The sequence below is a fragment of the Rhinatrema bivittatum genome, chromosome 4 (assembly GCF_901001135.1).
Source record: "Rhinatrema bivittatum chromosome 4, aRhiBiv1.1, whole genome shotgun sequence".
Classification (NCBI taxonomy): Eukaryota; Metazoa; Chordata; class Amphibia; order Gymnophiona; family Rhinatrematidae; genus Rhinatrema; species Rhinatrema bivittatum.
In genome coordinates this window covers 209,696,386-209,768,474 of record NC_042618.1, presented here as the reverse complement: position 1 = coordinate 209,768,474, position 72,089 = coordinate 209,696,386, and the positions used below count along the sequence as shown (strand labels likewise).

Sequence of the window (72,089 nt, the reverse complement as noted above, 5' to 3'; positions counted from 1 at the left end):
TGGTGGAATTAAAAGAATGGAAGGTGATGAAGTGAAATTGGTGGAGATATATATTAGGACAAAGCAGAAATACTAAATAAATTCATCTGTTCAATATTCACTGAAGACTTTGGATAAGAATTGCTGCTTGCTGGCAAGAGTACATATGAGAGTGGGGTGGATATGACACTATTTACAGTGAGAAACTAGTAAAACTGAAAGTGGAAAAAGCCATGGGCCTAGGATGTTAAGGGAGCTCAGAGAAGTTCTGATGGGTCCACAAAAAAACTTGTTCTATAGTTTAGTTTAGTTTTTTTTTATTTATATATTCCACCTTTTGCAACACTTCAAGGTGGATTATATTCAAGTACTGTAGGTATTTCCCTAACCCCAGAAAGCTTAGAATCTAAGGAGTTCATTCACTAAGCCACGGTGAACAAGATCTATCAACACACAATAATTACCAATATACTGTGCAGTAATAATTACTTATGTATACCACACGATTCAGAAAGCCAGAGAGACTTGGTTAAGAAAATATGGCACAAACAAAGCGATAAAATACTACTACACAGGATATTTTCTTGTTGTCTAAAAGATATTTTCTTGTGCCTGCTCTCTTCTCAGACATTGGCGAAGAGAAGAATGAGAGGTGAGAGAGAGGACAGTAGATATTTTGATTATCTGCGTGGTTTGTCTTGTCTTTTTATGTTTTCCTTGTGTCATTACCATTTCCTTGTGTCTGCAGTCTTTATCTGTAAGTGAAAAAAGAGTATGTGTGTGCTTGTCTTGTTTGTTTATTGTGAGAAAGGGCGGTTGTGTACTGCGTGCTAGAGGTGAGGATAGCGAGTGGCAATGGGAGTAAGTGGGCATGATAGGTGTGTGACTGGGGTGAGTGAGGAGGAGCGAAGAGAACAGGAGGGACAGGAGAGGAGAGTGGGCTGGGAGAGAACTGAGGAAGAGGCAAGCCAGAATGGTAGTAGGGCTAGAGGTAGCAAGGAGCTGCAGGGGAGAGAGATAGAGTGAGGGAGCATGGGAGTGCTAGTGGGAGGAGTGAGGTGGCAAGAGGTAGGCAGGAGAGTGAGGTGGGTGGAGAGCGCTCGGTGGAGTAAGGGGGGAGAGAAGGGTTGGGAGAAGGGCCACAGAGTCAGGAAGGGAGAGAACTGACTCCCTCAGAAGTGGCAGCCTGGCCAGATGGCAACAGCATCGAGGGCAGGCAGTGGCTACAGTGCCCGCAAGTTCTTCCTAGAAGAAAATGGCAAGCTGATCAAGGGAATCCTTGTGAACTATGACCAACTCTTTTGACGGTAGGCAGCCAAAACCTCCAAGAGCATGAAGACCTTAATCTGAGCAGGATTTCCAATGAAGGTGGAGGGAAACGTTCCAGCAAGCATTTTTTGTTTTTTTATGTAGTCTGTTGGAACACACTGGTTTTTATGTGTTGGTGTTTTATATTACTCATATGTTCTATGTTTTCATATTCTGATTTGTTTGTAGAATGTTATTTTGTTACTGCCTGGATAACATATATGACAAGTGGAATATAAAAAAAAAAAAAAAAAGAAAGTGGCCCACAAGGCCAACCTGAAAAACAGAATTGCAAGGATTGCAAAGTGCAAGAGAGAGAGAGAGAGAGTCCAGAGGATATGCCCTGCCCTAATACCCTGATAGCTAAGGAGCAGTGCCTGAGAGAAAAACTGGGTCAAGTTGTCTTCGAGGAAGTGGCACCAGATCTGGACACAGCAGATGATGAGGTGGCAGATAAGCCTTGGGGAGGTATGAGGGGACGGTACAGGAGATTTGAGGCCAAGTTATAAGTTGTTCACCTTTACGCCAGAAAAAGTGATTATTTTCTGTTATACATCAAGACTAAAGTGTGATCAACTTCATTCATAAACTTCTGCTTCCTTTCACATGACCTAGCAACCAGCAGGCCATGCAGGAAACAGCAGAGCAAAAGGCATACCAATAGCAAGAGGGAAGGACCCAGCCAAAGCAAGATCCAGAAGAGAAGGCTGATTCCCAAACTTCCTCGGTAGGCAGACTTGCAAACCTTGACAGCCATCAGCATACCGCAGCATGTGCAGGAGGCCAGTCAGGCTGTCGGAGAAGCAGTTGGGGCTGCAGCACAAGCTTCATCGGCAGTGCTTACATTGCCAACAGGGTCACCGTCCACATTCCAAACTGCTTGGCCAGAACCACAGATAATTCACAGCTGCCAGATGTCACAATGGCCAGCAACCAATAAGACATACATTTTGCAAGGCAGCACACTTCACCATGACATGAGAAGCCTACGCCGAGAAATTCAAATGACGCACCAGGCCCAGCAGCAGTGAACAGTGACACTTTTCCAGGGACTTAATACTCTGACAGCCTCAGTTAATAATGTAAACACAAGCCTGACCAAAGAACTCAATAATTTGAACACAATCAACCTGCAAGCAGTGCAAGCCTTCCAGCAGGTAGCCTCCTGTTTGCCATCTGCCAGTACAATACCCAGGAGCAGTCCAGATTTTCTGACCATGGCCTGGGCAGAGGGGTCAATGAGCCTTCTGGCAAGAAGCCCAGAGAAGGACAGAAGTAAAAAAGTCCTGCACAGGAAAGTTGCCCTTCATCTGGTTTTCCTGTGCAATGTCATTCTTGCAGCTGGGCCTAGCCTGGCTGAAGAGTCCCTGTTCCAGGATGATGGAAGGTTTTCTGCTGGGCCTGGTCTGGTTGAAGCATTCTTGTGCCTGGGTGATGGAAGGCTGCCTGCTAGGCCAGTTCTGGCCAAAGCGCCCTTGTGCGTGGGTGATTGGATATATATGTCCTAAAGTGATACCTATAGCATATGAAAGACTGGTGGAGTATGCTGCCATCAGGATGCAGATGGACCTGGCTAGTCAGCTGACTGTGGTTCTACCGCCTGAGAAGCTGACAGGGTTGTCGGTGAAGAAGAGTATAGCTGCATGTGCGGTGGACTATTGCTTCCTTAAGAAGTCTTCCTTCACAGCGGATCTCTGTTTATCTTGTGAAAATGGAAGTGCTCTATATAAAATTTTCATCTGTCTGGTTTCTTGTATCTGCTCTTTGGTTCCCTGCTTCTGGTCTTCATTCTCCTGCGTCTGGTCTCTGGTCTCCTGTTTCCTGCATCTGCTTCCTTGTTGGCGCTCGTCATTTGTGTAACCCTACCCCGGTGTGCTTGTCCTTTACGGGTGGGGACATAAAATAATTTGTTTCTCTTTGGGGCTGGAACCTTTCACCGGCTAGCTCTTTCACATTTCCTCTTTCTCCCAGGGCTGGATCCTTTGAAGGTTGGGGAGATGGGGGGGAGGTAAACTTCCGGGGACCCAATGTGACAAGGGTGACTCTTTAAACATTTCCTTAGGGTTTTCTCCTGGGAAAATGTTGTTAATGTGGGTGCAGTGAGCACTAAAGAAATACTCTGGAGTCACTGGGTCAGTGGGCAAAATAAAGTCTTTACTATTTAAACATGGATGATAAATGGCACAAAACTCAAACTGCAGCACCACAGAATTCTCTTCTCAAGATCTTACAGTCTCTTCCCTCTGTCTGTGTAGGACTCACATATCAGGGCAAGGTAAACATCCACTCTCTTGGATTAAGTGAAGTGGAGCTCCCAGATGGGCAGGGTCTTGTAGGATGGTCAAAACCCCTTCCAAAACTGATAAAAATGGTAAGAGTCTATGGTACAGAGAGTAAATCTTCTCTCTCTCCCCAGGGTGATGAAGCACCAAATAGGTGTCCCCGGTGATGTTGCTTTCCTTTACTCATGGTTAGCAGATCTTCTGGATCTCCTCGATTTTACACAGTCTCTTTAGTTCTCTCCCTGGATCCCTGATGGGAAGGATCCCCTTTTTGAAACAAGCAGTTCTTTTGCTTTTGGCAAGAAGGAAGGGCAGCCAAAAAACTTCCTCCTGGATCTTCTAACAGAATAGGTTTTTTCCCCAAAAAACTGATAATAACGCCAGAGTTGTTCCTTGCAATGGGTCACAACCACTTCAGGGGCAGGTCTTCCCTATCCCTGGGCATCCCAGTCACAGGGTTCCCCAATCCCTGTGCCCAAGAAAGGCCCAGGTGTCTCTCAAGGCTTCTACTACGAAAAATCTTAAAATCCCTGAAAATAGACCCAGAGGGAGAATCCCAATCAGCCAGGTTATGGACTGCAAGAGGAAACCCCTCCTGACCCTGGTCAGTATCCCCAAGCTGGCTTAGCCTGCTTCCTCTGACTGGGCCTGAAAAATAATCAAAGATAAACTCCTCTCTACCTCCTAACTCTCAGCAAAACTCAAAGGACTGCCTCTCGAGCTCACTGTGGAGAGCTCCTAAACAGATTTTAGGGGGACGGCCATTCCAGACCTCTCAAAGGGAGGGGATACATTTGAATGGTGCCTCCCCTCACACTCCCACTAGCTGAGCTAAGAGCTCACCTAGGTCTTAATGGTGACATGACCATAGTTTCCATCACACCTATAATTGACTTCCGATATACATTTTGCTACAAGGTCAATAGCATTGACCTGTGTGATCAATATGAATCATGTGCCTCCATAATCTCTGTCTATATGTACAGAACTCTACTGAGTCTCTACTAAAGGAGCATACCAATTAACTGAGTAGAGAATAGAGTAGGTTTAGTTGGGTTATGGCTCCCTCATGTGGAAGAATTTAATGGTGGAGTCCTGACCTATAAAAACCCAAGGCACTATTTTGTAGTTGTGGATTTTGAGTTGCCCTTTCCAGGACACAGAATGCTTTCCTGCTTGCTTCTCAGTTTTGTTTGTTTATGGCAGAAGAACCTTTGGGTTTCTTGGAAAGAAACTTTGGTATGGAATAGAAGACAAGTTACCTTTACCTTCAGTTCGGTTGCAAGCATTAAATTCATTCACTGAGTTCTGCAGCAAATTGGAAAAATCCTTGTTATTCAACAGAGAGTTTATTCAGTTTCCATGTAAAAGACAGAGATTTGGAAGGAGCAGAGCAGATATTGAGTGCAACTGGGCTGTGGTCAGATAGTACAGGAGAGGACTGTGTACACACACACCCGTCTCGACAAGGAAATTAGGAGTACAAAGGAAATAATCAGTCCTGCTAAAAGAGTTGTGTCTGGGGGAATAATAAGTATAAAGTCTTTACAGGGGATGGTTGTGTCTCCAAGTGTCAATTAGATGGAAAGTAGAGATTATGTCTTGGTGTACCAAGCCACCTTGAGGAAGGGCTTGAGAATTAGAGGACCTATTTAGGAATGAGTTCATACAGGCATTCCAGTCCCTCCCAATACATAACTCATCACCGCCAAAGGTAACTGTTACATCAGTCAGTTGTTTATAGAAAACAGTTTGTTACGGGTTTGGGTCATAAACATTGACTAACGTGAACCTGTCTCGATTTAAGGAGCAGTTTAAAATAACATATCTTCCTTCTGTGTCTTTTAATGACCGATGTACTGTTAAAGGTAGATTTTTACCCACCAGGATACATACCCCTCTGCTACATGAATTAAAGGAAGAGTGGTATATACTTTCCACCCAACTGCACTACAGTTTTACATTCTCCTTGTTGGTTAAATGTTTTTCTTGCAAGTACAGAATACTAATTTTGTTCCTGCGTGCAAATTGTAAAATGGGGACTGAGAACGATATTCCTCTCATGTTGAGGGACGCGCATTTAATCGCCACAGCCATGACCAATAATCAGTAGTAATACAGCAACAGTACAAGAAAACAATACAGGATTGTGGCATACTAATCAGTACACAATGAGAAACTTTCACTAAAATAAACAATAAGTCATGTAAGAAAGGTTGTACTATAAGCTGGTTACTCATGGACAAAAAGTAAGCAATTTATGCGCATTTAGGGTCCGGGATGCCATTTAGCCATCTTCCCTTCCCCAAGAACTTGAAACACCTAAAAAGAACTGTAACAAACCTCCCCAATCCCAACCCCCGTAAGATCCCTAAAACCAGTTGCAGATTCACATCCAAGAAGCTGACCAGAACTTAAGTGCAAGTCTGCTCTAAACCCCCTTACATAATTTCAAAAGGGCAACCATCCTTCACTGAGACTTCAAACCTTCCTGGTGGGACCATAAGGCATCCAGCAAGTCTCCCCAGAAAACTAACCTTGAATCCCCACCCCTCTCTAGAGAGAGAGTCCATGCCCCCCAAACCCCTCCACACTCAAGTACCGTAAATCAGCTCTGCATTTAGATAAAGTCAAAGGGCCAAAGGGCCAGAAGAAGTAATGGATCTTGCATTTCCAGCTTCTGCTCACAGGAGAGCAGGACCGCCGGCAAAGAGGGGCACCATTTCCGCTGCTTTTTGTAGTACTGGCACGCGGACAGAGATAAGAGTGATTGCAGGTTCTGAGCTCCAAATCGCTCAACGATCACGTGAGTCTGGTCCAGCGCACAACATTTATTACTCTCCAGCTCAAAAAACAAAAAAGATAAAAAATAAAAAGGAAAATTGCGTACAGGTCCACATTAAAACAGATGTCCTGTATGTAATGAAAAATCATTAGCATAACTGAGCAGTCCCAACAAAAATAATAAAGGCATGAAAAAAACCTGACAATATCCACATTTACCTGTAGCCTGACCGGGTTTACCATTGCACAACGGATGCCAAAGTTCTGCAGCTTGCACTTTACCATGTTGAATGCCTGTCTCTGCGTTTTGAAGTCCACAGAGAAGTCCTGAAAGATCATGATTTTAGCATGACCACAAGCAGCGCTGAGGACTTTTTGTTTGTCCAAGAAGTTGTGGAGGCCGACTATCAGAGTGCGTGGCTGTTCCCCACATGTTGGAGCAGGCGCCAAGGTCCGGTGTGTGCAGTCTATTTTGACAGTGTCTTTTTTGCAGGCTAGGCCAAGGAGCTCAGGCAACCAGTGGGCAACAAAGGAGACCAAATCAGACTTCTCCAGGAGACCTATAATTTGTATGTTGTTATGTCTGAAATGATTTTCCAAGGTCATCTATCTTCAGTGCTGCGCAGGCTTGCATTCGCTCCATTTTATCTACCGTAATTTTGCTGGCATTGAAGTAAGTGAATATTCTAGATCAGAGACCCTGTGCTCAACATCATCTCTCCGAGAGGAGTCGTCTTTAACTGTTTCAACCAACTGGGCTATCTTCTCGACAACTATATCTAATTGCAGATCCAGTCATTTAGTTAATTTAGCCGCAAATGCTTCCAGTAGAATAGAAACAGAGTTGGTGTTGCTGGCCGCATTTGTTAATGAATCATCAGAGTCCTCATCTGAAGGGATCTCAGTCGCCATTTCTTCCGGCTCTGGGTTCGGGCGTTAATTGTTTTTGCATCTTAGAGCTGCGATCTGCCCATAAAGCAGGTATGTTACTTTGCTCCGAATTTTTGGTAGATGTCATATTGAATTGCTGCAGCAGGGAATGTGGTTTGATCACAGAACAAAAGCAGGTGCTGCAGGAGCTCAGCTACAAGCCGCCTCCCCCCCCCTCCCCCCCTCAGGGCATAACTGGAAGTCCATCCCTTCGCCTTTTTGATTCCATCACAAAACTTGTCTTCACCAACTCGTCGGGGAGGGCATTCCACGTATCTACCATCTTTTCCATGAAGAAATATTTCCTGACATTGCTTCTGAGTCTAGCTCCTTGGTGTTTTAAATCATCATGACACCCCCCCCCCCCCCTAGTTCTACAGATTCTTTTACACTGGAAAAGATTTGATTCAGGTTCATTATTAATATCATTCAGGTATTTAAAAGTCTATATCATATCTCATGTACGTGCGTGGAACCAGTGCCCACCTATTTACACAAAGTTACACCTGCTCTGAAGCAGGTGTGACTATGTGTGTGGATACTTATATGCATGCTTTAAAAAATGTAAAGCTTGCAGGTAAGTTCTGTTCCTGTCCCAGCTGTGATTCCCAGAATGCCTCTTTATACGGCATGTAAAAGTATGCGTGAAATCACTTTTGCACATACTTTTATGCGTGCAACCCACCAAGCAATTTTCAAAAGGCCTTTTATGTGCATAAAACTGAGTTTGAGTGTAAATCTTTTCGAATATTATCTCCTTAATGTCCTATGCCATGGCTTTATCAACTCTTTTTCTTAAAGCAACATTACTTTTTCCCTCTTGGAGCTCCCTCTGCTGCTCTGGTGGACAAATTGCTCTGTGTTTCTCTGGCCCTGTAGGTCAACATTAGTTAGTCCTTTTCTTAAAGCAGTATTACCTCTTTTCTCTTTTCCCTCTTCGCTCTGTCTCTCTGATAGGTTGACTGCTTTGTATTGTAATGCTGCTTCTGAGTGCGTGGAGTCCCTGCTCCATTCCGTTGTGATATTATGATGAAAGATGATTGGATTGTTGCAACAGACTAATGTTTCGGTGGGAAATATTTTCTATGGAAAGAAGACATTGATACAAGACATTACATCAATACAAGACATTTTTAAGATAAGCGCATTTTAAGGATTTTATGGTTTCTTTAATAAAAGGTTTTTTGGTGGTAGATGGCTGGTTATTGAGATACAAGCTGAGTGAGTCTATAGCCCATTGTGTGGCACAGGACTTTAGTCTAAAGGTTTCAATGTCTGAAAATTCTGCTATCACCTTATATTATTAATCTTGTGTTATAAGCTGGGATTCCTTCTGTTTTTGTTAGCATTATCTACTATGTGACTGACCCCAATTAAATTTGGCCAGCCAGTACAGAACATCAGTGCTGAGTGGCCTCGGGGAAAGTTCCCAGTGCCACTTCCCTTTTATCCAGCTAAATTTTGTGTGTGCAATGAATTCCCCAGACAAAGTTTAGCCAGTCAGCAAGGGGGGAAGGGGAGAAAGGGGGGAAGGGGAGAAATAGAAATAGCAAGACTTATCTGACACTTCTAAAATTAGCCAGACAAATCTTTTGACTATTGACTCCTATGGCTCTGACCATGAGCACTGATTGTTGCTACCATTGGTTGTAAGTCTGCAGCAGGGGTGGCTCAAGAGAATCTGCTGCCTGAGGCAAGAAATGAGATTGGCGTTCCCCCAGCCCCTCCCTGCCAGGGAACGGCACAGGTCGAATCGTCAAGAGGGGAGTCTCTTTGTAGTCTGGCCCTTTCAGTGATTTGAAATGTTCCAGAAGGGGGAAAGCAGGAATCAAAGTTCCCAGGGCAGTGGCAGAGGGCCAGCAATAATGTTTCTAGGAACCTGGAAACCCTGTCACACGCCTAGGAACCCTAAGACCTGCCTCCCACCTTTCCCCAGAATTTTCCCCCTGGAGAAGTGGGGGATGGGTGAATGGTGGTGGTCTGTGTGTGGCACACTCTCTCTCTGGGCCGATGCAAGGGCATAAGGCAGACTAGGGCTTTTACAGCCTTGTGCCCACATCTCCTTGCCCTCACAACACACAATTATAAATTCTGCATTTATAATAAATAATTTTACATGAAAAAGAACATTCAAAATACAGTCTTCTGAGCTAAAAATATCACAACAACATACATATTATTTTTACTTGCATTGCTGTGGTGCCAACCAAAAGCCCTGCTAAAAAGCAAAAAACTCTCTTGGAGTGCATATAGTATTAGGCTATTGTAGTGCATGTTGGGTGTGGGCTTTGTCCTCAGAAAGCCATGAGTAAACTGAATTACAGTTACAATGCAGTAAGCCTTCCATACTAAAAAAGAGCACTAATTCAAAAAGTAAAAACCTTATATATGAAAAGGCAGCAATGCCAATATTACACTATGCCTTAAACACCAATGCACCTTCTGTTAGGAAAACAGAGCAAGCCTGGCTGCTATAGATTTCTATACAAACTACACACTAGCAGGATATCTCACCTCAGTTACACATCTATTTATTTAAAAAATTTGTAGTCTGCTAATCAGAAAATCTTAGTGGATAATAGTAAACATACATAATAAAATTGACAAAATACAAAACAATCTACAAAATATCTAAAAGTACAGAACACAAACAAATTAAATGTTACAAAATTTAGAAAGGTAGATTCCAAACAATAAGTAAAGCATCATAGAAATGTACAATAAATCTGTAATGAATCTACCAAACTCACACATACAGAATACAGACAGACTCTCACCCAATACAGAATAAAGAGATTATAAATCATAAACAAACATGTATCCAAAAATTGAACTGGAATGCACAACAAGCCAGCCTTTATGCAGTGCAACAATGAAAAGATAGAAATACTATTCCTCATAAAACATCAAACAAAAAAAAATCAAAGAATATAAAACAATCATAATAGTAAAACCATATTAATACAAAAAATAAATCAAAACAGCTGATGAAAAGAATATTCAGTAATTAAAATCTTATATAAAATTATAAAAAAATTTCCCAAACACCAATAAAATATTTCAAAACAGCACATATATCAAATAACACCCAATAATTAAAACCAGTAAGAACTAAAAAGTCCCGCTTTCTATACCTGGGAAATTTTGATTTCACCCTGAGATTTTACTGGATTAGTGGGGGAGTGGGGGCAGGGGACAAGAGAACTTTCTCCTTCCTCTCTCTCACACAAGTTCTTTCATGCTTATACATGTGCTCACATACACATAGATACTTTCATACATGCTCTCTCATATATACACATGCCCTCACCACACACCTGCTCTCACACTTGCTCTTTCTCTCACACACACACACACACACACACACACACAGATGCTCTCACATACACACAGTGCTCTCACATTTGCTCACACATGCACACTCTCACACTTGCTCTTTCACACTCATGACACATGCTGCCTCGTACATACACATGTTCTCAGGCACACGGATAGATGCTTTCTCTCTCACACACACAGATGCTTTCACATACACAGATGCTTTTTCATGCATATACATACACTCGGTTTCATCCACATACATAGATGGCCTCACACATGTTCACACACGCACATGCTTTCATACACACATGCACACACTCTCAGATACTCTCTCCTACATACACAATACAGATGCTCTCTCTCATGCAAACCCATGCTCTATCACATACACATCTACACATGCTGTCCATCAGGCTCACTCTCCCCTTTCTGTTGTGGCTGTGAGAGGGATGAGCTTAGCAGGCAGACGGGGCCTCTTGTTTTCTTCTTCTGCTGCTAGGACTCTTCTTTCCTCCTGTTGCCAGTGGACTGTGCTCCGCCAGTGGCCACAAAGTCTTTTCTCTTCCTCCCGTCCAGGTCTGGCACTCATGGGTGTGCAAACCATGCAATTGCACAGGGCAGCACATCTGGAGGGGCTGCAGCAGCGGTCCAAACAAGAAGAAGAGGGCTGCCAGTGGATCCCATCCCACTGGTGGCGAAGACAAAAAGAGGCCCATGCATGATTCAACTGGGAGCAGGATGGAGTCCATTCAGCTGCTGCTCCTTCACCTGTGCTGGCCTTGCGGTATTCAAAAATAGCGGGCCTAGCACTTCCTTTCTGCTGATCTTGCGATGCACGAGATCAGCATGAAGAAAGTGCTAACCCCACAAATTTTGAATACCACAGGGCCAGCACAGGAGAAGGAGCAGCAGCTGAATGGACTCCATCCTGCTCCCAGTTGAATCATGCATGGGCCTCTTCTTGTCTTTGCTACCACTGGGATGGGGTCAACCGGTGAAGCTCAAGGCCTGCTTTCTTTCTCCTACCGCCTGTAGCCATGAAGCTTTTCTTTTCCTCCTGCCACTGGTGGTGCGTGGGTCTCCTCCTATTTTGTTCACTGGCAGGGGGTGGGAACCCCTCCAAAGTTTAGCTAAATATGTATCAGGAGGCTTGGGGAAGCAGCCACCGGGCGTTTTGAAGAGCACTTTTTGTCGCCTCAAAATTTTGCCGCCTGAGGTGGCCGCCTCACCCGGCCTCATTATAGAACTGCCCCTGGCCTGCAGTATTGTCACGTATATATCGAGATCAGCATGAATGTTGACCAGTATTCCACAGAAAGCCAAACTTCTCCAGCCCCCACCATGAAAGTTACCTGACTCTAATCTTCCCTGACATAGATCATGGCTTCATTTGTGCAAACATTCAGATGCTGATTCTTAGAGCCACATTTTCAAAAGTACCTAACTGCTTAGCAGCAGAATTAAGCAGCTGGATCAACCCATTTGAAATTCTATCAGCTCTGAAAGGCTAAATTTAGCTGACTATCTTTGCCAATCAGCGGCGCTTTGAAAATTTGCCTTGGTGCCAAGGGTTCACAGAAATGCAGAATCAACATCCGGCATTAGTGCTAACCCATATGGTTATTCATACAAATGTAGTAAAAGTTTTCTACCTATGTAAAATATATAGGGGCAATTTTCAGAAGGTATTCCATGGATGAAAAGGTGTTAATGTTAACCTATGGCAAAATGCCTTCCAAAGATTGTATTTCCAGGTATGCAGGGTAAAATGCCTGCACCCTCCACAGCACATGTACTTTTCTGTCTGAGGAAAAGGGGCAGTGCCAGGGGCAAGGTAATCGCAGGTATTTCATTCTGAAATATCTCTGTGCAATTTACCCCCACACACTCTGCAGGGTACAGAATCCCCATGGTACTGGGGCAGTGAGGAGTTGCCCTTTGAAAATTGGGTTTCAGGCCTATTTGTATCTGTAGGTCTGCAAGTTACCCATGGAGTTTTAATTATTGTGCTCATAATATAGGGCTATTGCTTAACAGTGCAACCTGAAACAAAAGGAGATAAACTGGCTCCTCCAAAGTCAGCAAGAACCAGGGACAAAGCTGATGTTAGAACAGAGACACAAAGAGATAAATTGACTCACCTAGGCTTACAGAGTAGGAGGCAGTGGCAGAGCTGGGAATGAAAGTAAAGAATAGGGAGATAAAGTGAGTCAATCACAGTCACACACAGAAGGTCAGCAGCAGCACTGGGCTTTGTAACTAAGGCACAGGGAGATAAAGTGATCCACCTAAATTCATAGACAGAGTCCAGGGCAGAGCTTGGATCCAAACATGAAAATCTTTGGTTGGTATTTCTGGCCTTTTTCTTCTAGACCTGGCATCCTCCTGTGATTATAGTCCTGTGCCAGGAGCACTAAATCTCTCCAGTAAAAACTTTCCCTAACTCAAAGGCTATGGAGCTGATCAGGACTCCCACACGTGACCTTTGCAACCCCAGCTTCAGCATCTGCCAGCAGTGGCAATCCCAAATGCATAAATGTATTGAACAGTTCTGTACCTTACCCAAACCACACAAAAGGACCTTCTTTGACCAGTTCTGGGAAGGATACGGGGCCGCACGGGGGGGGCTGTGAAACATGGGGGTGTATTTATTCAGATGCTGCTGCCCATTCACTGCAACCTGAGCCAGGGAGCTTATGGAGTGAAGGATGAGGCGGGGAGACGCGCATCAATCATATTATATCCAACATCTGCTGATTCTGCAGAGTGAAAAATGGCAGGCACCTGTTATCAGGAACTTCCTACGTCTGAGAGCAAAGAGCAGAATTCTGGCTGTGAGCGGGAGCTGCTCACACAGGGATCCATTTACAGGCTGCTCTTCGTGGGGGGGACCATGCAGAGAGCTGAAGGATTCCTCTTTCCTCAGGATATAAGCAGTGAGTGTTGTTAAAGGAGAACTGCCAAACTGGATCAGTCTGAAATATTAAAAGAGAACTGCCGATTTCTCTGATTGGAATCAGTAGATGGTGTTGAAGAACTGCTTTTCCTTCAGACTGATTTTGGTGGGTGGTATTAAAGTAAAATTACCATTTGCTCTGACTGAAATTGGTGGTGGGGGTATTACAGGAGATTTGCTATTTACTCTGACTGCTGTTTCTTCTGGCTGGGACTGGTTATGCTATGGTGGCTCCTAAACCTGGATTTCCAATGGGAACATCTGAGTATTATTCATTCAGAGATTCATAAACCAGCAGGATAGAGGCTTCACTTTTTGCAGGCTGGGGGAGGAGGATGGGAGTTGTTGAACAATCTCAGATAAAAACAAATCATTTTCCAGAGTGCTTCGTATGTTTTTAGTGTGACAGAAAACCAGGGGCTAGTAGCAACCATAAAAATGTATTTGGCCACATATTTTATCACAGTAAGGGGTATCACAGCCATAAAGTTTCAGCAGAAATCCAGCAACCAGTGGTAACTATAAAAAAATGATTTAATGACCACCAATTTTCATGTTAGGAAAATGACTATTAATCTTTGGAGGAATTTCCATAGCTTGGAACGCTCTGGTATCTTTGAGAAGTTTCCAGTTTCTCTGGAAATCTCAGTCATTTTGTGCTAATTGAGTCAATCCTGTATCTCCTCTCCAATATCATACGAACAGCCCCTGTGTGGTGCCAGTAGTACAGCCCTGCACAGCTTCAGGAAAGCACATCTCTCGCCTGCCTCCTCCTGTTGCCTATTGGTTGTCAATGTGAGCTCGCTGGACCAATAGACTGTGGGAGGAGGCAGGAGCAGCAGTGAGGGAGGAAGTAGCTGGGGGGAAAGCCTTAGACAGCATTGCTATGGGACAGAGGAAAAAGGGATCCTGCGTACATGGTGGATGAGCAATTTGAGGTTCTACAGAGGACAGAGGCGCTCACTCAGACAAGGGAGGAAAGAGAAGCTATGGAAGGGAGGAGAGGGAAGGACTGGTAAGAGAAGAAAATAGCAATGAAAAACAGGAAGTGGAGCATTAATCATACATGTTCTGCTACATAATAGTGCCCAAAATCATCATTTCTTCATAGCACCAATTATACTTGGCTATCTGAAAGTTAACCGGATAAGTTTATCTGCAAATCTTTGGCTTGCTCAATAGCAGGTCTAACCTGTCCAACTAACTTAGGCTTGGATTTTCTAAAATCGCAGGCCTTAGTGAATCGAAGCGGGAGGCAGGCCTGTGAAAGCCGGCAGCGATCGCACCACCGCGGTGCAATCGCTGCCGGCTTTCAAAAACCAATAGCACCACCGTGAAAGGTGGTGCTATTGGGCACGTTACTGGCGGCGATAAGCTATAGAAAATGCTATAGAAAATGACCCCCTTAGCCAGCTAAGTGCTTATATTCAGCATTTATCTGGCTAAGAGGGTCATTCACTAAAGCTTTATCGCGTGTGTTAGGGCCCTAACGCACGCGATAAGGCCATATCGCATGCGAAAAGGGACTTTTCGCATGCGATATAATGCTAATTAGGGGAGGAGAGGAGTTGGGGCAGGGAGGGGAGGAGTCGGGCAGGGGGAGGGAGGAGTCGGTGGTGTCTTCACTGCCGGTAAAAACGTTACCAAGATTATCGTCGGCAGTAGCGCGCCGAATAGCACCACCTTTCACGGTGGCGCTAATCGGTGCGAAAGCCGGCAGGCCCGCCCCCCCCCCCCCCCCTTCGCCCCCTCGCCCCCCGTTTTCGCTGGATTCATCATTCAGCGAAATAGTCATCATTCAGCGAAATAGTCATCTGGCTAAGTGGCACCAGCTGAACGCGGCCAAATATTGAAAGAGTGCCACTTAGCTGCATAAGTCTGAACTTACCCAGCTAAGGAGCGCTGGATATCAATCTCACTGAGTCTTGCCTACATTTAGGCGCTATCAACAATCTGGATCTCTGCCTGGGTCCTTCCACTTACTGTGCTGGAAAGCACCTGCCTACAGGAAAAGAGCACCAGCACTTACACAGCTATTTCTGGCTCTAGTATATTTGCTAGAAGACTCTAAGGGAGGTCCTACTAGCCCTTCCCCCTGCCAGTCTCAAGGCAAGCAAAACAACCAAAGTTCCTAGATACAGGAATTTCTGCTATCCGGCCCTTCTGTTCTTGGTCTTTTCTCCATTTCTTTGCTGTCTGTCATATTTCCTTGGCTCTCTTTTTGTTTTATTTTTCTCTTCTTAGATATTGTCTCTGATCCCTAAATTTCTCCTTCTGTTTCTTCTCTCTCCACTTTCCTTTGTGCCCCTCCCTTCCCAAGGTGACAGCCCGTGTTTAAGTGCACTTCCTCTTCTCTTCTCTGGGGGATGTAATATGGGAAGAGAGTCTCCAGATGCTGCCATACTGGACTCTACATTCCTCTCTTCTGCTTTCTCAGGCTCTGGTAGAGAGGATAGGGACTAGAATATCCAGCGCTGACCTGGATTCCTAGCTACATTCAGCTGTCCCCTCCACCATCAGCCCTCAGGCTGGCTGTGCCTCACAGGTCTCAGCTGAGGAATTCAGAGTCCTCACATCTGTCTTCTTGCTCCAGCTGTTTTACTACCACAATGATGTCACCATAGCAGCATCACTGCCCCCCACCCCCAATTTAGGATTGGGTGGCCTGGCGTGATCTGGCAGAAATTCACCACTGGGATCGAGAGATTGGCTTCAGGAGTAATCATCTCACCCGCTTCCCTGTGTCTCTTCCCCAGCACAATCTAAACACCTGGAAACAAGCAACTTCAGCCAGGAGTGCTTCCTCTGTCTGCAGCTGCCCTCATTAGAAGAGTCTTGTTAGAGAGAGACCCTGAGAATAAAAGAGGACATTCTGTCTTGGACTGCTATCTCTCTGTGGCCCAACGTCCAAGAGAGACAGAGCTGGCGCACACAGAAGCATTACAGGAGAAAGGAAGCTGCCACGTGAGCCCATGCCTGTATTTCATCTTTCTACCTTTTGAGGTCAGCCCTGATCAGAGGGACTTGTAGATGTTTCTCCACCTTCTACATTTTGTTATTATCAAAGTGACTAATTCCCTATTGCAGGCTATTTTAGCCTGAAACTTGGCTGGGTGAGGATCACTACCTTTTTGTAATTACTCTATCAGCTCAGTGGTATTATGGAGATTGAAGGTTAAAGATAAAGTATTTTGAATTTCACTTTATTGACTTATTAATCATAGTTGAGCAACTGACATAGTTATTACATTTTGACTATTTTGGGAACTATGGTTTATGACATTTTTTAGATGAATTGCAAAAGAAAAATTCTTTTGAAAAAATGCTTGATGGGGAGTGGAAATTGTAAATGAATGTTCCCAGCAAGTGTGTTACATAACTAATATATATATAACCCTTACTGAAGGGGGAGGGGGTTTAAGTCCCAAGGGCACACAAACATATTTGTTTTCTTTGGAGCTGCTCCGGCTAGCTATTTATATCCCATGCTTGACTCTCTATCCCATGGTGGATTCTTTTTATGGGGGGAAGCTCTCGCTTATGGCCTGGCCCATGGTGTATTGCTTTCCGTGTGTGTAGAATGCAGCTGCATCCTATGGGGTGAGATGCTGGGACAAATCAGACAGGACTAGGTTCTTGGTGCTAAAATAAAGTTTACTGTTTGGTAATAATTAAAATCCATTTTTTCCATAATGTTGAAGTTACATCTGACTGCTGGTAATGACTGGATTTCTCTGTAGAATGTGTCCTTAATTTCAGGCAATTGGGTAGAGCTCCATGGTGGTTTTTATTGCGCAAAGCTCACCCAGCAGTAAACTGGGAATCAGGTGGAAGATCCGGGGGTCCCCACTTTCACAGCAAAAACAGTCCTACCTGACTCCATATCCTTCCTGGACATCCAGCCCGTCCTGGTCCCATGAGTGTGGGATCTCATGATCTTGCTCTTTTTCCTTAGTTGTTGTTACTAAGAACTTCTCTGGGAGGAAAAGTAAAACTTTGTATCCCAGTGGGGAGGGATGAATCAGAAAATCCTCCCCACACTGCAAATGTCCAAAAAATACTTCCAAAGGATAAGCTGGATACATCTTCAGCCTTCATTGTCTCTCTCAGCAGGATCTGTCACTGGTGCTTGCCTCACCTATGGTATAGAATGGGCTTATAGGTCTTCAGTCCTCTTGCTGAGTGCCCTTTTGCTCCAAAAGGGAATCCGGCATAAAAATATTTCTCTCTCTCTGCAATTAATATGAGAAGGACCTTCTGCTTGGAGTGCGTAAATCCTGAGGATTTTCGCGCGTAAACTGTCTTACGCACACCGGGCCTATTTTTAAAAGGCCCGGCGACACGCGTAAAGCCCGGGACGCATGTAAGTCCCGGGGCTTTACAAAAGGGGCGGGGCGGGGACAGGACCAGAGGCCTCCGACACAGCGGCCATTGCTGCTGTGTTGGAGGATCGCGTGCCGGCAGCCTGCCAGCGCGCGCAAAAGCTAAAATAAAAATTTTGGGGGGGTTAGAGTAGGGCTAGGGGAGGAAAGGTTAGGGGAAGGGGTGGGAAGGTCAGGTTAGTGGGGAGGGAAGGGGGAAAGGCAGCGCCGACCCCTGATTGTATAACTTGCGCGCGCCTGCGCACGCAAGTTATAAAATCTGGTGTACATGTGCGTGTGCCGGGTAGCGCGCGCACCTTTTAAAAATCTACCCCTTATTTTTCTTTTACACTTATTGAATTTGTTCATATCACATATTGAGCACTCAAATGTCCTATCACAAGCCACTTAATGGATCCAGAAATATCAGTTGAGCTACTGTTAAATATAATTTATAGATGTTTCCAGCACTCTGTTGAGTATACTGTCCCTGAGTCAAATACTAAGCACACAAACATCAATTTATATGCACACTGCAAGTGTACTGCATATAGCTGCAATTCCACACTGCAAATGTGCTGAGTTAGGCTTCAAATCATTCTAGCTGCCACATCGAGTGTCCCCTTGTCAACACAATCTCTCCTCAACAAAGGACCTCTCTTCATCAGGAGGAAGAGATGCAAACATTTTTTTTTCATATTTCCAACAGACTTTCAGTGTTCAAACTTTTATGGACTTCCTCATACCATAGTTAAGAGATCACACATATCAAAGATATTTATCTTCTTATATTAACCAAACATCCTGAGCCTTCCCCTGTTAAAAATATACATATCTTTAGTGTTTGTGATAATTGCATAGTTGCTTGGTATATAGCTGTCATTTTGTACACTCTGACCGTTGGAACCCAGAGAAATAAATGCTCTGTTTGCTGATGATACTTTGGTGAGTGAGACCCTACTTTATCCCAAGGTGTGAGTTCATTCAGGGGCTGGTATCAGAATTGAAGGAAGGTAGAGAGCATCAGAGGAGCATACAGAGGGGAAACAGGAGTGCTCTGAGCTTCCTTTTCCAGCTTGGTGAAATTTGCCCTTACTAGGGATGTGAATCGTTTTTTGACGATTTAAAACAATCGTCAGATATATTTTAAATCGTCAAAAATCGTTAAGAGTCGCGATACAATAGAAATTCCCCCGATTTATCATCAAAAATTGTAAATCAGGGGAGAGGGGAGGGCGGGGAAAACTGGCACACCAAAAAAGCCCCTAAACCAACCCTGACCCTATAAAACGAATCCCTTACCTTCCCCCACCCTCCCGAACCCCCCCAAAGCTTTTTACGAGTACCTGGTGGTCCAGTGGGGGTGCGGGGACCGATCTCCCGCTCTCGGTCCATCGGCGCCATTTTGGCTGCCATTCAAAAATGGCGCCGATGGCCCGATAAAAAAAAAACCCCACCCAACCCTTTAAAAACGACCCCTTAGCTTCCCCCACCCTCCCGATCCCCCCAAAACATTTTAAAATTACCTGGTGGTCTAGTGGTGGCCATCCAGTGCTCCTACCATGTGACAGGAGCCGGCCAATGGCATGGATACCCTGTCACATGGTAAGGGCAAAGGGCCATCGGCGCCATCTTTATGAGTGGCAGCCGACGGCCTGAGAATGGGAGATCGCTCCCGGGACCACCACTAGACCACCAGGTAATTTTAAAATGTTTTGGGGGGATCGGGAGGGTGGGGGAAGCTAAGGGGTCGTTTTTAAAGGGTTGGGTGGGGTTTTTTTTTATATCGGGCCATCGGCGCCATTTTTGAATGGCAGCCAAAATGGCGCCGATGGACCGAGAGCGGGAGATCGGTCCCCGCGCCCCCACTGGACCACCAGGTACTCGTAAAAAGCTTTGGGGGGGTTCGGGAGGGTGGGGGAAGGTAAGGGGTTAATTTTAAAGGGTCGGGCCTCACTAAAAAAAAAAATAACGATGTGAATCGGAACCAATTCCGATTCACATCACCCACATCACCCACGATCAGATTTTTTTCCCCCCTCTAGCCGAACCCGATCGTTAAGACGATCGGGCACACGATTCACATCTCTAGCCCTTACCTCTGTTCTGGGTCCAGTACACTATCCACTTCACCAAATTTTTAGTGAGCCCACAGAGAGACTGGTGATCAGCAACAAACCAGGCATTAGGTATCTCTCACTTTTTTTTTTTTTAATTCTGTTTTATTCAAATCACAGAGAATAACATTTACAAGAAAGCCCCATCAGGGGCCGTAAAGCTCACAACGTATCATAGAAAATTAAAATGAACAAGGTTAAAAATTAGTTCCCTGTGTTTCCTTTTTCCACCTCTCAAAGAGATAGTAAAGCTATGATTACCAAACACATTTACCACCCCACGTATACACACAATACATGCATTCACACACCCAAATACAGCTGATTCACATCTCTTAACATATTTAGGAAAACATTTTTTAAGCTTTCTCCCACATGGCAAAATAGCCCCGCATCACTGCAAATCGCTTTGGATGCTGGAAAGACCATTTCCTCAAAAGCTTCGACTGTACCATCTGCCTCATCATTTCCTTCCATGCTGCCATAGTAGGTGGGAGCATGGAAGGGGGACTATGCTTTGTAAAATCTAAAGATTGATTATGGACTTTTGATAATAAGTTCTATGGACTTGCCACAGTGATACTTTTGAAGATTGCTTTCTGCATTTATAAATATTATAATAAAGTTGGAATGTTTGTAACATTTGCAATGGATTAAGAACGTTTATTCTGTGACCAGCACCTACTATCAAAAGGATATATTTACAGGTTTAATGCTATTCCTCACACTTTTGCTCTGATTTATATTCTACCGTGAGGCTTTGATATCCACTCTGGAACTTTGCTATACCCACAGTAGGTATAACATCAGAATTCCAGTGCAACAAGATTTTGGGGTTTTTTGCTAATATTATGGTCAGAATAATGAATTTCTTCCCTCCTTGTGGAAGCTGCAAACTTTTGTCTATTAAGTGCAGATAAAACGTGTCACTCGCAACCCAGAATCCAATCTAGCAACACACATATCTGCCTCTAGTAATTCTGCAAATTTACCTAACCCATGAACATATGGGTAAAGTCCCCTCATGGGTACATAAGTCTGATTTCCAAAGGAGCATGATAGACCCAAGGGATCTGGTTAAATGAATCCTATGAATAAGTTTAAAGTGTTTTTCTCTCAGATTAGCCAAACTAAGGGGATCATTTTCAAAAGCAATCGCACGCGAAAAGGGACTTTTCACACGTGAAAAGTCCCTTTTCATGTGTGATCACTAAATGGGGGCAGAGTCGAGGTGGAGTCGGCCCCGGAAGAGGAGAAGTCGGGGCGGCACCGGGGCCGACACTGCGGACACATCGCTGGCGGTGAAAGGTAAGGAACCTTATCGCCGCCAGTTTCGCGCCGAATAACCACACCTTTTATGGTGTAGTTATTCAGTGCGAAAGCCAGCAGCCAGCGCACCGCAGTGGTGCGATGGCTGCCGGCTTTTGCAGGCCCGCCCCCCGCCCCCCATTACCACCGGATTCTCTAAGGTCTGCAACCTTAGAAAATCCAGGCCTAAGTTGCTTGTATATCCAGTAAAATGCAAGTTTCAAATCCTTCTCTTCTACTGTCACATCCAAATCCCACTCCATTGTGATACCAAGTGAGCTAGATGAGGGTCTGGTGGCCTAGATTTCATGTGATCACCACAAATTGCTATTTTGTTAAATTTAGGCTTCCTCTTCCTCAGCAAGGGACAGCAAGTTTAGGTCCCCTTTACACAACTGCATACAATAATATCTTCCCTGTAAATAGGCAAAGAATTGCTTGTTAGATAACTCCCATGCCTCCTGTAGTTGTTGAAAAGAATAAATGGCAAATGGTTCAGTATCTACCCATTGTAATACAGAGTGAAAACTCTTGTTAGCCCACTCACAAAATATCTCACACTCTCGCCCCGGTGTAAAGTTAGGGTTACCCACCAAGGTTAAAAATGGAGATACAGTAGGGCTACGTCCAATACATTTCCTCTACCATATCCAGGTCTTTCGTAGGGCTTTCAGTCAAAATGGAGGACATGTTATAAGGCCGAACTTAGCCCCAGAGATATGAAGCAAGTTTAGTGGAAGGTACGGTGAACTCCAATCCATCATAAACCATCCACAATAATTTCTTATGGTTGGAGACCCAATCTTGAATGTAACACAAGAGGCATGAGACGTTATATACACGCAAGTCCAGCAATGTCAATCCACCTTGATGTTTTCCCAATCTAAGTGTATCAAACATAATGCGCGTACGTTTACCCCTCCAAATAAAAGAACCTGTCACTGACTTAAAGGTCTGTATATCTTTATTTTTAAGCCAGATTGGTATCATCTGTGGACAATTGTGAAATTTGGGAAGAATTGCCATCTTCACCAAGACACACCTCCCCATAAGTGACAGGCAAATCCCTCCATCTTCTAAGTTGGAATTTAACCTTGTCTAAAATGTCTGTGAAATTTAACTCATACATGTCAGCTTCTTTACGTGCCAAGTTGATTCCTAGGTAACATAGGCTATCTTTTGCCAAAGCTAATAGGAACTCACCCTCCCATCTTTCAAATAAAGAGCCATCTAAGGAAAGTGCCTCAGAATTAACATAATTAATCCAAAGCTATTAAAAACTTTAAAATGTCCCCCATACATTCTCCAGGCTTGCCTACAAATAACAACATATCAGCAAACAGGCCTAATTTCACATATTTATTTTTAATTTGTATACCATGAAAGGACTCAAAAGTTTTCATTTTAATGGCAAGGGGCTCTAAGGAGAGAAGAAAAAGCAAAGGTGATAACAGACACCCTTGCCTAGTGCCCCTGCCCAAAGTAAAGGCACCAGACAACACACCATTCACTAATATCTGAACCTGAAGTTGATAGTATAGAAGCCTAACCTAGATGGTGAAAAAGTCTCTCACCCCAAATTCCTGCAATACCCTCATCAAATATGGCCATTCCACACAGTCAAAAGCTTTGGCTACGTCCAAGCTCACCAACATCCCATCCCTATCAAAATTAGCCAAGGACTGGAGTGCCAGAATCACTTTCAAAAGGTTATTATTGGAGAGTCTGCCATTAATAAAACCAGACTGGTCAAGACTCACCAACTCCTGAATAACCCCATTCAGTCAAGCAGCTAGTACCACTGCTAAAATTTCAATATTTTGGTTCAAAAACAAAATAGGCTGATGTGCATCTGGAAAGCAAGGGTCTTTACCTTGCTTGAACAATAATACAATTGTGGCCAAATTATGCCCGGTCTCAAAAAAACCCCCTCATGGGCAGCGTGAAACATAAGTCTCAAAGGACCCAAGGTTGAATCTCCTAAATGCTTATAAAACTATGAGCCCAGCCCATCCGGACCAGGAGTTTTCACCTATTTTAGCTGCTTAATAACTGGAAGAATCTTCACTTTGGGGTAGATTTTCAAACCGCGCGAATTGGCGTACTTTTGCTGGCGCATCAGGCGCAAGCAAAAGTACGTGGGATTTTAGTAGATACGCGCGTAGCCGCTAAAATCCTGGATTGGCGTGCGCAAGGCTATCGATTCTGTATAGCCGGTGCGCGCCGAGCCGCGCAGCCTACCCCCATTCCCTCCGAAGCCACTCCGAAATCGGAGCGGCCTCGGAGGGAACTTTCTTTTGCCCTCCCCTCACTTTCCCTTCCCTTCCCCTACCTAACCCACCCGCCCGGCCCTGTCTAAACCCCCCCCTTACCTTTGTCGGGGGATTGGAGGCGTAAAACCCCACGCGCCAGCAGGCCGCCAGCGCGCCGGGACGCAACCTGGGGGCGGGTCCGGAGGGCGCGGCCACACCCCCGGACCGCCCCAGGCCGTAACCACGCCCCGGACCCGCCCCCAAAACGCTGCCGACACACCCCCTAAACGCAGCGCGGCTCGGGCCCGCCCCCTGACACGCCCCCGACACGCCCCCCTCGCCAAATCCCGGGACTTACGCGAGTCCCGGGGTCTGCACGCGCCGGTAGGCCTATTGAACATAGGCGCACCGGCGCACAGGGCCCTGCTCGCCTAAATCCGCCTGGATTTGGGCGGATTTAGGCGAGCAGGGCTCTTAAAATCCGCCCCTTTATGTATTGGGGCCTCTAAGTGATCCCAAGCTGACTCAGATAATTGGGGAACAATCAAGTCTTTATAAGAATTATGTCTTTCTTGTTCAGCATTGCCTCCCACTGCATAGATTTTCTTATAATAATCAACAAATGCAAACAAAATATCCAGCGTATGCACATGAGAACAGAAAGCATAGTTGAGCTGGGGTATCAGTCTCTTAAGCCCTCTATCATTTTAACCAGCTTGGCCAGTAATTTGCCCAGTTTGTTGCCCCATTGATGTAATTTATACTTGTAATACATAATATTTTGTTGTGCTTTGACAGTCAACACATCATTAAGTTCCCTTTGGGTAGCTAGCAATTCCTCTTTAGCAGATTGGGAGAGATCCCCCACATGCAGCCTTTTCAAGATAAGTAATTTCTTGGTGAGATTCATAATTTTTTTTTTATCTCTTTCCTTTGCTTTCCTAAATTGATAAGCTAAGATGTGTCCCCACATCACAACTTTAGCAGCATTCCAAAATGTACTATCATTTATATCCTTGATCTATTAAACTCTACATATTCTTCCCATTTTTTCTTAAGAAAGAATACAAATTGCTTGTCCTCATATAATAAAGGAGATATTTTCCACTGCCTCGATCTACTCTCTCCAGCACATAGCGCAAGGGAAGAGACAACCATATCATGATCCAAAAAAGGAACAATATCAATACTATTAGATGTTAATTTAGCAAATAAGGTTTCTGCAATCAAGCTACCCTAGATTTATTTATTTTATTTATTTAAAAAGTATTTATATACCGTTTTTTTAGATATTGTGAACATGTGAATAGTAGGGATGTGCAGCGGGTACAGATTCGTCCAATTTGGTATTCATATTCGTCGGTGGACAAATATGTTGTATTCATTCAATGGCGCCCCCGATCCGTTGATACGTTGCATTTGTTTTCTGGTTCTCATTAAAGTCAATGGGAGAAGTATTTGCAGCCTATTTTTGGCTGCAGAACTGGGGTTTTCTTATCAATTTTGATGAAACTTCTGGGGAACAATCATCAGAACAAGAAAAGAGCTCCAAGGTACTTAGACTGTGGCAAAATGGCACCAAAGTGGCATGAATAGCCTAAGGTACTTTAAAGGGGCAAAGGGGTACCAGGAGTGGCAAGAAGAGTGCTTTAATAGAGGCGCAAAGCAGCAGCGAGAGTGTCAAAAACACACCACAGCTTCAAAAGAGAGCTCCGATAACAGATGCATGAACCCTCGAAGGCAGCACGACAGGCAAAGAGGCAAGACAAGTGGCATCAACATCCTACAGCACAATGAAGGGGGAACATAGCAAGCAGAAAGACTAGCACCAACACACTGAGCAACCATGATAGTGGCAAGAACACCACAAGGAGCTGAGTGAGTCATCTGGTGTATGGCAGCAAAGCAGAGTGGCAGAGGGTAGATACAGGCTGGCTACATCCGGGGAGAGTTCCCTTTCCTTTGTGCAGGAAAGGTCTCCCTAGAATGGGTTCGCCCCCTAGAGTGGGGTGTTTCCATCGGTGTCTAGTGAGCTCTCGCTGGTCTTTTAAAATCTGGTGGAGTTAGCAGATATACAAACGAGAATTTTCAAGGCTGAGGCAGACAGGCAGAGTACTCAAGGATAGATGTCAAGCCCACGTAGGGACATAAGGCCTGGACGGACAGGCACAGCAATCAAGGACAGAGGTCAAGCCCTTCTAGGGACATATGGCCTGGATGGACAGGCACAAGATTCGAGGACAGATGTCAAATGGAAACCCACATAGGGACATAAGGCATGGACGGACAGGTACAGCATTTGAGGGCAGAGGTCAAACTCTTGTAGGGAAATTAGGCCTGGACAGACAGGCACAGCATTCGAGGACAGAGGTCAAGCCCACTTAGGGATGTAAGGCCTGGACAGACAGGCACAGAATTCAGGGTCAAGCCCACATAGGGTCATAAGGCCTGGACGGGCAGGCACAGCATTCGAGGATAGAGGTCAAGCCCACATAGGGACATAAGGCCTGGATGTAAGGCACAGCAATCGAGGACAGTGGTCAAGCCCTTCTAGGGACATTTGGCCTGGTCAGACAGGCACAGCATTCGAGGACAGAGGTCAAACCCACGTAGGGACATAAGGCCTGGACGGAATGGCACAGCATTCGAGGATAGAGGTCAAACAGAAACCCACTTAGGGACATAAGGCCTGGATGGACAGGCACAGCATTCGAGGTCAAGCCCTCATAGTGACATAAAGCCTGGATGGACAGGCACAGCATTAGAAGATTTCCTTTGTGCAGGTATGTTGTGGTTTGACTGTCACTTCTTCCTGAACTGGTTCACTGCCAGAAGAAAATGGCATCTTTTTCATTTCTGAAAGATAATTCAACAGAGGATGCTTTTAGAGCAATAGAGACTGCCATTTGTGAAGCAAGAACTGAGCTGGAGATTTTTTTTAATACCCAGAAGCTATTAACTGTACTTATGCACTTCAGCTGATAAGAACATGAAGAGCTCTCAGAAATAAGAAAACCGCTACTCAAGTCCAAATCTACAATATCAACCTATGTTGACTTTGTGGTTTACACAGTGCCTCTGTAAACAATGGGAACACAGAGGATGAACTAGAGTGCAGCTACCACCAGTTTTCGATAGTACTGGCAAGGTCATGAAAAATATTGAGCATATGAAATATGCAAGCTCCAAACATCTTAAGTCAGCTTTTTATGTTCTTACATTCCAAATGTGAACGGACAGACACAGTGTTTCAGGTCAGGCCCTTGTAGGGACGTACGGCCTGGACAGTGGACAGACAGGCACAGCTTTTCATGTCAGGTATATGTGCTGCATTGCTTATATTATCTGGAGCATAGGAGGCAGTTGGAGCTGTTGCAAGGCTTTCAATTGCTTTTATTCATCTTGCCATTCACAGGGAAAATTTGGAAACCCAAGCAAAGGCAGGTTTACTTTCAAAAACACTTACATTTCCATAAACTCTGGTGCCAGCCTTGAGCAGTGAGGGCTCATGATATCACCTGTCATTGAAAAGACACGTTCACTGGGCACACTGGTTGGTAGACATGACAGATATCGCTGAGCCACTTTGGCTAGGTGTGGCCAGACAGTAGACTTGTGTGCCCAATATGCCAGTGGATCTGTCTGCATGTTCTCTTTGGGCTCTGAGAGATACTGTGTCACTGACAGCTGTGCTGGTGTCTCCTTTGCTTGGGTGGACTGAGAGTCACTCATGCCAGCTGCTTTCTCTCTAGCCCATAGCACAAAAGATGAATCTTTATGGGCAACATGCCTTTGGCGTTTTGAAGTGGAGGAGGAGGAGGTACTAGCTGTCACTGACAGAGTGCAGCACTCTGAAGTGCCCGCTGTTTCCTTCTTTGCTTCACGCCTAATCTGTCTCTGCCTATGGCGCTCCTGTTCATGGACTTTTGCTAACAGCAGGTCCTTCACCAATAGGAGACAATTGTACTGTAGGACGAGTTTCCCTTTCATACGGGGATAACAAACTGTGGCGAGCATGTATGTGTTCTCTTCTGTTAAAGGCCTTAATCTCTCTTCCACCTGCTGCTGCAAAACATCCAGACAATGCAGCACCTCAACTGTTATTCCCTCTTCCTGTTTAAAGGCCTCCAAATTTTCATCCAGGAAATTAACTATAGGGATGATGTCAGCCAAGGTGGCACTTCTGGAACTCAGCTCCTCCGTGACATCCTTGAAGGGCTGCAGGATTTGTACCAGCTGACTCATGACTAACCAATCATGATGCCCTAGGGGATTCTGCACACCTATGTCCATTGAACCAGAAAGTTCATGAAAGGGTGTCTACAGGTCCACTAACCTCTGCAACATCATAAAGGTAGAATTCCACCGAGTGGCAATGTCTTGAGTGAGACGCTTGAATGAGATGCATGTCCAAATCAGTCTGCTTTTGTCAGAGAACCTGCCCCGCCTTCACACTTCTGTGGAAGTGCACTGCTATGTTCCTGTATTTCTGAATTAAGCTATGCTTAATTCAGAAATACAGGAACATACAGGAACATACAGGAAATACAGGAATCAATCAGTTGCAGTTCTTTATAAAGAAAGCCGATGCCAATATCTGCTTAGATGGTTTACAATCCACTCTGGGATTGTCTGTAATGTTAAAATCCACCCCCCCCCCCCTCCAAAACGACAATATAATTTTCCCTCTCAGATATTTTAGAGACCAGTTTGGAAAAAAAAAGAGTGAGAATATTTATGAGATGTATAGATACTAACAAGCAACACTTTCATGTTATTTAGCATCCCTCGTACTATTACAAATCGACAATACAATTTCCCTAAGAAAGGACACATCTTACTAATTAATACTGCCACCCCCCTTTGATTAGTCATAAAAAGAGGAATAAAAACAATGGCCAACCCAATCCCTTTGTAATTGTTGGTGCTCCACATCATTTAGATGTGTTTCCTGCAGGAGTGCAACCACAATGTTTTTCTTTTTTAACTCAGAGAGCATCTTTTTCCTCTTTTTGGGAGAATGTAAGTCAGCAATGTTAAGTGAGCCCACCTTAATAGTAGCTATGCAGATATTTATTTAAAAGTAATTTTGCCTCATATGCTACACTTTTAAGACAGGAGATTTCCCAGCCTAGATCCCCTCCCAAACCTCTACAATCCCAAAAATTCTCATAACAAATCCAGGAGAAAGGGAAATGTCTGAATCAGCCACACTCATATTCTCATACACAACACACTCATGCACAACCATAAACATTTTACCCCAAAATCTTTCAAACCCAAAGTCCTGCTCAGCTCCCGACTCCAACACTTTCCTTCAGTGGAATTCTCCAGTAGCGTCATTCATTGTGGATCCAGGGCAAGGACTCTGAGGCTCCAGTCTTCTGTGAGAAAAGTATATATTGGAAGGAAACCTTGCATGTCACATCCTTGAGGAAAGAAAAAAGAGTGGAGAGACAGGAGACACAGGGCCGGTGCAAGGGGATTAGGCGCCCTAGGCGAGTCTTCTCCCTTGCGTTCCCCCCCCCCCCTGTTGCGCCACCACCCCTTGGTCTCAGCCCCAACTCCTACCTCATTCTCGATCACGCCCGCTGTGTGGTTTTCTGGGTCACGAGCAGGTTGGGCACTGCTCGCGGCCCACCAAATCTCCACTCCTCTTTGCCGCCACTTGCGGCCCCATATGGCTCGCACACAGTGGCACACCAAGGGTCTCCGGGGGCCAATGTATTTGTGTGCCTCTCCAGCATCCCCCCTTAATCCTTCTTGTACTAATGCTTAAGGTCACAGAAAATCAGTGGCATCTCTAGACAGAAGAATTTTTGGGGGGGAGCCAAAATGACATTTCTTCATCACACCCACCTCTATAGCATGGATCCTGCTAGGGATGTGCAGAGGGACGCCATACGTTGCATTCGGGATTCAGATTCGTCGGGGGGCAGATACGTTGCATTCGGCAAGGGGGCCCCCCGATATGTTTATCCATTAATTCCTATTCGTTTCCCCACTAAAATTAAATTAACTACAACCCCCCACCCTCCTGAACCCCCCAGGACTTACCAAAACTCCCTGGTGGTCCAGCGGGGGGTCTGGGAGCCATCCCCTGCACTCACACCCTCGCTGCTGGTCTCAAAATGGTGCCGATAGCCTTTGACCTACTATGTCACAAGGGCTACCGGTGCCATTGGTCAGCCCCTGTCACATGGTAGGAGCACAAGATGGTGCATGTTATAAAATAGCACGTCCATGTGCGTGCGCTGGTAGCGTGCGCACATGGATGCATGAGCGTATTTTTTTAAAATCTACCCTTTAACTTCTTGTTATACTTAGGGGTAGATTTTAAAAGAAGCGCGATCAGCCTACTTTTGCTTGCGCATCAGACTCAAGCAAAAGTACGCTGGATTTTAGTAGATACGCGCGGAGCCGCGCGTATCCACTAAAATCCTGGATCGGCGCGCGCAAGGCTATCGATTTTGTATAGCCTGCGCGCGCCGAGCCGCACTGCCTCCCCCCGTTCCCTCCAAGGCCGCTCCGAAATCGGAGCGGCCTCGGAGGGAACTTTCCTTTGCCCTCCCCTCACCTTACCCTCCCTTCCCCTACCTAACCCACCCACCCGGCCCTGTCTACACCCCCCCCTTACCTTTGTCGGGGGATTTACGCCTCCCGGAGGGAGACGTAAATCCCCGCGCGCCAGCGGGCCTGCTGCGCGCCGGGCCGCGACCTGGGGGCGGGTACGGAGGGCGCGGCCACGCCCCCGGGCCGTAGCCACGCCCCCGTACCCGCCCCCAAAACGCTGCCGACACGCCCCCGGAACGCCGCGACGACCGGGCCCGCCCCCCGACACGCCCCCGACACGCCCCCCTCCGAGAACCCCGGGACTTACGCGAGTCCCGGGGCTCTGCGCGCGCCGGGAGGCCTATGTAAAATAGGCTTCCCGGCGCGCAGGGCCCTGCTCGCGTAAATCCGCCCGGTTTTGGGCGGATTTTCGCGAGCAGGGCTCTGAAAATCCGCCCCTTATAGTTTGCCTTCTGAAGAGAAAGGAGAGAACGTTGATCAGAGTGCAAAATATGAGGCTTCTCAACCGTTCAACCTTAGCTTGCAAAAGTTCTAGATCCAATTTGAGCTTTTTATTGGCAGCTCGCAAAGCAACTTTAAATCATTTAAAAAAAGAGCTCAAAACATGGATATTTAGTCAAACATTCAAAGATGGCGCTGATTAATTTCTCTTAACATAGCTCACGCATGTCCTCTTCGGATACGCAACTGCCCTAATAAAACTATATCACAGACTGCTTGATGCTAGAACTTACAGAGTTTTCCGTGCTCTGATATACACTGTTATAAACGTTGAAGATGTTTTGAAATATGTAAGTTTCTTTCTCTGATTAAGTTATAATGTTAATTGTAATAGGTTGTTGTAATTGTAAACCGGAGTTAAGGCTAATAGCTATACCTCGGTATATAAAAACGCTTAAATAAAAATAAAAAATAATAATAATATTGAATGTAAAGAAATAATCGATTTTCCCCTGTATGTGGGTGGAAAATGCAGGGTCTTCCAAAAGGCTCTCATTAAACCACCAAAGACGGTCTTCAGCTGATGAAGGAGCAAGTACAATATGTAGGGAAACATAGAAACATAGAAACATAGAAATGACGGCAGAAGAAGACCAAATGGCCCATCCAGTCTGCCCAGCAAGCTTCCCTCATTTTTTCTCTCATACTTATCTGTTTCTCTTAGCTCTTGGTTCTAATTCCCTTCCACCCCCGCCATTAATGTAGAGAGCGGTGATGGAGCTGCATCCAAGTGAAATATCTAGCTTGATTAGTTAGAGGTAGTAGGGGTAGTAACCGCCGCAATAAGCAAGCTACACCCATGCTTATTTGTTTTTACCCAGATTATGTTATACAGCCCTTATTGGTTGTTTATCTTCTCCCCTGCCGTTGAAGCAGGGAGCTATGCTGGATATGCGTGAGGTATCAGTTTTTTTCTTCTCCCCTGCCGTTGAAGCAGAGAGCTATGCTGGATATGCATCGAAAGTGAAGTATCAGGCACATTTGGTTTGGGGTAGTAACCGCCGTAACAAGCCAGCTACTCCCCGCTTTGTGAGTGTGAATACTTTTTTCTTCTCCCCTGCCGTTGAAGTTATGCTGGATATGCGTGAAGTATCAGTTTTTCTTTTCCCCTGCCATTGAAGCAGAGAGCTATGCTGGATATGCATCGAAAGTGAAGTATCAGGCACATTTGGTTTGGGGTAGTAACCGCCGTAACCGCCGAAACAGTGGTAAGATCTGAAATCAAAATAGGATGAATTTTAGCCGAGGTTATAACAGGAAGCAATGAACTAAAAGTCAAAAAGTAGTCAATTCTGGAGTAGGAAGAATGTGGAAAAGAAAAAAAACATATAGGGCCGGATTTTCAAAACCCTAAGCACGTAAATCCATATGAGGCAGGCCCAAGAGGGTCAGTAATGGTTGGGGGGGGGGGGTTAGAATAGGGCTAAGGGGTGGGAAGGTTAGGGGAAGGGGTTGGAAGGATAAAGTAGGGGGTTAGGAAGTTCCCCCCGAGGCCGCTCCGAAATCAGAGTGACCTGGGAGGGAACAGGTGAAGGCTGCGGGCGTCGGCGCACGCAGGGTGCACCCCCTTGCGTGCGCCGACCCCCGGTTTTATAACATGTGCGCACCTGCGCACGCATGTTATAAAGTCGGGTGTCCATGTGGGCGTGCCGGGTAGCGTGCACACATGTACGCCCGCGCGCTTCTTTTAAAATCTACCCCAAAGTCTTTATTAGTAGGGTGGAATAGCCTCCATGGATCAACCAAATTACAGGATTCCACAATACCTTGTATAGCTGTATGTGATTTAAAGTGAGACAATTTGGACTGAGATTGTTTGTCCAAGATAAAATCCAGTGGTTGGTTAAAAATTTCCCCCCACTACTAATGTGGAAGACTCCACACCTAAGAACAATGATGAAACATCTTGAAAAAAAAAATAAGATTCGTCTGAATTGGGAGCATACAAATTAAAGAAAGTAAATTTGCCTTCCCCAATTGCAACCAACGTGGAGACCCCCCTACCTTCAACCTCTGCAGATTGACTCAAAATGTTAACTTCTAGAAATTTATGAAATAAAATAGATACTCTTTTTTTTCTTTTGCGCAGGATCAAAAATAACCTTCCCAACCCAATCCTGTTTAAGCTTAAGAGGTTCAACCAAGGAAACATGAGTCTCCTGTAGTAGAGCCACATCAGGTTTTAAAGCTTTTAAATATATTAAAACTTGTTTACATTTTATAGACTGTGAAAGCCCATTGACATTTAATGATACCACAGAGACGTCAGAGACAGCAGATTCAGACTCTTCTATGACAACAGCAATGTTTAGAGTAAAAAACATAGCAGTAAAAAGCATTCACAGGCAACTAGCTCCGGAAAAAGAAAAAAAATACAAATATCACTAGTGAGAGAACAAAGTAATCCCCATAATAATGGGAAGAAGTGAAGATCAGCCAGCAGGAGCTTCTGGCAGGCAATTCAGCCAACCAAGATCTAGCTCTTTATGAAACAACAAACTAGGGTAACGCAATTTTAAACAGTGAAAGCCCAACAGTATCAAGCTTGGTTATCGTGTGACTCGTAAGGGCTGGAATTAAGGAAATCAGTGTCATCTCAAAACTACTAGGACAGCAAGACCAGGAAAACCATAGATGAAACTTGATTGTGTCTTATCAAGTAATCATCTCCCGAGCAGCCTTCAAGTGGTAAAGAAAGGGGTTCGAGTCTTCTGGGGAAATCAAAAGGCTTTGTTTGATTATGGCAAGCGACCCTCATTTTGGCGGGGTAGAAAAGGCCACATTGGGCTCCAAGTGCTTGCAACGGCGGGCCGTGAGATAGAAATGTCTTCCTTTTCTGGGCAATTGTCTTAGCCAAGTCTGGCACAAACAGCACAGAGAATCCTTTATAAGACAACGGGGCTTTGGATCGAGCAGTAGACAGGATTTCCAATACTTTCTGGTAACTCAGCAATTTAAATATCACTGGCCTCGGGTATGTTTTTCCCTCCCCTCTCCCTTCCCTTCTTTTACCTGTGCCCTGTTATGTTTTCATAACTCAGCAGCATTGTATATGCGTTCCCCCCCCCCCCTGCACTCAGACCCCTTACCTTTATTGATAGCAATATTTGCAAGGTTGTATATAGTGCTTTTTGAATGTATAATTTGCAATGTTATATATAGTGTTTATCAGATGGTTCTCCCATCTCTGTACCTTGTTCTCCGTCAGGTACTGTTCCTATATTATTTCCATCTGTCCTTTTTTCCCGCTCCTCGCTCGTTCCTATTTTCTTCCCAGCTGCTCCCCTCCCCCCACCCTGGTTTTTTTGTATTTTCCTCCTTCAGTTATATTGTAAACTGGCATGATGTACCCACGAATGTTGGTATAAAAAAGCTAATAAATAAATACATGTAGAGCTAGTGAGCAACCTCGAAGGACCTGACGCGCCCGCTCGATTTCAGGAGGATAAATGAATTGCATATTGAGGCATGCTGGGATCATAGTGGAGAGAAAACCAACCATATCCTGTCGCTCCATACCTTCAGGGACACCCAGTACGCGGAGATTATTTCTGCGATTGCAGTTAGCTAGATCTTCGAGAGGTCTCATTGAAGCTTCTCAATTTTAGAGTCCGCTGTTGGGAGGGCCTCCACTGCAACATTCAGTGATGTAATTTTATGTCCAGCTTCAGTCAAACGGTCCTGAAACGCTGAGACCTGCTCTGTTAAAGAAGTCATCTCAACTTTAATCGCAGCAGTAGTATCAATGTTAGATTGCATCATTACTTTAAGCTGTTTAAGCTCTTCTAAAACAAGATCTGTTGATACCATGTTTTTTTGTTGTGCACCTTTTTCCAGGGTTGGAGGATCCTGTTTGGAGCGTTTAGTGCCTGATAAAACCCACCAACGCAGCTTCACTTTTACCTGATTTAGATCCAGACCACGCAGATGAAAATGAATATTGGATGAGGGTAAATATTCCCAAGAAAAATGGGTGATGGCAGCCGATTCTCTCAGGAATCTTGAAGTTTAGGCAGCCATCTTGCAGCAGCGCTACAGCAGCCCCCCCCCCCCCCCCCCCCCGGTTACTTACCCTTTCAAAAAATACTAAAACAAGGGGACATGCCATAAAACTAACAACCAAAAGATTTAAAACAAATAGTAGAAAGTACTTTTTCACTCAGCGCACAATCAAGCTTTGGAATCTATTGCCAGAAGATATGGACAAGGTGACTAGCATAATGGGGTTTAAAATAGGTTTGGAGAAGTTCCCGGAGAAAAAGCTCATAATACATTATTAGCAAGGTAGATTAAGGAAAGCTATTGCTATCCCTGAGAGTGAGAAACAGGAAATAGATTTACTGTCTGGGATCTGCCAGCTACTTATGACCTGTATTGGCCATTGTCAGAGTCAGGATTTTGAGCTCAATGGACCTTGGTCTGATCCAGCACGGCATTTCATATGTCCTTATGTTCTTTGGTATATTCTGCCCTGTCCACTACAATTTTTCCCCTTTCCTCCTGTTCCCTGCAAGACAAGAGGGGAGGGGATAGAGTAAGGAGAAGAATTTATTAATTTATTCTTAAAGATTTCCTGCAATACTATATACTTGAAAGCTGGTCACAATAAATTTTGAATACCACAAAATGCAATCCACAATGTATCTTGCCTTGAGCTACCAATGAAAAGATGAGAGTTAAATATAAAATAATAAAAATAATAATCATATTCTCTACTTTGCTCTAACTGTTGCAATTCAGCTTGGGGGAACTAGCCCACAAGCGGCCTCTCACCTTCCCTGGTGACTTCAGCGGCCTGGAGGCTGCCGGCGTTTCCTGCGCATGGCTGGGAGCCACGGCCTGCCTTTCATCTTCACTGCAGCAGGAGCCACGGACTTCGGCCTCCTGCAGCGGCACGAGGCCGCTGACACCGTCTTCAAGCTGCAGGAGCCGCCCTCTGTGCTCCTTCCTGAGGTAGGGAAGCTGCTTCCCATGCCGGGGCCTGCCCTGCGGCCCAGCTCAGCTCCTGCTCTCCTCAGCGGCAGGATGCCGCTGCCCATCTGCAAGCTTCTCCCTGGGTGTTTCCTGCAGAGCCCTACAAAAGGGCGCAGTAGTCACTTCCAACTCGCCTTCGCAAGGAGCCAGTTCCCTTCTCTGGACTTCCGTCTTCTGCTCCTGCCTGGCATCTGCTTGGGATCCCATTCCACATTTCTGGTATCTTCATTTGATGTTCCGTTCCAGTCTTGATGTTCCATTCCAGCCTTGATGTCCGTGTTCCAGTTTGATGTCTCATGTGGCTCCACTATCCCATCCCTGCATGGTCCGCGACCAGTCCAGCGGGGTTGTGTAGGGCATGCAGTGGCCGAGTGGTCCGCGACCATCCCGGCTGGGGTCTGTAGGGCACTCGGTGGGATTCCAGTGGTCGTCGCTGAGGAGCCACCATGTTTCTGATCTTCTCAGCAGTGCAAGTCTCCGGGACCTTGTTTTAAACCTGAATCAGAACCTGAACCAGATCCCTGCACCCATTCTTGGTCCAGAGCTCCTTGCCCTTGCCCCTCTCCAAGAATGAACTCTTGTGTAAGCCTGTCCGTGGCGTGGCTCGTGCCTGGCCTTAACTGGCTGTGGAGGGCGTGCTCGGCGCAGGTCCCTGAGAGTCTTTGTCTCTTCTGTGTCAAGTCCTCGTCTCTTCCGATCTTCAGTTACAAGTCCTTGTCTCATCCGATCTTCAGTTACAAGTCCTCATCTCATTCGATCTTCAGTTACAAGTCCTCTTTGGACCTCTTTGGACCTTCAGTTACAAGTCCTCATCTCTTTGGATCTTCAACTACAAGTCCTCGTCTCGTCTCCTGAGTCCTTCCCAGACTTGGACTTGTCTCACCGCAGGGGCACACACCACTTGTCTCATACTGGGGTGCACCTCCTAGCGCTCCCATCCATTGCAGTATAACACTAACCTCTGTGTTATCCAGCTCCTCCCTTCCTCTCCCCTGCAGGTTGCCTGGAAGGGATGTGAATTTATTTGAATCAAGCTAGGTAAAATGCAATGAGACCATTTTTGTTTCATTTTTGAGCCCATAAGTTTAAACAAAAGATGTTTCATTTGTATATGTTTCCCATTCAAGTCTATGGCACATTGAAAAGTGCTGTAGTGAGACTGATAATTATAGTAATCAAGCAATGCATGTGTAAGGTAACAGCCTGGCCAGAGCAGAGGTTGGAGAAGTAGGCAAGTAGATGGGATGGAAGAGCAATCAAGGTGAAGCATTTTTTAAAGTAGCCTATAGCTGGAATCTGGATAAAGTGATGTTGATGTACTTCCAAAAAAAAAGTCTGGGCATGTGCTAAAAACTATTATCTCTGTTGGATTTCATAAGGAAAGGTTATCTTTTCAGAAGTTTTCTTAGAGTCAAATAAAAGGTTTAAAAAAAGAAGGTGTGAGAAGAATTTTGGCATTGGCAAAGGGCTTTTTCTTATCTTCACTGCTGCAGTCATAGTGCTCTCACTGTTTGAGAGAGAGACAGAGGTGCTGCTGCATTTTGTCTGTTCACTGGAGAAGAGCAAAGGGCAGTTGAAATAAAGAAGTGCTACCAGTGAACAAAAAGCAGTGATGTGTTTGTCTCTGACTGCATAGTGCACTGCTTGACTGCGAAGAGCAGCCTTGCCAGTTTTTTCTCTGACAGCGTTTTTATGTGTGCAAATGGAGTTAAATCAGTAGTGCACACACATTTACTGTGTATGTGTGTGTGTGTGTGTGTGTGTGTGAATGATAAAAACATTTTTACACACACTGTGAGAGATAACCCTAGCCAAACAGAGTCTGAGTCTGTGCCATTAGCAAGCCACTAACTGCTTGGCAACTTGGCACTGTGCTTGCTAAGCACTGAAGAGAACTCAGTCTGTCAACTTGATTGAATGTTTGTGTGCCAGACACACAGTCAGTATTAGAGTGATATTGGTGAGTGGTACAGCAGCCTTCCTGCCATGTGACATCAAAAACCCCAATAGCCACATACAATTCCATCATGTCACTGTTAGCAAAGTGGAGAGGAAGGATTGGCAGAAAAATAGCAGGGGCAGAGGATTGGTTGTTGCTACAGAGTCATCTCAGCCTGTCAGTAAGACAAGCAGTACCAGTAGCTGTCACAAAAAAAGAAATCTTGCCAGGAGTGGAAGCCAGTTGAAGCCATAAATGTCCAACCATTAGGTATGACAGAGAGTCAGCAGGTCTTCTCTATTTCTATCCTTCCCCCACCCTGAACCAGGACTAGTGATTCACAAGAAAACTCCCCAAAATAAATAAATAAAAAATCATCTTAATTAAAATATGAGACAACCATACCAGACAGGTTGTGTACTAGAAGGTTATCTTCTCCTTCCTAGTCTGTGTTACCAGGAAAGTGAGGCCCTGGCACCCAGGAATAGGAAAAACACAATAACTCCGATTCCGTCAAACTCTAACTCAAAATGTCACACTGACCTCTCTCTCTGTCTGCCTTTCAGCATACTGGAGCGCTTCATTCCAGCAATCTCAGAGGAGACGTAATTAGGCAATGCTAAGCTCTGATCCTACTCTTAATCCCATGTCCCAAAGGGTCACCAAATAAATAAATTTAAAAAATATTTAACAGAGTCTTCCAGCTCTTGGTGCCTGTGTTATATACAGGGCGACGGCACACTTTTTTACATGACCATAGGTGCCGAATTCTGACAAATGCCTGCATTGGAATTGTAACTGGGACTGGCAATGTTCTCTGAAGAGGGGTAAGAGTTGTCTTGTTCATAAAACGAAAAAAAAAAAAGATACTGGGTTAGAAAACTAACCAGCTTTGAAGGAGAAGTGTAGAGCTGACAAGACATGTTGGACTTGGGGAAAACTAAGAAATCTAGTGTGAGACCAAGCAGTGGAATGTTTAGAAATTGGGTTAATGGGCCAGTCAGGTGTGTAGGAAGAGGAGCCTGTAGTGCAGTGCTTCCTCACCTTTTGAGTCTAAGACCTTCCTACATTAGCAAAATTGTGTGGGACATCAACCTCCGGGGTGCAGACAATGTGGATTTCTATGACCAAATAAAAGAGATCAGGAAGCACTGAAAGTCCCACCAGTTGTTCTTCCAAATTTAAAGCAACTGGAGAGAGGGGGCAGAGAGACACTCACAAATCCATCACAATGAGCCATCTCGCTCTTATTTATAAGTGCAGGAGAAGTGATGTGGGTGTAGTTGTTGTTGGGAATCCCGGCCGCTGCAACCCGCAGCTGGTCCCCCCCTATCTGCCTCGACACTCGGCGGGGCTTCCTGTACTCGGCACAGCATGCCCCAGGCCCAAGCCGGCCGACGGCGCTTCCCCCGCGCGGCTCTGGACGCCGCCGACTTCCTCTTCGCATGCGCCTCCCTAGGCGCACGCACGGGACTGCCCGACTCTTAAAGGGGCTGTGGCAGAAAACGGCGACCCAGCCCCTGAAGATGGCATCACAACTCAGGGGTATTTAAACCCTGGCTCAGTCCCCAGAACCTTGCCTTTGTAACAAGTCCTGCTCCCTAGGAGTGCGTGGTGGTTGCTGTTCCTGATCCTGAGTTCCTGCTGCTCCTGATCCTGAGTTCCTGCTGTTCCTGATTCTGCGTCCCTCCTTGTTCCTGATTTCTGCATTCCTCTTCTTGGCTTGTCCTCCTGATTCTGACTTCAGCTTTGGTTTCCTGATTCTGCTCTTCTGCTGCCTGTCCTGACCTTTGGCTTGGTTCCTCATCTCTGCTCGTCTGCTGCCTGCCCCTGACCTCCGGCTTGGCTTTCTGTATTGCACCTTCGCTGCCTGCCTCGACTTCTGGACCGAGCTCGCCTTCGTCTGTACTCCGCCAGCCTCGACCCGGTTCCCCGCAGCCGCCTAGGCCTGCTCCTGGACTCCTCTTCACCGAAGAGGCCCGCACCCTAAGTCCTGCCGGCCCCGGCACCCAAGGGCTCAACCTGAGGAGAATGAGGGCTGGTATAGGTGAAGCACCAGCCGGGTCTTCCTCACCAGTACCTCCTTCCGGCGACGAGGACCACTGGGGGCCATCCCTCGGCGGTGGCGCCAACCCTCGCCCCGGCCCAAGGGTCCACAGCACTAACAGTAGTGAGGACAGCTGGGCTTTGATAGTTACTTTGACTGCTACATGTGACTGCCAGATCTCCTCCACTAGACTGCTCCCAGCATTCATGAGTGAGTTGCATCCCTTGCGCAGTGCACTCTCTCCCTTTCTCGAGCTGCCTGGCAATAAGACAGAGGAGGTTGGGATGGGGAAGATGAGGAGGTGCCGCATGCAAAGCAGAGCCCAGTTCTTCATGCCCTGTATGCTGCTCATTATCAGGCCGATACAGTACAGTGCGCTCCGTTGGAGCGCACTTTTAGCCTGCTATTGGACGCATGTTTTCCCTTACCCCTTATTCAGTATGGGGAGGAAAACGCGCATCCAACCCGCGGCACCTAATAGCGCTCTCAACATGCAAATGCATGTTGATGGCCCTATTAGGTATGCGTGCGGGATACAGAAAGTAAAATGTGCAGCCAAGCCACACATTTTACTTTCAGAAATTAGCACCGACCCAAAGGTCGGCGCTAATTTCTTCCGGCACTGGGAAAGTGCACAGAAAAGCAGTAAAAACTGCTTTTCTGTGCACCCTCCGACTTAATATCATAGCAATATTAAGTCGGAGGTCCCAAAGAGTAAAAAAAAAAAAAAAAAAAAAATTTGAATTCAGCCCGCAGCTGTCGGGCCGAAAACCGGACGCTCAATTTTGCCGGCGTCCGGTTTCCAAGCCGGTGGCTGTCAGCGGGCTCGAGAACCGACACCGGCAAAATTGAGCATCGGCTGTCAAACCCGCTGACAGCCGCTGCTCCTGTCAAAAAGGATGCGCTAGGGACGCGCTAGTGTCCCTAGTGCCTCCTTTTACCCGGATCTACCACCGGACCTAATTTAAATACTGAATCGCGCGCACTGGCCACTTGCCGGTGCGCGCGCCGGGAGAGTGGACTTTCGCCCGCTCTCCCGCAGACTTTACTGTATTGGCCCGTATATTACCACACTCCAGGGCTCATGCTGTAGCTAGGAGAAAGAGGCATGCATGATTACATGTGTTCTCAGAAAGGAGTTCCCACTCATTTTAAGCACCAGCGCTAGTGTCGCTTGTTTCTATGAGGTGCTGAGAGCAGAGCCCAGGTGCTGATCTGGATCTGAGCATCGGGTAGTGATGACTTTTCCATGGTAGACCGTCACCTGATCAGGTCTGAAGGTACCACCAGCATGTCTTGGCACACTGTTTAGCTAACAGGAACCATAGTCCCAGCAATGAGGTGATGAGGAGGGAGGGCGATTAAGACACTGGTGGAGAATACAATCCTCCCCCCCGCCTACATCTTTCACCATATCTGGTCCTCCCCCCTATCCCTGGCTGATTTTATGCCACAATCCACCCCTGGCTGCAGAGTCGGGGATTTTTGGGGGGGTTTTTTGTTTGTTTAAATTCAGATTTTGGGATACAACAATGTTTGGGATAGTGCGAGTTGAGGTAAAAGAGGAGAGAGAGAGCCACCAGAGATTTCTAAGTGGTGAGAGAAAGGAGAGTTTTTCAGCGTGACTGATGGAGTGACAGAAGAGACCTAACAAATTATATTGTATACATGGAATTCCATGCCAGCAGCAAATGTACCTGATTGTGAATCCTTGTGAGACTGATGCAATGAGAGATGTGGGGGAAGGGTGCAAAGCTATGAAGCAATAAACTTGCATGGGGGTGAGGGGAAGGTATTGAGAATGATTAAGCCATCCACCTCTGCTAGTCTTAATCATATAGTGCTTTCAATTCCTCCCTAACCAGTCCCAAGCCTGACTGCACTGCTCAGATAACGCCAGTAATTAAAAACTTTGCCTGGGGGAGGGGGAAGCTGCAAAGTTTCTATAAACTGCAGTGTGGAGTGCAAAGATTATTCCTATGAGCCTGGTTTCATTTAAACTGCTTTGTTACTGGCATTGTCTCATGGGTGAGCTCTGCCTTCAGCCTGCTTGCGGACAGTATCCTGGACGGGAATGGAATAAGGGCTCATGGTTTCAACAGTAAACAAAAAAAAAAATATATGTTTTGGTTTATGGGCTACAGGCTATCTCTGACACGGTCAGCTGCAGATGTTTTATCAACCCACTGCCGCCTACTGACTAAGGGTGTGAGACAGAAAGAGTGACCCGATTACCGGATACTCCATGTCCTATATACAAGTGGAGGCCAGTGGTCAGGCCATAGAGACCTGTGTCACCTTTAACGCCGGTCCAGTAAATTAATTGGTGATTAAGATTTTCCCCACAGAGAGCATTTGAAAGGAGTCCCATGTGCAGGTCACAGGCTTCTTGTAGCATACGGTAACAACCGGGAGTGACTTCCAGAGCTGTGCTGCTCATCCCCCACAGCAGAATTCTGTTACCCAGGCAGAACTGCCTCAGCTCCTGTGCTAATGCAGGTGAAGTTATTCATTTCATACATAAATGTAGGAACAAGCTCAAAGGAGCAACGAGAATTGCTCAGAGCAATGACTTGATTAGAACTGCAAGTACTAACTATTCCTAATCCAAAGATAAGCATCTGAATGAAGTAACACATGTGGAAACAAGTCAGCTAAAACTTATACCTGAAGGCTTAAAACTAATAACCGGGCAAAGAACAGAGAGAAAACCCCATATTGTTTCATTTTAGTTATATATATATATATTTTTTTTTTTTGACAATAATGGAAAATCAAGTAAAACTAGGCCCGAAGAAGAAAAGAAATTGAGTCTTAACCATTATAACAGCTCCTTAGGCATTCAGTATTGAATAAGCCGGCCAGTGACAAAGTTATCTAATTAAGATCATCTGGTTAACTTTAGCCCAACATTCAGCAGAATTAATCTTTCACTGAATATACTGTACTTGGCTAAAGTATAGTATGGTTTCTACCAAATTGCATGCTTCTCTTTGATTTTGGGGGCTACGGATTTCACTCATGTCCCTATAAAGGTACCAGCGGGTATCAAGGCCACCTTCCGCCACCACAAGGGTTTCCACTCCCTCAACATGCAGGTGGTCTGTGATGTCAAGAGGATCATCATGGAAGCTCAGGTTTCTGGGATCCTGTCTTGATTCTTATAGCCTCTCACAGTCAGGAATTCTTCATGACCATTCCAGAAGATCATATCACTGGAGACTGGCTTCTAAGTAGGTGTGCTGCTCTTGCTTCAACCACACAGCTACAAACTCCTGCGCTTTTCTATCCCTGATATCTAGCTGGACATACCACTAAGGCCCAGGAGGCCCACTCCAGCCTCTAACTGGGAAAAGCTCTGCTGTCTACCACCATGGGATATCTCACTCAGCTATTCTCTGCCTCCTCTCTTACAGGTGATAAAGGATATCAGGCTCATGATCCTGCTGGTGTACCAACAGACTAGGTATGTGCTACAATAAGGCCCAATGACAGTCTAGTGCAGTCATCAAGAGAACCTTTGGTCTACTCAAAACATGTTTCCACTGCCTGGACAGATCTGGGGGATGTCTTCTCTATAACCCCACAAAGATCTGTGACATCTTTCTAGCCTGCTGCATGCTTCATAACCTCACCAAAACGAGAAGCCTGCCTACTCTAGAGGGATTAGATGATCATCTTGAAGAGGAAGAGGCAGCATATTACCTAAGCACTGAGGAATTGCAGAAGATACATTGCCAGACTCACCAGTAGTTTGTAGAAGCAAGGGACACACTTGATTCAAATAAATTTTCAATGGTGAATGTTGCAATTCTTTATAATAAAAGGTGATATAGTACATATAGAATTAAACTTTAATGCTTCCTAGTGCATCCTCTCATTTTGGAGAGTGGCTCCAGTGGTTTCAGTGGAAGCACTAGGTGAACTAGACGACTGCCTAGGGTGCCACAGGTTTGGGGGCAGCCCAGCAGCCACCTACTACTTCCATTGGACCTGCTGGAAATTGAGAAATAACTTTGTCCCGATTCCTGACACCGATGACAGCTGCAGTACCTAGGTGATTCACTGATTGGACCTCCTTCTTCCAGCCCTCGAGGACTGGAAGAGGAAATGTGTTGAGGGCCTGCACATGCAAGAAGAAGGATGCACAATCATCGCAGCTTGAAGGAGCAGCCTGGAAGAAGAGACTGAGAGAGTCAATTGCAGCATTGGCTGGGCCGTGCAGCTGAAGTGAGGCAGGACTGGCTAAGTCACGTGGCTGAAGCGAGGCAGGATCAGCTGCGCTGCGCAGCTGAAGAAAAGCAGCATTGGCCAGGCCGCGCAGGAGAAAAGATGCAGCAATGGCTGGGCCATGTGGCTGAACAGAGGCAGCATCTCTGCTCAACAAGGAAGACAGTGGAGGCTTCCTGATGCCATGGAAGTCCAAGGACTGCCTACACCTAGAAGAGAGAGTATGGGTGTGAGCATGTGTGTGTGAGAGAGCTTGTGAGGAAGAGAGAGCGTGTGGGGTGAGAACCTGTGGGGGGGGGGGAGAGAGAGCATGAGGGGGAGAGACAACATGTCTGTGTGTGTGTGTTTGAGAGAGCATGTAGGGGAGAGAGAGCAAGTGTATGTGAAAGCATATAGAGGAGAGAGCATGTGTGTGAGAGAGAAAGAGAGAGAGAGAGAGAGAGAGAGCATGTGGAGGAGAGGGTGAGTGTGTGTGTATGAATATGTAGAGTAAACGGGTATGCATGCATGTGTTGGAGCATGTGTATGTGAGAGAGAGGAGAAAGTCTGTATAAAGCAGCCTCTGCCTCCTCCCACTAATCTATGACAAACTCAGACTGAAAATTAAAAGTTCCCAGGTATGGAGAGCGGGAGATTTTTTATCCTTATTTTTAATTATTGGTTGGTGTTTGGTGTGTCTGCTATTCTGAAATATTTTGTTGGTGTTTGGGAAAGCTTTCAAAATTTGCAGGAGTCTTTAATTATTGGATATTCTATTCATCAACTGTTTTGAAATTAGTTTATTCGTATAATTTTACTAATATGATTAATAATTTATATATCTTGATTTTATTGTTTGATGTTGCATGAGGAATGGTGACATTTTTGGTTTTCCATTATTGCATGTTGCGTTTTACAGTTCAGTTTTTGTCTGCACACTTCTATTTATACTTATGGTGGCTTTAGTCTGTATTTGGTGAGGGTTTGTGTTCTGTATGTGAGGCTGAGATAAAGCATTCTGTTAGCATGGGTTTCTCTGTAGGGATCTGTAGTAGTTTGGCCTGTTCTGTTTTCCTGATAGGAACATGGCCAGCGGAAGCACTAGGCAGGCTAGGCATGGGCCTAGGGCGCCAACCATTAGGCGGTGCGAACGGTGGCGGCAAAGAGGAGTGGATATTCGAATCTCCACTCCTCTTTGCTGCTGCCACTCGTGAACGGTAGGAGTCAGGGCTGCGACTTGGGGGGGCAGCAGCGCAGGGCACCTAATCCCCTTGCACCGGTCCTGGATAGGAGGTGTAGTGATATTTTAGATTCTGGTGTAATATTTGCCGTATTCCTTTTCATAGGTAGGGTTGAATGTTTGTAGATAGTATTGTGTTGATACTGGAGGACCATGCCCACACAAAACATGTTACAATAGGTCTAATGCCAAATGAATTCCAAGTTGCAAAGTTTTCTTGTTGGCATCACAACAGTGCATGCAACTATCACAACAATGTGTATATTATTTTTACCTCTGAATATTATTTTTATGTAAAATATGTTGTTATAAATGCATAATTTAAATTTGTGTATGGAGAGGTGGGGGAGGGAGTGCCAAGCTGTAAGGTTTGCCTAGGATGCCTAATATCCTTGCACCGGCCCTGAGTGACTCCGGTGCCTTGCAGTGGTCCAGTCTTATGCTCCTCTGCAGCGGTGTCTAGTGCCTTTGGAGGGCATGGACACTGAGGGTAGTGGCAGGAAGTGAAAACTATAAGAGGGCTGAAGAGGGTAGAATTGTTCCTGAAAAGCGACATGAGAAGGACCTGAAAATGAAGGCCTGCCTGCCTGAAGTAGCACAAGAGGCGCCGAGGGAATCATAAGCGCGGCATCAGGCCTCTGAGAGACTTCCACTGCTGCTGCTCAATGCCTGCCTCAAAAAACAGCTGAGGCTTTACTTTGCCTGCTGTTGCCGCTTTCTCCAGCCGCCCCGGATCATCTTTGACCGCACTGTTCCACCCTTGGTAGCTGACCCGCCCTAGTGACGTCATCCCAGGGTGCTGAGGGGGTCATAAGCGCGGCATCTGGCCTCTGGCACTGTGTGCCAGGTGTTGCGCGCCAAAGGTGCGCAACAAAGGAGCCCGCCCCTTTATGTGCCCCTTCATGCTGACCCTGCTAACAACGAGCAACTTTGCTTCATAACAATTTGTTTATTCTGCCTTACCATGATTACTAATAACTCTTTTCCAATTCCAGACTGTATCTACCAAGGCTCAAACAATATGAGTGTTCCTGGCAAGCTGAAGATAACTCCATCTGCATATAAAGTAAGATCATCAATTCAACGGAATCTGGTGACTATCCCTCTCAAAGACTTCCTCACTAACTGCCTGTTCTTTTTATTTCTGCTAATCAATGCTCAATCATTGACAAAAAAGTCTATTTTAATTTCTGATTTATTATATGAAGTCAAGCCTGATTTCATTGCTATAACTGAAACTTGGCTAAAAAATACTGATAATGTGATTACCAATCAAATAGATAATGGCCAATATGATATTTTTTCCATACCAAGAGCAATTCGTTGGGGTGGGGGCCTTATGTTAATAGTTAAGAAAAAACGTATGATGAAAAATCTTCCACATAATCTATCTCAGCAATATGAAGTTGCATTATTTGATTCTATTGATTTACAGATTTGTTTATTATATTGTCCACCAGGTCTTCTAGACCATAACATCTCCCCACTGATAGAATTTTTCGCCTCCAACCTCAACCACAATAAATCTCCCATTATCATTGGTGATTTTAACTTACACATGGACGTAATATCCCTAGCACCTACTTGTCAAATTCTCTTAGATGCCCTGACAGCCCTGGGCTTTAATTTATTAACTAACAATGCGTCGCACAAAGCAGGACATACTCTATGTTGTGCTCGGTGATGGACCCTTGTCCTGAAAGGGAACAGGAGGTAACTGCCCCCAGGGGCCGGAGCACTGGAGGAGACAGAGGCTATGAAGAGCTTCACCACTGGAAGCCCGAGGTCCCCGCGGGAGGGGCCCGTAGGGACCTGGGCCGCTTGGACTTAAGTGGGCCTCGCAGGGTCTCCTGAGAGAATGAAAGTCCGGCATGCCCATGGACACAGGGGGAGCGCGATCGGGTTCGAAGTTGGAGGCTGGTTGGAACAAGGAGAACCAGAACAGAGTTGGTGATGACAAGGCGAGGAACAGAGCCATAATCTGGAGACAAGGTCAGGCAGGCAAAGTTCAAGATCCAGAGGTCAGACCGAGGAATGGTCAGTAAAGTAGGGGTCAGGTACCGGAGGTCAGACGAGGTCAAAGGCAGGCTGAGGTCTTGAGGCAGGCGGCAGGCAGGCAGGCAGGTCAGGAACAAGCTGAGGTCTTTGAGGCAGGCGGCAGGCAGGCAGGCAGGTCAGGAGCAAGCTGAGGTCAGTACCAGTAAGACAGTTGGAGGGTAGACAGATAGACGAACACAGGAACAAGCAGGACGCAGGAACTAGGATGCAAGAACAAGTCAGGAACAGAACTGGAACAGAAGGATCCTGGAACGAGACTAGGAATAGGTAAGAGTAGGAACAAACACAGAGGCAATCTTAGAACAAACCGACCCGATTGCCAAGGCAAGGAAGCATAGACAGGAACTTCCTTATATCAAGGGATCAATCAGGACGCGCCGCATAGCTAATACCCGCCCTTGGCCCTACATGAGTCCAGGCTGTCCACGTGCGCGAAGGGGCGTGGCTAACATGGTAGAGGACGCCGAGCCTCGGCATGAGACCTGGTGCACAGTGGAAGGCCCGGCGACTGCTGCCGCGGGACGCCGGGGCCTGGCAGGGCTGGCAACTACCGCAAGGGAGGTTGTCCCGGGACCGGCTGTGGAACCATGAATGTGAGCAGGCCCATGCGCAGGACAGCCGCGAGCGGGGCGAGTAACACTTTAGACTTAATTTTTATCAATGATAAAATTAAATGTAATTCCTCAGTAAAATATACTCCAGTTCCAGGTCAGACCATTTTTTACTACAATGTAATAGGGATGTGAATCGTGTCCTCGATCGTCTTAACGATCGATTTCGGCTGGGAGGGGGAGGGAATCGTATTGTTGCCGTTTGGGGGGGTAAAATATCGTGAAAAATCGTGAAAAATCGAAAAATCGAAAAATCGCAAAACCGGCACATTAAAACCCCCTAAAACCCACCCCCGACCCTTTAAATTAAATCCCCCACCCTCCCGAACCCCCCCCCAAATGACTTAAATAACCTGCGGGTCCAGCGGCGGTCCGGAACGGCAGCGGTCCGGAACGGGCTCCTGCTCCTCAATCTTGTTGTCTTCAGCCGGCGCCATTTTCCAAAATGGTGGCGAAAAATGGCGGCGGCCATAGACGAACACGATTGGACGGCAGGAGGTCCTTCCGGACCCCCGCTGGACTTTTGGCAAGTCTCGTGGGGGTCAGGAGGCACCCCACAAGCTGGCCAAAAGTTCCTGGAGGTCCAGCGGGGGTCAGGGAGCGATTTCCCGCCGCGAATCGTTTTCGTACGGAAAATGGCGCCGGCAGGAGATCGACTGCAGGAGGTCGTTCAGCGAGGCGCCGGAACCCTCGCTGAACGACCTCCTGCAGTCGATCTCCTGCCGGCGCCATTTTCCATACGGAAAATGGCGCCGGCCATACGCGTATGGCCGGCGCCCTTTTCCGTACGAAAACGATTCGCGGCGGGAAATCGCTCCCTGACCCCCGCTGGACCTCCAGGAACTTTTGGCCAGCTTGTGGGGGGCCTCCTGACCCCCACGAGACTTGCCAAAAGTCCAGCGGGGGTCCGGAAGGACCTCCTGCCGTCCAATCGTGTTCGTCTATGGCCGCCGCCATTTTCGCCGCCATTTTGGAAAATGGCGCCGGCTGAAGACAACAAGATTGAGGAGCAGGAGCCCGTTCCGGACCGCTGCCGTTCCGGACCGCCGCTGGACCCGCAGGTTATTTAACTCATTTGGGGGGGGTTCGGGAGGGTGGGGGATTTAATTTAAAGGGTCGGGGGTGGGTTTTAGGGGGTTTTAGTGTGCCGGCTCACGATTCTAACGATTTATAACGATAAATCGTTAGAATCTCTATTGTATTGTGTTCCATAACGGTTTAAGACGATATTAAAATTATCGGACGATAATTTTAATCGTCCTAAAACGATTCACATCCCTACAATGTAATATCTCACTTGATCTCAATAAAAGTCAATCATGTGTAGAACCAATCACATTTAAACCCTGCAAATCATCCATTAGATGACATACCGACAACTGCACTTAAACAACTCACCCAGGTAATTGTCCCCACCATTACTTTAATCATTAATAAATCGCTTGAGGAAGGCATTTTACCAGATACTCTAAAACACGCAATAATTAGACCAATAATAAAAAAAAAAAAGAATCTAGACCCCACAGTTCTAAGCTACTATCATCCAATTTCAAATTTAACATTCATTGCCAAGTTAATTGAAAAGGTGGTGTTAAGACAACTTTCTGAACACCTGGAATCTAACGACATCATTTATAGGGATGTGAATCGTTTTTGAACGATTAAAATTATCGTCAGATAATTTTAAAATCGTCCAAAATCGTTAGAGTGCACGATACAATACAAATGCCCCCGATTTATCGTCAGGGGCATTTGTATTGTATCGTTAAATAGGTCATGGGAATTATTTGGGGGAGGGCAGGAAAACCGGCACACCAAAACAACCCCTAAACCCACCCCGACCCTTTAAAACCAATTCCTTACCCTCCCCCACCCTCCCGAACCCCCCCAAAATGTTAAGTTACCTGGTGGTCCAGTGGGGGGGGGGGGTCCCGGCGCGATCTCCCACTCTCGGGCCATCGGTGCCATTTTGGCTGCCACTAATTAAAATGGCGCCGATGGCCCGATAAAAAAAAAAAACCCACCCGACCATTTAAATCGATCCCCCACCCTCCCGATCCTTTTTTTTTAAGTGAGGCCCGCGCCGCTAAAAAAAACAACCCACCCGACCCTTTAAATCAACCCCCCACCCTCCCGACCCTTTTTTTTTAAGTGAAGCCCGCGCCGCAAAAAAAAAACAAAAAAACACCCGACCCTTTAAATCGACCCCCCCTCCTGACCCCCCCAAAACCTTTTAAAATTACCTGGTGGTCCAGGGGGGCCTCGGGGGGGCCTCGGGGAGAGATCCAGGGGGGCCTCGGGGAGAGGAGAGATCCAGGGGGGCCTAGGGAAGAGATTTCCCGTTCCCAGGCCCCTGTCACATGGTAGGAGCACTGTGCTCCTACCATGTGACAGGGGCCGGCCAATAGCACAGATACCCTGTCACATGGTAAGGGCAAAGGTGCATCGGCGCCATTTTATTTTTAGAACAGCTGATGCCTGGGAACGGGAAATCTCTTCCCGAGGCCCCCCTGGATCTCTCCTCTCCCCGAGGCCCCCCTGGACCACCAGGTAATTTTAAAAGGTTTTGGGGGGGGTCGGGAGGGGGGGGGTCGATTTAAAGGGTCGGGTGGGTGTTTTTTTTTAGCGGCGCGGGCCTCACTTAAAAAAAAATTTGCGATGTGAATTGGAATCAGAAACGATTCCAATTCACATATCTTGACGATCAGATTCTTCCCCCCCCCCCCAGCCAAATCTGATGGTTAAGACGATCTGGCACACGATTCACATCTCTAATCATTTACCCCACGCAGTTTGGTTTTAGAAGACATTTTAATACAGAAACCCTACTCCTCTCACTGTCAGATACAGGGCCGGATTTTAATGCTACGCACGGGCATAGATTTGTGCGCACAACCTGGTGCGCACAAATCTATGCCCGATTTTACAACATGCGTGCACAGCCATGCGCATATTATAAAACCCTGGGTCGTGCTCGCAAGGGGGTGCACACTTGTGCACCTTGCGCGCGCCGAGCCCTAGGGGAGCCCCGATGGGTTTCCCTGTTCCCTCCGAGGCCGCTCCGAAATCAGAGCGGCCTTGGAGGGAACTTTCCTTCCACTCCCCCCACCTTCCCCACCCTTCCCCTATCTAACCCTAACCCTAACCCTACCTAAATCTCCCCCTACCTTTATTTTGTTATTTACGCCTGCCTCTGGCAAGCGTAACTTGCGCGCACCAGCCAGCTGCCGATGCATGATCCCCCGGCACAGCCGCTGTGCCGGAGGCCTCGGTCCCGTCCCCAGACCGGCGTCCCGTCCACATCCCCGCACCCTTCCCGTCCCTTTTTCAAAGCCCCGGGACATATGCACATCCCGGGGCTTGCGCGCGTCACCAGGCCTATGCAAAATAGGCTCGGCACGCGTAATCCCCTGATCACATAAATCCAGCCAGATTTACACGTGTAGGGCTTTTAAAATCTGCCCCACAGTGTTGAGAGGTTTTGATAATGAAACAGATATCTCCTCATATTACTCAATCTCTTTCTGCAGCATTTGACACAGTCAACCACAAAAGTCTTATCCGAAGACTTACTGAAATTGGGATCAATGGAAAAACACTGCAATGGTTTACTTCCTATCTGAGCAATAGATCATATCAGGTAACTATGAACAATTCTACATCTGATACAATAATGTTAGACACTGGAGTACCGCAAGGATCCTCCCTCTCGGCTACTCTCTTTAATATATATTTGCTCCCGCTCTGTCACCTTCTGTCCAGATTAGGTTTAACATACTACATTTACACCGTTGACATTCAGATTATTATACCGATCAATGACACGTTAGAACAGGCATACAAAATGACGGAGATGTATATTAACATTATTAAACAATTGCTTACTCAAATGAAACTTAGCCTAAATATAGACAAAACTGAAATAATTATGTGGCATTCTCATCAGAAATGGAAGAAGTAGTAGCTGAAGAAGGTTTAGGAGGATTAGTTAGTTTTGCCTTAGCCTCCACTTCAGTGCTGCAGGGGAGAGATGAAACTGATGATGATGATGAGGAGGAGGAAGAGCAATCAGCGCAGGCACAGAGTGTGACTGATGCCCCTGACATTGCTTCTCAGGCTGCACCCACTACTTCAACTCCAGTGCCAGTATCCATCCCGAAGGCTATAGAGAAGGGATCACGAAAGAAACCTGTGATCTGGAGCCACTTTAAAGTGACGGAGGACCCACGTTTTGCTCAGTGTAATTACTGTGACAGAGCTATTAGCAGAGGCAAGCAAATGGGACATCTAACTAAATTTGGCATGATGCATCATATGCAGAAGGAACACCCAACAGTACTGCCATCTGGGGATGGTGGCAGTACCAGTCAGGGGACCCCTTTTTCCAGGCAGTGTAAAGTGGTTGAAAAGGAGCAGAGTCATCCCACGCCCTCAGCCTCTTCTAGCAGTCAGGTGGCAGACCAGTTGCCCTCTGCCATGTGTCAGAAGTGACAACCCACCATGGAGGAAATGGGGTGGTGTTAGGTAACGCTATCCAGGGGAAGGAGGCAGGCAGCCTCAAATGTTGAAACCAGGAGCATTGGGCAAATGATTGCCCTTGAGGACCAGCCCTTGCAGGTAGTGGAGAATGAGGGTTTCAAGCATTTGATGAAGGTCTTTGTTGCATCCGTCGTTGCTCGACGCCCTCACTCTGCCCTCTTTACCTCTGTGGCAACTCCCTCCGGGTCTGATGGACAGTTAGCTGCCGCGGCGTCTTCTTGCCATCTCCCTCTGGCGTCCCCGGACCGGCACGATGCTGCAGATCCGCCATGTTGCCTGATGACGTAGGGCATGCACGCTCGCGAGCTCCGATTGATGTACCAGCAAGGGCGCGAAACTTGGGGGGCGTTCCCCTGGGATGATGTCATCCGCTTCCAATATAAAAGGTCTCAGTATTTGCTAACGAATTGAGTTAGCAAGGGGATTGCTGGGGATTGCTTCGGCTTTTCTCCCAAGCTACTCTGCCTCCTCGGACTTACCAGGGGTACCCGCTCCTCGGGGGCCTCGCTCTCTTTTCTTTATTTCAGATTGCAGATAGGAACCAGTACTCGCTCCTCAAGGGCCCATGTTCCTGAACACTCTGAAGATTCTCTACTGCCTGGAAGCTATCGCAGATACAGACATTTGTGTGTTACCATTGCTCTCTCAGAGCTTTCCCTGGAACCAGGTACTCGCTCCTCGAGGGCCTAACCCTTTCCAGCTACTGAGCTTCCTTAAGACCTTATGTGAGTTTTGTCATCCAGTTCTGGCTATGAACACAGCATACCCTGTCTTCTCACTATCTATAGTTTCTCTACAGCTCAGCCACCCTGGGATCGCTGTTCCAGTACCTGAGGGACTTCAACCTTGCCAGGCATATCAGCTCACTACTGCCACCTCTGGTGGTTCTACTATCTTGTCTAATAAAAGAACTATCTGTGTCTGTCTCCATACCCAAGCCTAGCCAGGTGTCCCTCTCAGGATATCCTCCTGGGGGCGCAGTCATCTGCCATCGGCCCAAGGATCCACCTATCTACATTCCTCTACAGCCTAGTGCCCTCTCCAAGCACTCCGCTGGTAACAAATTGCTACTCCTTCCCCATCAGGAGTCTTCAGCAACAGATTCATCCGCAGTCTATACCTTAACAGATTGTTGTCTACTCCCTCTACAGGAGCTGAGCATCTCAGATTACTAACTCCTTCTTCCACAGGAGCCAGTTCATAACAGATTGTTAACTTCTCCCTCTACAGGAGCCGATTCATAACAGATTGCTAACTCCTCCCTTCTTGAGGAGTAGAACATAACAGATTGCTAATGCCTCCCTCCACGGGAGCTGAACCATAACAGATTGCTAACTCCTCCCTTCCATAGGAGCAAACCTCTAACAGATTGCTAACTCCAGTGGATCCGGCTTTAAATTGGAGAAACAGTACTCCTGGGAATCCAGCTTAAGGTATGGGATGTCAGTAACCCCATGGACCCGGCACACCTCTCCGCCTTGCAGGCTATACCGGGCCTGGCTCAATGCATCTCAGAACAGCAAGAAACCCTGGAGAAACTTACTGCAGCATTCCATCAGCTTCACACACAGAAGATACAAGACACAGCTTCTAACCAAGAAGGTCAGTTACAGGAGGTAACTTTAAAGAATGCTGTACCACTGGCAGCTCCTATCTACTTTTCTGGAGAAATCCAGAGGACCCAGGGCTTTCTGAACCAGTATGCATGCACTTCACCTTACAGCCAACTTTATTTCCCACTGCTCTTTCGAAGACCACCTACATCCTGTCGTCCTTGGATAGAAGAGCCCTGTCGTGGGCATCTACCTTGAGAGAACGCCAGGACCCTATTTTGCAGGACATAGAAGGATTTATGGACTTGTTCAAATCCGTCTTTGATGACCCTGCTCGTATTTCTTTTGCCGGTTTTGCTTTGGTGGACTTGAAGCAAGGCAACAGATTACTGGCTGAATTCACCATAGAATTCAAGACTCTTGCAGCGGAACTTTGCTGGGACCCCAAATGTCTCAAGACTCTCTTCTGCAGAGGCCTGGATACCCACTTAAAGGATAAGCTGGCCGCTCGCCAGACACCTGACTCGCTGGACAAATTAATAGCTTTGGCCACTCGGATTGATCACCGGCTCCGAGACAAGGTTAAGGAACCCCGGTCTAAGTTGTTACGTGGGTTGAAACAGGCTTGTACTACCACTGCACCTCGGATGGTTCCAGTAACTTCTGCTGCTGAAAAAGATGAACCGATGCAACTTGGTCATGGACACTTGACCTCCAAGGAGAAAAGAATTCAGAAAAACATGACCTGTGCATGTACTGTGGTCAGCCCGGCCATGATGTCTCTACATGCCTCATTCGTCCGGGAAATGGACGGGCCTAAGTCCTGCGGGAGGACGGTTCTTGGGCCATACAGCGTTTTTTCCTCCGCCCTCTCTTCCAGTCTCTGTGATCTGTGAACCGACTTCAGTTCAGACTCCTGCCCTGATGGACTCAGGGGCAGGAGGCAACCTTATTCTCAGACGTCTAATGGAAGACCCTTCGTCAAATTAGAAGATCCATTATTGCATCACAACTTGTAGTGGGCTTTGGACATATCCCAACATCGCCACTTCTGCTGAAGCCTCAGTGACGTCCATAGCAGCTACTTATTACAGCTGAATTCTATTTCATCTCTCATCCAGCAACTTCTACTGGAGAGTCATCTTTAGAAGTGGATTTTGGACGTACCCCAACATTAGGGATGTGAATCGTTTTTTGACGATTTAAAATATCGTCCGATATATTTTAAATCGTCAAAAATCGTTAGGGCCATGATACAATACCAATTCCCCCGATTTATCGTCAAAAAATCGTAAATCAGGGGAAGGGGGAGGGCAGGAAAACCGGCACACTAAAACACCCTAAAACCCACCCCTGACCCTTTAAATTAAATCCCCCACCCTCCCGAACCCCCCCCCCCCCCAAATGCCTTAAATTACCTGGGGGTCCAGCAGCACACTAAAACACGGCACACTAAAACCCCCTAAAACCCACCCCGACCCTTTAAATTAAATCCCCCACCCAATGCCTTAAATTACCTCGCTCAGCGAGGGTTCCGGACCCCGGCTGAACGACCTCCTGCAGTTGATCTCCTGCCGGCGCCATTTTCCGTACGGAAAACGATTCGCGGCAGGAAATCGCTCACGGACCCCCGCTGGACCCCCAGGAACTTTTGGCCAGCTTGGGGGGGCCTCCTGACCCCCACAAGACTTGCCAAAAGTCCAGCGGGGGTCCGGAACGACCTCCTGCGTCGAATCGTTTTGGTCTATGGCCGCCGCCATTTTGCAAAATGGCGCCAGCTGAAGACTACACGATTTAGTGTGCCGCTTTTCCTGCTCTCTCCCTTCCCCCGATTTAGCTACGGACCGCCGCTACGGAGGTAATTTAACGCTACGGACCCCCAGGTAATTTAAGGCATTTGGGGGGGGGGGGGTTCGGGAGGGTGGGGGATTTAATTTAAAGGGTCGGGGTGGGTTTTAGGGGGTTTTAGTGTGCCGTGTTTTAGTGGGCCGCGTTTTAGTGTGCCGCATTTTAGTGTGCCGCTGGACCCCCAGGTAATTTAAGGCATTTGGGGGGGGGTTCGGGAGGGTGGGGGATTTAATTTAAAGGGTCGGGGTGGGTTTTAGGGGGTTTTAGTGTGCCGGCTCACGATTTTAACGATTTTCACGATACTTTACACACCCAAACGGCAACAATACGATTCCCTCCCCCTCCCAGCCGAAATCGATCGTTAAGACGATCGAGGACACGATTCACATCTCTACCCAACATTGCCACTTCCGCTGAAGCCTCAGTGATGTCCATAGCAGCTACTTGTTGCTGCTGAATTCTACTTCATCTCTCATCCAGCAACTTCCACTGGAGAGTCATCTTTAGAAGTGGATCTTGGACATACCTCAGCATCACCACTTCCACTGAAACCTTCAGTGATGTCCACAGCAGCTCAATCCATTGCTGCTGATATCATCAGTAACACTCTGCAAGATTCTTCCAAATCTCAAGATCCATCTGTCATCGATGCAGAAGACGACTTAGAAATTAAGATAAGAGATTCTGGATGTTCGTAACAGATGCAAGACTTTTGAATACCCTCTGATTTGGGAAGGCTTCGGCCCCGATTATTACTCTTGGGAGTCTCAGACCAATATCTTGGACAAAGAGATGCTTCATCAGTTCCACCTCGCGCATCCTTCTAAACCTAGGCCTGGTACCCGAAGAGGAGATCGCCCTTTGAAGGGGGGAACTGTTGCAACTGACGCTGCTCGATGCCCTCACTCCGCCCTCTTTACTTCTGTGACAACTCCCTCCGGGTCTGATGGACGGCTGGCTGCCGTGGCGTCTCCATGCCGTCTCCTTCCGGCATCCCCAGACCGGCTCAACGTTGCAGATACGCCATGTTGTCTGAAGACCTAGAGCTTGCGCGCACGTTCTGATTGAAGTATCAGCAAGAGCGCGAACCTTAGGGGCGTCCACCTGAGATGACGTCATCCACTTCCAATATTTAATGGTCTCTATTTTGCTAACAAACTGAATTAGCAAGGACTCGCTTCGGCTGTCCAAAGCTACTCTGCCTTAGGGATTGCTTCGACTACACCTCCCAAGCTATTCTGCCTCCTCGGACTTACCAGAGGTACCCGCTCCTCGGGGGCCTCGCTCTTTTTCTTTACTTTCAGATTACAGATAGGAACCGGTACTCGCTCCTCGAGGGCCTAAACCTTTCCAGCTCCTGAGCTTCTTTGAGACCTTACATGAGTTTTGTCATCTAGTTCTGTTCATGAACTCTGCCTACTCTGCCTACTCACTTTCTACAGTTTCTCAACAGCTTAGCCATCCTGGATTGCTGTTCCAGTACCTGAGGGACTACAGTCCTGCCGGGCATATCAGCACACTACTGCCACCTCTGGTGGTTTCAAAAACCTGTTTAATAAAAGAACTAATGTGTGTCTGTCTCCATACTCAAGCCTAGCCAGTGGTCCCTCTCGGGATATCCTCCCGGGGGCGTGGTCATCTGCCACCGGCCCAGGGATCCACCCACAACTATATCAGATTCATTACAGATTGCTACTCCTTAGCAAGACGATATCTGAGACACTACAAGATTGCTGACTCCTCCTTCTTTAGGAGCCATTACATCATATTGCTACCTCACAGCTCCATCACAGAGCTTTCCTAACAGATTGCTAACTCCTAGCAGATTTACATCAGGGTGGTAGCTCCTAATATGGAACCTAACATCATGTAACTACAGCAAGGGTTATTTTTCCCTATATGCAACACCTTGCACTTGTCCACATTAAATTTCATCTGCCATTTGGATGCCCAATTTTCCAGTCTTGCAAGGTCCTCCTGTAATGTATCACAGTCTGCTTGTGATTTAACTACTCTGAATAATTTTGTATCATCCGCAAATTTGATAACCTCACTCGTCGTATTCCTTTCCAGATCATTTATATATATATTGAAAAGCAGCGGTCCAAGTACAGATCCCTGAGGCACTCCACTGTTTACCCTTTTCCACTGAGAAAATTGTCCATTTAATCCTATTCTCTGTTTCATGTCTTTTAACCAGTTTGTAATCCACGAAAGGACATCGCCTCCTATCCCATGACTTTTTAGTTTTCGTAGAAGCCTCTGCTCTCATTAGGGACTTTGTCAAATGCCTTCTGAAAATCCATATACACTACATCTACCGGTTCACCTTTATCCACATGTTTATTAGCCCCTTCAAAAAAATGAAGCAGATTTGTTAGGCAAGACTTCCCTTGGGTAAATCCATGTTGACTGTGTTCCATTAAATCATGTCTTTCTATATGCTCTACGATTTTGATCTTGAGAATAGTTTCCACTATTTTTCCCGGCACTGAAGTCAGGCTCACTGGTCTATAGTTCCCCAGATTGCCACTGGAGCCTTTTTTAAATATTGGGGTTACATTGGCCACCCTCCAGTTTTCAGGTACAATGGATGATTTTAATGATAGGTTACAAATTTTAACTAATAGATCAGAAATTTCATTTTTGAGTTCCTTCAGTACCCTAGGATGCATAACATCTGGTCCAGGTGATTTGCTACTCTTTAGTTTGTCAATCTGGCCTACTACATCTTCCAGGTTCACAGTGATTTCATTCAGTTCGCCTGAGTCATCACCCCTGAAAACCATCTTCGGAACTGGTATCTCCCCAACATCCTCATTAGTAAACACAGAAGCAAAAAATTCATTTAGTCTTTCTGTAATGACCTTATCTTCCCTAAGAGCCCCTTTAACCCCTCGGTGATCTAATGATCCAACCGCATCCCTCACAGGTTTCTTGCTTTGGATATATTTTTAAAAGTTTTTAGTATGAGTTTTGCCTCTATGGCCAACTTCATTTCAAATTCTCTCTTTGCCTGTCTTATAATATTTTACACTTAAATTGACAATGCTTATGTTTTATCCTATTTTCTTCAGATGGATCCTTCTTCCAATTTTTGAAGGATGTTTTTTTGGCTAAAATAGCCTCTTTCACCTCACCTTTTAACCATGATGGTAATCGTTTGCCTTCCTTCCACCTTTCTTACTATGTGGAATACATATGGACTGCGTCTCTAGGATTGTATTTTTAAACAATGTCCATGCCTATTGAACACTTTTAACCTTTACAGCTGCACCTTTCAGTTGTTTTCTATTTTCCTCATTTTATCAAAGTTTCCCTTTTGAAAGTTTAGTGTTAGAGCTGCAGATTTACTTATTGTCCCCCTTCCAGTTATTAGTTTAAATTTGATCATGTTATGATCACTGTTGCCAAGTGGCCCCACCACCGTTACCTGTTTCACCAAATCCTGCATTCCACTAAGAATTAAATCTAAAATAGCTCCCTCTCTTGTTGGTTCCTGAACCAATTGCTCCATGAAGCCATCATTTATTACATCCAGGAACTTTATGTCTCTAGCAAGTCCTGATGTTACATTTACCCAGTCAATATTGGGGTAATTGAAATCTCCAGTTATTATTGCACTGCCAAATTGGTTTGCTTCCCTGATTTCTCTTAGCATTTCATCATCTGTCTGACCATTTTGTCCAGGTGGACGGTAGTATACTCCTATCACTATACTCTTACCCAAAACACATGGGATTTCTACCCATATAGATTCTACTGAGCATTTATTCTCTTGTATGATCTTTATCCTGTTGGACTCTATACCCTCCCGGACATAAAGTGCCACACCCCCACCAAGTTGATCCTCCCTATCATTGCGATATAAAATTTGTACGCTGTGGCGCTTGTGAAATGTGTGGTTAGCTATGATGGGTTCTATGTGGCAAGATCCTGGTTCAAATCAGATCTTTTTTTTAATAAAACCACTAATTGTAATTCTAGTGCAGTAATTTATGTACTACAATGTCCGTGCAATCTGATATATGTGGAGCGTACAAAAAGGAAAATAAGAACTGTTACAGTTTTGGCTGCAGTGCAACCGCCTCACCACCAGGGGTCCCTCTAGTGCTGGCTCTCCTGACAGGCCCAGGCCATCTCCCCTGTCCACTCTATGTTCTGGGTTGGGCCTTATAACCCTGCCTGACAGTTCCCTCGGTGCTTCGGCATCGAGCTCACCTGGGCTCCCTGCTCTAGCCTTGCGCGGCCTTCGGGCCTTTCCTTGCCTTGCCCTGCGCGGCCTTCGGGCCTTTCCTTGCCCTGCGCGGCCTTCGGGCCTTTCCTTGCCTTGCGCGGCCTTCGGGCCTTCTTCCTCGCTTTTCTTACCTGGCCTACGGGCCTTCTGACCTGCCTGCTCTGCTTACGGTGTGTGGCCTACGGGCCTTCTGTGTATGTGTGGCCTACGGGCCTTCTGACCTGCCTGCTCTGCTTACGGTGTGTGGCCTACAGGCCTTCTGTATATGTGTGGCCTACGGGCCTTCTGACCTGCCTGCTCTGCTTACGGTGTGTGGCCTACGGGCCTTCTGTGTGTGTGTGTGTGGCCTACGGGCCTTCTGACCTGCCTTGCCCTGACTACGGTGTGTGGCCTTCGGGCCTTCTGTATATGTGTGGCCTACGGGCCTTCTGACCTGCCTGCTCTGCTTATGGTGTGTGGCCTACGGGCCTTCTGTGTGTGTGTGTGTGGCCTACGGGCCTTCTGACCTGCCTTGCCCTGACTACGGTGTGTGGCCTACGGGCCTTCCGTGTGTATGTGTGGCCTACGGGCCTTCTGACCTGCCTGCTCTGCTTTCGGTGTGTGGCCTACGGGCCTTCTGTGTGTGTGTGTGTGGCCTACGGGCCTTCTGACCTGCCTTGCCCTGCTTACGGTGTGTGGCCTACGGGTCTTCTGTGTGTGTGTGGCCTACGGGCCTTCTCTGCCTTGCCTTGCTTACTGTGTGTGGCCTACGGGCTTTCTGTGTGTGTGTGGCCTACGGGCCTTCTGACCTGCCTTGCCCTGACCCAGCCTGAACCCAGACACTGCTACTTGCCGCCTGCCCTGACCCAGCCTAGACCCAGACACTGCTACTTGCCGCCTGCCCTGACCCAGCCTGAACCCAGACACTGCTACTTGCTGCCTGCCCTGACCCAGCCTGGAACCAGACACTGTTTCTAGCCATTCCTGTCTCTCTCCACCTGGAGCCACCCTGCTGGGTGGTGTTCACGACTCCTGACCGGAGCCCAAGCGTAACAAGAACCAGACTGATCGAGCACTAAAGCTGTACTAAAACCTTGAAACTGACAGCTCCCACAGTACCCCATTGCTTGGAGAAAAATCATGGCTTTAGAGATTTAACGTGGACCATTATTGAAGCGGTGAATCTTTCAGGAAGAGGTGGAGATACTCATGTGCAGCTGAATCGCCGAGAGGTGTTCTGGATCTTTAAACTGAAGACTGTACAACCCTCTGAATTGAATGAGGTGATCAATTGGTATTCACTGATTTAATCGCTGTCAGTAGGGAGAGAAGACATGGCTAGTTTTGTGAGGAATTAAAATAAATGAAGTTGGATAGGCTCCCGGTGTGTTGAGAGTTTGAAAGAACTTCCGGTTCTTGAAGATTTAAAGAGCCGGTCCCGACGCCATCTTTAAAGGGAAAAGAAATGCCAGTGAAGTACCGCGGTAAAAGTGTGGTCGAGCAGTCTGAAGTTCTAGCTGAGAAGAAGAATCTTTAAAAATGCAATAGAGACCCCTTGAGGCAGATATCGAAACTTGGATCCAGGTCAGGGTAGTAAAACTGAATACTGAGATAAGTGGCGTTTTACATTGTCTTCATGAAATTTTGAGTTATTCCAAATCTGGGTTTTATAAACAGAGACTGTTGAATGTGGGATCTTCAGTATAGTACAAAAGTTTTGAAACTAGGGTAAATCTCTGGAAGTGGGGATTTTTAAGTGAAGAACGAAAATGATGAATAAAATAAAATAAAATTGGACTTGCGAGTAAAAACAGGATGTTTTTGTGCATTCTGAGTACTTGAAGGTCCTACAAAAATATAAATCAAAATTAAATCAAAAAATAAGAAATAATATATAAGAGATTAGCTGTGGAAGAGATTAATAAAGAGATTACTGAGAGACATAGTGTGCTGTAGTGACCATCTTAAACTTAACATGACCAAGAAGGAACTTCTTGTCATCCCCAAAAATCCCCTTACCCCTCCTCCCTCTTTTTCTGTCTCTGTGGATGACACTCTCTTCCTCCTGGTTCTCTCAGCCTAAAACCCTGGTCATCTTTGATGCTTCTGTCTCCTTCTCTATGCACATCCAAAACACTGCTAAAGTGTGTCAATTCTTCATCTATAACATTGCTAAAATCCGTCCCTTTCTTTCTTTGTATGCTACCAAAATGCCCATCCACTCTCTTTGCCACCTCCTATTTAGACTACTGCAACTTGCTCTATGCTGGCCTCCCTCTGAACTATCTTTTTTTTTAATGCAATCTATTCAAAATTCAGGAATAGAACCCACACCCCTTTTGTCCTGGGGTGTGGGTTCTTTGTCTCTTGGGGGGAGCCTATCCTTCAAGATCCAAGGCATAGGTGGAATCCCTTCCTTGTGTTTTACTATCAACTCTTCATGGCAGGCACACTGGAAATAACAGGCTGGACTCACTGATGGGTGTCTAAATTAAAAGTTTACTTGATTTCCCTGTTAAATGTAACTTTGTTCTTCGTGTTCAACCTATTGTTTTTGGTTACTGTTCATGGTTCAGTTCCCCAATTCGATGTAAACCGATCTGATATGGTCTCTACCATGAAGGTCGGTATAGAAAAGTGTTAAATAAAATAAATAAATAAATAAATTTATCAAAAATGTCTCAGTCTCCATGAATACTTGGTTTTCATGCAAACTGAGTCCCTCTAGCTTACTTTTATTCTTCTGTGGAAGTGTCCATCAGACTGGACACCGAGACCTTGTTACCCTAAGGGAAAGGATAGGTAAATGTCTCAGGTGGGTGGATGCCCTTTTCCCAAAACAGCACTGGAGGTCCAGAGGTCTCCAGCTGTTTCTCAAACCAGTTTCTGTCCTGTGTTTGGGGTGAAGACTCCAGTGGGGGTCTCCCGATGTCACCCAAACTCCTCATTACTGCTCTTCTTTCTGATCTGCTGCTGGACCTCTCTGCATTAAAAGTCCCTGGCTGAGAAAATAGGTCTTCGATTTCTCCAACCTTCAGGCAGCCCCAGCTCAGGAAAAATACCAAAAATGGGATTTCTTCACAAAACCAAACAAGTCAAAATTCTTTTTTCAATATCTAATGGAGTGAGTCACCTCTGTCCCTCCTCTGACCAGGACCAGAGGCTACCCAGAAACTCAAAAACAAATTCCTGAAAGAAACTCTTTAGCTTGACTCAAAGACCAGAATCCAGACAGAGTCTTACAGGCATGGGGTACTTGATAAGGAAAAAACTTTCCAATAGGGCCCAACCAAAATAGCAAAGAACACTAACAGCTCCTTACTCTCCAACTCTAACAAAATATGCCACTCCACTCCTTCTACACCCCACCCCTCCCCCCCTTATCCACAAAGGAGCTCACTACTCCAACAAGCCTCAAAGGAACTGACAAATTGTATGCCCCTTCTCCTAACTCACTAACCCCAGGATAAGACTAAGGCCATCTACTGGAGACCTAAAGGGTCTCTACACTATGACCATGTAACTCCTCTTCTCAAGTCACTAAACTGGCTCCTTGTCCTTTTCTGCATAAAGTTCCAGCTTCTGTGGCTTGCCTATTAATGTCTTCCTCTGCAGCTTCTCATTACTTTTCCTCTCTTTCTCTCTCTACACCCTTCCTTTCATCAGGTAAGTTGCTCTTATATGTGGCATTCTTCACCATCAGCTTCCAAACCTGCCCTTTTCATCCTTCTGTGCTATATGTCTGGAATAGACTTCCTGAGGTGATGTGTCATTCTCCCTCTCTGGTTGTATTCAAATCCAGTTTAACTCATCTTTTTGAACCTGCTTTTAAATCCTAAGTATTTCTTTATAATACACTTCTTACAAATTCTTGTTTGTCTTGACTAGATTGTAAGCTCCATTGATCAGGGACTGTCACATGTGTGTATGTACAGCAGTAGTGATGCCAAGTAGCACTTTAAAAATGACAAAAAGTAGTTGTAATATTAAGAGCAATAAAAGACTATGCCGTTGTGAAAATGAGAGGAAAAAGAATCGTGAGTAACAAATTCAGATTATACATTGGCAAGTGCTTAAATAGAAGAGTGGGTGGTGGATTGAAGCTGATTGATTTCAGCTGTCAACCTCGGTGAACAAATGAAGACATTTTAGAAACAAAATTGAAGAGCTCATTAGTCTACTCTTGAGTAACAAGGTAGATGAGCGGAGAAGGTATGAGGAAATATGAAGTAGTTAATCCAAAGAGAAATAGGTGGAAGTTATAAGCACAAATGTTCAAAGTCTAGGCAATAGAATTCAAGATCTGCAGGCCCAAAAGGCAGAGGCAGACCTGGATATTGTCTAGGAAGAGAAGCTCTGTGCCTGTTGAACGTGTTGGAACAGAAGTTAGTGCAGCCTGCTGTTGCAGAGGCCAATAACAATGAAACTGCAGAGAGAAATTTGCCACAGTGACTGGATGGCTTACTCTGGATCTCAATGAAATCCCACCGGCAGGTGACATAGATGGTGCTGGGTCTTCCATGCTTGCTCCAACTATTATGAGGAAGATAGGCAGTACCATACTACCTATTCCTAAAGTTCTTCATTTACAGGAGATAGGAAAAGCAAATGTACTTTTCAATTACTACTGTCAGGCAGTTGGGAGGATCTAGAGCCTTTTACTGAGGGAATTCTTTATCAAGACCAAAAGCTGCAGCATAACACTAGATGGTGTGAGACTTTGCAGGCTTCAATTTGTGACAGTATTGTACGATAGGGGTTTGCATTCGTTTGCAACGTATTGGCAATCCACAACGTATATGCCATATTCGTTGTATTCGTGGGGGTCACGAAACGTATGGCGAACCCCCACGAATACAACGTATCACTAACGAATAAACCCCCACCCTTCTGACCCCCCTCCCAAGACTTGCCAAAGGTCCCTGGTGGTCCAACAGGGGTCCTGGAGCGATCTCCTGCAATCGGGCCGTCGGCTGCCGGTATTCAAAATGGCACCGATAGCCTTTGCCCTTACTATATCACAGGGGCTATCGGTGCCATTTTGAATACCGGCAGCCAACGGCCCGAGTGCAGGAGATCGCTCCAGGACCCCCGCTGGACCACCAGGGACTTTTGGCAAGTCTTGGGGAGGTCACTTGTCCTCAAGTGCCATTGGTCGGCCCCTGTTACATGGTAGGAGCACAAGATGACACCGGCCATCCATTGCTCCTACCATGTGACAGGGGCCGACCAATGGCACCAGTAGCCCCTGTGACATAGTAAGGGCAAAGGCTATCGGCGCCATTTTTAATACCAGCAGCTGACAGCCCGAGTGCAGGAGATCACTCCAGGACTCCCGCTGGACCACCAGGGACTTTTGGCAAGTCTTGGGTGGATCAGGAGGGTGGGGAATTGTAGTAAATTAAATTTAAAGGATTGGGATGGGGATTTTTTTTGGGAAACGAATACATATGTAACTAATGAATGGATCGGGGTCCCCCGAGAACGAATGCAATGGATTTGGGTCCCGACGAATATGAATACCGAATGGGACGAATCCGTCCCTGCTGCACATCACTATTGTATGGGATGGAAAAACTGAAATATTAAAAGAATCACCTGACTAATTTGCCTCAAATTCCCAATATATTACTTCTATGGGGCAATTTTCAAAACTGTTGTTGTACTTTTTACCTGCAGATTTTCCACCAGTTTTCAAAATAGAAAGTATCTGCATGCTTTCCCTTTGAAAATTGCCCAAGGAAAAAATACCCACAGGGATCTGCATCTGCTTTTTCTGTAGATCATTTTTTTCTAGCCAAAACAACACGTGTAGTTTTGAAGATACAAAATAACATTCATTTTAGCCTCCCCTATCCTGACCCTGTCTCGCGAATGCCTCCACAAAAAGAACACACGACGTGGAACAATGCACATCTTTTTACCTGTGTAAATGGCTTTTCAAAATGGCCCTCTATGCCTCAGGAAGCTTTAAAATGACCTGAAGATATTATGCCACTTAGATGTACTGTTAGTGTGACTGAGCTATACCCAGGGAAGAACTTTTTAAAATCCTTTTGCATGAGTAAATATTTTGCACAGGTAAACTGATTGCCAGAAAATTGCTTTCCTCAATGAGGCTAAAGTATGCATGGTAGTCCAGTATCTGTTCAGCAGCAGCTACCAAAAAAACAAACTTACCTGAACCTGCTGCGGTGGGAGATTCTGATCATAAAATATCAATTGAGCTTGAAAGCAGAGGTTATTAATTTACATGTGTAGAGATCCCTTGAATCTCTGCTTGGAACACGTGTAGGAGTAAACCACTTTTGCTTTGGGAGGAAACATAATAAACAATAGTGTGGGTGTGTATAGCTCCTCCATGTGGAAGAGAATATTTGGTGAGTTCCTTTGGTATATGAAGCCAGACTACCATCTTAGGGTGTGGATTTTAGTTTCTTTCTCCAGAGGCAGTATGACTTGGCTGTCCTCTGCTGTTTTCTGTTGTTTGACTCTTAACTTCTCCATGCAAACTTTTATTTTGGATATTGGAGTTTCTGCCCACCCTCGCTGTCCTTTTTATATATTTTATGATGATTTATTTGAGTTCTGAGTATCCATTAACTAGGGACTCAGTTAACTTATTTTCTTCGCTACTTTTACATCAAAGGGAGAAGTTGCTTCCCTGAGATCTGCAGTATCCAGAGGAGGGATGACTTACAGCCATCCAAAGGAGAAGAAGGAGAGAGGGGAGAAAGGAGTTGGGATGGACCCTATAGGGATCATGGATATCTACTAGAGATCTGGAGAAGAGGAGTAACAGGAGTAGCATTCTGATACTGGAAGAGAGAAAAGCAGTATACTTGGTGCCATTCAGGTACTGTTAGGAAACCAAGGAGTTCAGAGGAGAAAACTACTTGGAGAGGTAGGAGATAAATGACTGTGCAAAATGGATTTCACCTTTAATACTTCACTAACATTGGGAGATAAGTATGAAGCTTACCCTAGATGGGAGAAACATCAGATTAAAGACTGAATCTATTGACTTTAACATCTTAAACTTATGCAAGAATATAAGAAGTGACTATAAAGATTATAAGGCACTTGTACCATCCAACATCAACTAAACCACTGTAAAAAATATTTTCATCATTTCACACTATAAAAAGTAAAAGTATTGTTGGAAACAAAGTTAGCTTTCCAAGTGTTTTTACTACATAGTGACTTTAACGCTTGTCAGTGCTGTTATCATCACTGCTGTATACAAGATGTAGATGTGGGATTTAAGGGAATGCAATGCAAGGGCCTTGGAAGTAATTTTTGCCGCCAATCAGGGAACCCTGCAGTTTGTGATATTCTAATGTTATGGGAAGTTTACCACCTGAAATGGTGATTTGAGATATGGCCTCTGGTACCATTATCCGAGTACGACTAGCCTGGGGGTTACATATGAGTTAGCCATATATCTTAGGGCTTCTGTATCTGTACAAAATCAAGAATGAAGGAATAGCTGAGTTGGCCAATTGTCAAGGGCAGATATGGGAAATATTTGCTGGGAATGAAAAACATGTCTGAAAACCTCACTGAAATGCTCTAGACTGCATGAACTTTTTTGTAGGATAGTCAGAACAAAATTGGACCATTTTTAAACTAAATTGAAGAGGGTGCCCCTCCACATGCAAGGCAGAACAGCTGTGAACTGTCTTGGGAAGGATTCTGTGACAGGAACATATCAGCGATTGTGGGAAAAGGTGCTGTATGGTAAAATGTAGCTGGGTAAAGAGCTTTCAACTCCTGTACCAGCTTTTGAGAACAAAAAGTCCAAGAAAGCTCCATTTACCATGGTCTGGGCACCATGTCAAGCCCCTGCAACTTGCAAGCTATGGAAACTCTATATGCAGCTCCCCTGGGCAGCTATGTTGGCAGGAAGGTTAGCAATGAGAGCACACTCAAAGGTTCAGGTTGCAGTGATGTCACTTGTTGCATTCTTGCCAGTATGGCTGCTTAGGAGGCAGTGAAGCAGATTCCAAAATAATATACAGTTTTTAATGTAACGGTGCATTTGCAATTATATGAATGCATTAAAGAGTACATACATATTTTAAAAGGGTGCTTCTATGTATGTATGAATGAATGAATGAATGAATGAATGTGTGATATGTACAGTGTATGCAGGCATGAACATAAGGACATAAGAACATGCCATACTGGGTCAGACCAAAGGTCCATCAAGCCCAGTATCCTGTTTCCAGCAGTGGCCAATCTAGGTCACAAGTACCTGGCAGGATCCCAAAAGATAAACAGATTTCATGCTGAGTGCAGGTTAGTGTAAGGGGAGGTAACCATTTAAATGCAGCCCTCCCTTTGAGGGTCTGAATGGCTGTCCCTCTGAGAGTCTATATAACAGCTCCCTAGAGAGAGTGCGAGAGGCAGTCCCTTTAGGTTTACTGAGAGTTAGGAGACAGATGAGTTTTGTTGAGTTGATTTTTTTCAAGCCCAGTCAGAAGAGCCAAGCAAGTCCTGCTTGGTGGTCTTCACCAGGGTCGGGAAGGGTATCCTTATCCCATCCACTCACTGGCTAGTTAGGATTTTCTTTCTGTGTCTATTTTTGGGGTTTTAAGATTTTAAGTGGTAGGAGCCTCACTGGACGCCTGGGCCTTTCTTGGGAAAGGGAACCCTGTGTTTAGGATGCCCAGGGAAAGGGAAGACCTGCCCCTGAAGTGGTGGTGACCCATTCTGGGGAGGAACTCCGGTGTTAAATTCTGTGGGGAAAACACTTTGGTTTCAAGATCCAGGAGGAAGTTTGGGCTGCCCTTCCTTCCTGTTTGAAGCAAAGAGAGCTGCTTGCTTAAAGTGGATTCTTCCCGTCAGGGATCTAGAAAGAAGAAATAAAGACAACGAAAGAGATCCAGAAGATCTGCTAACTGTGAGCATGGGAAATCACAAGTCACTGGGGACGTCCATCCAGTGTTTTACCACCCTGGGGAGAGAAAGAGAAGATTTACTCTCTGTGCCATAATCTTTTACCATTTTTATGAGATTAGAAGGGGCTTTTTGACCAGTCTAAAGAGACCCTACCCATCTGGCAGCTCCACAACGAAATCCTGGAGAGCGGATGTTTCCCTGGTCCTGGTATGTAAGTCCTGCATGGACAGAGGGAAAGAGACTGTAAAAAAAAGAAAACAAGAAAATTCTGTGGTACTGCAGTCGTTATTGCGCCATTCATCACCATTTTTTGAACAGTAAAGACTTTAATTTTGGACACTAACCTAGTGACTCCAGAGTATTTATTTCGCACTCACTGCACCAACTATAAGGACAAGTCCCCTCTCCCAAGGGAACACAAGGGAAAAGGGAATGTGTAAAACGATCATCCCTGTCACAGTGGGCATTGGAAGTATATCTTCTCCCCACTTTCAAAGGATCCAGACCTGGAAGTAAGAGAGATTGTGAAAGAGCTAGCCAGTGAGCGGTTCCAGCCCCGAAGAGAAACAAAATCTTTTATGGCCTCACCCATGCAGGATAGGCACATCGAGGTGAGGTTACATTGGTTAATGGGCTTTTCCTCCAGGAACTTGTCCAAAGCCTTTTAAAACCCAGCTACACCAACCACTTTCACCACATCCTCCAGCAATGAATTCCAGATCTTTATTATGTGTTGAGTAAAAAAATATTTCCTACTATTTGTTTTAAATACACTACTTAATAACTTCATTGAATGTTTCCTATTCTTTGTTCTTTTTGAAAGAGTAAACAACTGATTTGTATTTAACTGTTCCATTCCGCTTGTTATTTTATAGACCTATCATATCTCTTTGTTATGGTGCTACCCGCGGTGAGCCGCGGGCAGCCCCTCCACCTACCTGCTTTTCTTCATGGCAGTCGGCCGCTGCCACCGTTCCCCGTGGCACAGAGGCCGTGGCAGTTCCTGTCCTGCGTGGCAGGGCCAAACCCGCCAGGAGCCGCCACTGGGATCCCCTGTCTTGCAGCTTGGAGGCCGCCGCTTGTGCTGCACTCCTGTGGCCTGGTGCCGCCGACGCTGACACCATCTTCATGCGGCTTGGAGGCCGTGTCTGCCGGCTCATCATGCAGCAGGGGGCCGCCATTGGGGTCTTTCCTGAGCAGCAGCGGGAGGCCACTGCCGCTTTGATGTCATCTTGCGGCCTGGAGGCCACCCTGAAGCCTTCCTGCTCCTCTCTGCGTCTCTGCGCGGAGGGTGCCACTGTCCATGGTCCTGCTTTCCTCCAGGGCCCTCCTGTAGGCACTGGTGCACATCTCTTCAGCCCATTTAAAGGGCCAGCAACAGGAAGTCCTCTTCAGCTTGTTTCCTGCTTCAGCCCTATATAAGGGCTCTGTCTGCCTTCATCCAATGCCTTCGGATCGAGTTTCACAGTCATCTGTGTCTTCATCTTCGGTCCAGGTCCTCTGTGGTCTTCTCCTGCTTTGACGGCTCCGTCTTCATGTTCCTGATGTACGCCGTCTCTTTGTCTGTGCATTCAGATGTCTTCATGTTCCTGATGTCCGTCGTCTCTTCGTCCGTATCTCCAGATGTCTTCATGTTCCTGATGACCGATGTTCCTCCGTCCGTATCTTCAGATGTCTTCTTGTTCCTGATGTCCTGATCTTATCCTCCGTCTAGAGTCTATGTCGGTTCCAGCATGGTCTGCGACCATCCCTGTGGGTGGGCTGTGTAGGGTGCGCTGCGTCGCAGTCTCAACTCAGCTTTTGCCTTTGAACTTGTTGTCTCCTGAACCTTGCTCCTGACTGTCGGTTTCAGCATGGTCCATGACCAGCCCTGCAGGTGGGCTGTGTAGGGCGCACTGCATCGCAGTCTCAACTCAGCTTTTGCTCTTGACTTGTTGTCTACAGAACTTTGCTCCTGAACCTTTGTCCATGAGTCTTCGCCTATGTCTACGTCTACAGTGTCTTCCATGTTTCAAGGTCTCCGTCTGCCCTCGTCCTCTGTCCGGCCTGCTGCCTATTGCCATTACTCAGTGGCAGGTCCGAAAGTGCTTGGAAAGGTCGGAGGACTGTTCATTGACCAACATTGCGTTCCTGGTCTTCTTGGGGTGTGCAGGTTCGGTAGAGGGTCAGACCTTCAGTCTTTTTGTCTTCACTCCAGCCTTTTCTGTTCCTTGTTTGCCCATGCTTGCATTGGCTCACCTCTCGCTTCGCTCTCAGGGCTCCTCCCTGAGTGGCATGGCAAACTGTGTAGTTGCACAGGGCAGCACACTCAGCAGGGTGGCATTGGGAGCAGGGAGAGGCCCATGCAGCCAATGATGGACTCAATCCCACTGGTGGAGGAAAAAGCAAGAGGCCTGCACTCTACTACTCAGGAAAGGGAGCCCATCCACAGCTTCTACTCATGTGCCTGCCCTGTGGTTTTTGACACTTGGTTTTTGACACTTGACACAAAGTTCAGGGTTATTGACACTTGACACAAAGTTCAGGGTGGGATACAAGATTAGCATACTGGAAATGCTAACACCATGAGTGGTGAATACCATGGGGCTGGCACGGAAGAGGAACCACAGAATGGGCTCCATTTCTATAACAACTCCTGGTCTCCCCAATGAAGGAGGCACAGAGTGGCAGAAGCAGCGGAGGAGGAATAAGAAGTCCCGTAGACCCTGCCTGCCTGGATTTCATGTGTGTGTGTCTGTGTCTGTGTCTTTGTGCGTGGTGTGTGTGTGTGTGTGTGTGTGTGTGTGTGTATGAATGGAAACCTGCCTGGGATTGGTGTGTGTGTGTGAGAGGCTACTTGGGTTACCTGTGTGTATGTGAATGGGAGCCTGACTGGGATGCTCATGTATGTGAATAGGAACCTGCTCGGGATGGGTGTGTGTGTGTGTGTGTGTGTGTGTGTGTGTGTGTGAATGGGAGCCTGCCTAGGATGGGGGGGGGGTGTAATTCTGAATGGGAGCCTGCCTGGAATATGTGTGCATGTGAATAAGAACCTGCTTGGGGCGGGGGGGGGGGGTGTGCATGTGAATAGAAGCCTACTTAAAATGGGTGAGTGTGAACGGGAGCCTACCTGGGATGGATGGATATGTGTGTGTGTGTGTGTGTGTGTGTGTGTTTGTGTGTGTGTGTATGAATACATGGGAATTTGCCTGGGATGGGTGGGTGTGTGAAAGGGAGCCTATCTGGGATTTGAGTGGGTGTGAATGGGATCCTGCCTGGGATTTGGGTGGGAAACAGGTT

The 72,089-nt window shown here is 46.2% G+C and overlaps 1 long non-coding RNA gene across 2 annotated transcripts; it reads left to right on the top strand.

The window, feature by feature from the left end:
* The first annotated feature begins 16,476 nt into the window (after nt 1–16,476).
* Nucleotides 16,477–67,821, top strand: LOC115089486. 2 transcript variants are annotated; one of them, XR_003856111.1, is made up of 4 exons: nt 16,477–16,563; nt 34,510–34,622; nt 46,077–46,147; nt 66,556–67,821. It is a non-coding gene; the product is annotated as an uncharacterized LOC115089486 (long non-coding RNA). The 2 variants fall into 2 exon arrangements; XR_003856112.1 differs by lacking the exon at nt 66,556–67,821 and adding an exon at nt 51,281–51,384.
* Nucleotides 67,822–72,089: the final 4,268 nt, after the last annotated feature.